The sequence below is a fragment of the Myxine glutinosa genome, unplaced genomic scaffold, assembly GCF_964187855.1.
Source record: "Myxine glutinosa unplaced genomic scaffold, kmMyxGlut1.1 SCAFFOLD_1013, whole genome shotgun sequence".
NCBI classification, from domain to species: Eukaryota; Metazoa; Chordata; class Myxini; order Myxiniformes; family Myxinidae; genus Myxine; species Myxine glutinosa.
This window is the reverse complement of record NW_027617108.1, coordinates 22,811-85,962: the sequence shown is the minus strand read 5'-3', so window position 1 is coordinate 85,962 and position 63,152 is coordinate 22,811. Positions and strand designations below refer to the sequence as shown.

The 63,152-nt window shown below is 46.5% G+C and overlaps 1 protein-coding gene across 3 annotated transcripts; it reads right to left on the bottom strand.

The window, feature by feature from the left end:
• Window positions 1–24,802: 24,802 nt before the first annotated feature.
• Window positions 24,803–61,100, bottom strand: LOC137425613 (putative phosphatase IndB). Of its 3 annotated transcripts, none has more exons than XM_068114211.2 (4): window positions 60,948–61,100; window positions 32,201–32,380; window positions 27,958–28,243; window positions 24,803–26,516 (listed from the first exon to the last, which is right to left on the bottom strand). In XM_068114211.2, the coding sequence occupies exons 1-4, from the start codon at window positions 61,004–61,006 to the stop codon at window positions 26,016–26,018; spliced, it is 1,026 nt and encodes a 341-aa protein (XP_067970312.1). In that variant the 5' UTR covers window positions 61,007–61,100; the 3' UTR covers window positions 24,803–26,015. The 3 variants fall into 3 exon arrangements, with proteins under 3 accessions (XP_067970312.1, XP_067970311.2, XP_078625174.1); XM_068114210.2 differs by lacking the exon at window positions 60,948–61,100 and adding an exon at window positions 39,629–39,988; XM_078769048.1 differs by lacking the exon at window positions 60,948–61,100 and adding an exon at window positions 39,828–39,984.
• Window positions 61,101–63,152: the final 2,052 nt, after the last annotated feature.

Genomic DNA, 63,152 nt, shown 5'->3' with positions numbered 1-63,152 from the left:
TTTTTTTTTAACCTTAGAAGAGATATCAACATTTACCTCAGCGAATGTCAATCGCGGTGTCAGTATTTGATGAACTTATAAAGACTTAGGTGAGTTATAAGTGTGACCAGCATGTGCACGGGATTCTTCCCAGAAGAATGAGTGGTCGCATTAGCTTGTACGACTTAAAATGAGCGAGTTTTGTTTTCACGTTTGGGCCAGTTTTACATGTTGTATCCCTAAGGAATGAAACGAACGTTTTTCCTGGTTTACAATTTTATTTGAAGTCACACATGCCTCAAAATACACTCACTTATATAGAATTGAACGCTGAATCCGAAAATGTAAGTGAAATTGCCTTGTTTTTTTTTTTTACATTATTTTCTATATATTCTAAATATATATCTGTGCAGTGTCTGTCTTGTGTTGTCACTGAACTACTCCCTCAAACTTTTGTGAAATCGTACTATTCCAACTTGACCCACGGCGGGAGTATGCGCTCTACTGAGTGGCGTTCTAGTTGATTAAGGAAAATAATTTGACATAATTTTCTCCAAAACCGCTCAAAGAAAAATTTGAAAGGACATACGTCATCAACTCCTCATGGGATATATTGGGTGATAATTATGACATCATCGGTGAAGTGGTATTCCAGCCATAATTGGTTGAATTGAAATCGCTATCAAAAAATGTTTTTCTCTCCAACCACTTGGCCGATGGATGCAAAACATTAAACATTGGTGGGACTCTCCATGGAAAATATTTTATTTCTAACTCTGACGTCATAGGTAACATGATATGGCAGCCATATTGGATTAAAGGAAAATAATTTGACCAAATTTTCTCCAAAACCGCTCAAATTTTTTTTTTTAACTTAGCATATGTCATCAACTCTCCATGAGATATATTGGGTGATAATTATGACATCATCGGTGAAGTGGTATTCCAGCCATAATTGGTTGAATTGAAATCCATATCCGAAAAATCTGAAACTTCATATATCTGATATATGACCCGATGTGATGGAAGAATTAAATTTATGACGCACATAAGCCTTGCCAAGAAACGATGTGACATAATAGGGTGCATGGATGATACGGGTACATGGGCCAGAATAGCACTATGTGCCATAATAGTTTCGTGTTCAGTTAAAATGTTATGTTTGTTCAGAATGAGTGCACAAGGCGAGACTATTCGCTCTATGAGCGCCGTTCTATTATTTTTTATGGTGGTGCGATACCGTCCACCTGCAAATCTTTGCCAAGCTGTAAACTGAAATGTAAAGTTGGAGCCCTACATCTGCACATCCGCAGGCACGTCCTTCATCGTGCAAGGTATACGACGTTCACACCTACAAAAAACCAACCTGTGAGCATGACATGAACCACCTTCAGAGGCCATTTTTCCCCGCAGAGCAGGGGTTGGTCTTTTTTCGGGCACCGTGGTCCCCTTTTGAAGCAATGTTTTATGGCCGGATGCCCTTCCTGCCGCCAACCCTGGTGGTCACCTCTTGCGCCACACAAGGAATCTTACCAGTGAACTGGTGCTCAATTTGCCGACCTTGGAAGGATGGTCAGGCTGAGTCAACCACCCTGGCATTAATTCAGCGATCGACCGGGATTCGAACCCAGGATCCTAAGTATCCCAAACCGGCACCCTAACCGCTAAGCCAACACCAGGCTCTGTTAGCATGACATGCAGCAGGTGGAAATGGAATTGCTGACAAGAGTATAGAAATCATGACCTAGAGGTAAGCACACTCACCTCTATGCTGTCTAGCCTGGGTTCAAATCCTGACCCAGGTATAAACTGTCATCCTTGTGTTTCACAGGTAGTTGGCTTAATGGTTGGGGTGCTGGCTTGGGATCCTAGGATCCTGAGTTTGAATCCTGGTCGATCGCTGAATTAACGCCAGGGGAGTTGACTCATCCTGTAATCCTTCAAGGGTTGGCAAATGGAGTGCCAGATCATTGGTAAATTGGGACACTGCATCAGCGTCAAAAACGCGCTTCCAGAAAAATGATGCAACCAGAAAAATGATGCCACCAGAAAAATGATGCCACCCGAAAAATGATGCAACCAGAAAAATGATGCAACCGGAAAAATGATGCCACCGGAAAAATGATGCCACCCGAAAAATGATGCCACCCGAAAAATGATGCAATCAGAAAAATGATGCAATCAGCAAAATGATGCAATCAGCAAAATGATGCAACCAGAAAAATGATTCAACCAGTAGCCACAGGCTGCATACGAAACAACAACAAAAGGTAGGGTAATTCATCAGTGTGTGCCATCCCAAGGATGGACGTTAAGTTGGACATCCCATCTGCCGCCATTATTCCCTGACTTTCTGAGTCAGAGTGGCAACCCTACCAGCAACTGTAGCCTTGTAACTGCTTCGGCAGAACCAACGCTCTGCATAGGACATGATGGTGATGATGGTGATGTTGGTGATGATGTCAGAATCAATTTCTATTGATAAATTATGATCACCCATTATTCTTTGTTGGAGATTGTTATGCAGGTGTTGTTTGCCAATTGTTTATAGCACTCAGACATCAAAACAATTGTTTATTGGTACTCAGACATCAAAACAATTGTTTATTGGCACTCGGACATCAAAACATTATTGTTTATTGGCACTCAGACATCAAAACAATTGTTTATTGGTACTCAGATATCAAAACAATTGTTTATTGGCACTCGGACATCAAAACAATTGTTTATTGGTACTCAGACATCAAAACAATTGTTTATTGGCACTCGGACATCAAAACAATTGTTTATTGGCACTCGGACATCAAAACATTATTGTTTATTGGCACTCAGACATCAAAACAATTGTTTATTGGCACTCGGACATCAAAACATTATTGTTTATTGGCACTCGGACATCAAAACAATTGTTTATTGGCACTCGGACATCAAAACATTATTGTTTATTGGCACTCAGACATCAAAACAATTGTTTATTGGCACTCGGACATCAAAACATTATTGTTTATTGGCACTCAGACATCAAAACAATTGTTTATTGGTACTCAGACATCAAAACAATTGTTTATTGGCACTCGGACATCAAAACATTATTGTTTATTGGCACTCAGACATCAAAACAATTGTTTATTGGTACTCAGACATCAAAACAATTGTTTAGTGGCACTCGGACATCAAAACATTATTGTTTATTGGCACTCAGACATCAAAACAATTGTTTATTGGTACTCAGACATCAAAACATTATTGTTTATTGGCACTCAGACATCAAAACAATTGTTTATTGGCACTCATACATCAAAACAATTGTTTATTGGCACTCAGATATCAAAACAATTGTTTATTGGCACTCAGACATCAAAACAATTGTTTATTGGCACTCAGACATAAAAAAAAAAAATTTGTTTATTGGCACTCACGAGCCTCGATTCAGTATACAAAAAAGAAAAAAGAAAAAAAAAAGACATCAAAACAATTGTTTATTGGCACTCAGACATCAAAACAATTGTTTATTGACACTCAGACATCAAAACAATTGTTTATTGGCACTCAGACATCAAAACAATTGTTTATTGGCACTCAGACATCAAAACAATTGTTTATTGGCACTCATACATCAAAACAATTGTTTATAGGTACTCAGACATCAAAACAATTGTTTATTGGTACTCAGACATCAAAACAATTGTTTATTGGCACTCGGACATCAAAACAATTGTTTATTGGCACTCAGACATCAAAACAATTGTTTATTGGCACTCAGACATCAAAACAATTGTTTATTGGCACTCAGACATCAAAACAATTGTTTATTGGCACTCAGACATCAAAACAATTGTTTATTGGCACTCAGACATCAAAACAATTGTTTATTGGCAATCAGACATCAAAACAATTGTTTATTGGCAATCAGACATCAAAACAATTGTTTATTGGCAATCAGATATCAAAACAATTGTTTATTGGCACTCAGACATCAAAACAATTGTTTATTGGCACTCAGACATCAAAACAATTGTTTATTGGTACTCAGACATCAAAACAATTGTTTATTGGTACTCAGACATCAAAACAATTGTTTATTGGTACTCAGACATCAAAACAATTGTTTATTGGTACTCAGACATCAAAACAATTGTTTATTGGCATTCAGACATCAAAACAATTGTTTGTTGTTACTCAGACATCAAAACAATTGTTTATTGGCACTCGGACATCAAAACAATTGTTTATTGGCACTCAGACATCAAAACAATTGTTTATTCGCATTCAGACATCAAAACAATTGTTTATTGGTACTCAGACATCAAAACAATTGTTTATTGGTACTCAGACATCAAAACAATTGTTTATTGGTACTCAGACATCAAAACAATTGTTTATTGGCACTCGGACATCAAAACAATTGTTTATTGGCACTCAGACATCAAAACAATTGTTTATTGGCACTCAGACATCAAAACAATTGTTTATTGGTACTCAGACATCAAAACAATTGTTTATTGGCACTCAGACATCAAAACAATTGTTTATTGGTACTCAGACATCAAACAATTGTTTATTGGTACTCAGACATCAAACAATTGTTTATTGGTACTCAGACATCAAAACAATTTTTTTGGGTACTCGGACATCAAAACAATTGCTTATTGGCACTCAGACATCAAAACAATTGTTTATTGGTACTCGGACATCAAAACAATTGTTTATTGGCACTCAGACATCAAAACAATTGTTTAGTGGCACTCAGACATCAAAACAATTGTTTATTGGTACTCAGACATCAAACAATTGTTTATTGGTACTCAGACATCAAAACAATTGTTTATTGGTACTCGGACATCAAAACAATTGTTTATTGGCACTCAGACATCAAAACAATTGTTTAGTCCATCTCGTCTTCAGTTGTCACACCCTTCCTCCCGTCCATGGTACACGGAATCTTGTGGTGAGGCTGTTGCCCTGAAACAACTTGCTTTCGTCTCCTGGAAATCAAATCCAACGGAAGGAAATCTCATTTCCTTTCACAAAGCCCGAAACAAGTGTGTGTCCACCCTCAGGAGAGCCAGGAAACAATATCTCACCGTTCTCAAGACCGAACTCTCTTATCTGTCTCCCTCTTCCAAATCCTGGTGGCGTCTGGTCAAATCTGTTTCTGGTGTTTGTTCCCCCTCCATCCCCTCCCTCACCTCAAACAGCTTAACGGCTGACTCCGCACGTGAAAAGGCTGAATGCCTCAACTCTGTGTTTGCCTCTAAATCTTGTGTCCCAAACCCATCCCTCTCTGTACCCACCGTACCCAGTCGTACCCAGCTGCTCCTGGACTCTGTGTCCTTTCCTCCTGACAAGGTGGAAAAGTTTCTGTCAACCCTCGACTCTGATTCTGTAACTGGTCCTGACGGCATCAGCCCACGGGTCCTAAAATCATGTTCTTCCACGCTTTCACTCCCTCTTTCTGTTCTCTTCACCCTCTCTTTTGCTCAAGGTCATCTGCCATCTGCTTGGAAATCAGCCAACATCACCGCTTTGCACAAAAAAGGTGCAAAAACAGATCCCAGCAACTACAGACCAATCAGCCTTCTCCCAATTATCAGCAAAGTCATGGAATCCATCATTGCTTCAGATATGAAATCTTTCCTCTTCCCCAATGGCTTGATCTCTGATCATCAATTTGGTTTTAGACCTGGTCACTCTACTCTGGACATGCTGCTTCTGCTTTCTCAACAATGGATGGAGGTCCTCAACGCCAAACAGGAAATTAGAGCTGTCTCCCTTGACATTTCACGTGCCTATGATACGGTCTGGCACCCCGCTCTGCTCACCAAACTCTCCTCCTTTGGTATCCATGGAAATCTCCACGCATGGCTGGCGGACTTCCTCTCTGGTCGTAGTCAACGTGTGGCCCTGAATGGGTTTCTCTCATCTCCTCTTCCTGTTCAGGCTGGAGTTCCCCAAGGTAGTGTTCTGGGCCCTGTGCTTTTTCTGGTCTTCATCAATGATCTCTCTGACTCTCTTGAAAATCCTCTCTATCTCTTTGCTGACGACTCTACTCTCTGTCGGTCCATTCCTCATCCCTCAGATCGGCAGTCTGCAGCCTCCTCACTCTCTGCAGACCTGGACAAAATCACAGACTGGGCAAACAAATGGAACATGTCTTTCAATCCTGATAAATCTCACACTCTCACGATGTCTCTCCGAAAAGACCGACTGGAAAACCCTCCCATCCACTTTCTGAATAATCCTCTCCAAGAAGTTCTGTCACTCAAGCTTTTGGGTCTCACTATTTGCCATGATCTTTCCTGGGAAAACCACATTTCAAATCTGGCCTCAAAAGCCAGTCGCCGACTGGGCATCCTCCGTCGTGCGAAGTCCTTCCTTGGCACACCTGAGCTCCTCACCACATACCAGGCTTTCATCCGCAGCTCTATGGAATACTGCTCTCCCCTCTGGTCTGGTGCTCCTGCCTCACACCTAGCCCGTCTTCACGCTGTTGAAACCAAAGCGTTCAGAATCATTGGAATCTCCCGCGATGAAGCTAACTCCAAGGGCCTTTCACTCACTCACCGCAGGCAGGTTGGTGGTCTTTCCGTCTTCTACCGACTCCTCTCTGGCCTTGCCCCCCCCAGCCCTCTCTGGGCTCTGTCCCCCAAATATTCCTACAGGTCGCACAAGATCTGCCTGCAACCCTCTTATGGTTAAACTGCCAAAATCAAGACTTTCTGCTCACCTTCACTCCTTCATTCCTCTTTTCTCCCGCCTGTGGAACAAACTCCCTCACTCTCTTCAATCCCACTCCACCCTCCAGGTCTTTAAAACAGCTGTTCACCACTATCTCTTATCCTCCCCCATCCAAAACCTTGATCTTTTCTACCCCCGCTAATTTCGGTCCCCTTGTGTTTTATACCTCCCCCCCCCCCGCGCCCCCCCCCCCCTTCCCACGCCTCCTGCCCCCAAGCCCTCTCCCTCCCACACTTCTCCCTGCTCTCAAATGTTGTGGTTGTGTGCTTCCCCTTTTCTCCCCATCTTGTCTTCCGCTCCCTCTTTTTGTATATTTTGTTTGTCTGGTTGATTTGTTTGTGAAATAAATGTTAGCTCTTTCACGAGCCTCGATTCAGTATACAAAAAAAAAAAGAAAAAAAAAGTGGCACTCAGACATCAAAACAATTGTTTATTGGCACTCAGACATCAAACAATTGTTTAGTGGCACTCAGACATCAAAACAATTGTTTATTGGTACTCAGACATCAAAACAATTGTTTATTGGCACTCAGACATCAAAACAATTGTTTAGTTGCACTCAGACATCAAAACAATTGTTTATTGGTACTCAGACATCAAACAATTGTTTATTGGTACTCAGCCATCAAAACAATTGTTTATTGGCACTCAAACATCAAAACAATTGTGTATTGGCACTCACGAGCCTCGATTCAGTATACAAAAAAGAAAAAAGAAAAAAAAAAGACATCAAAACAATTGTTTATTGACACTCAGACATCAAAACAATTGTTTATTGGCACTCAGACATCAAAACAATTGTTTATTGGCACTCAGACATCAAAACAATTGTTTATTGGCACTCATACATCAAAACAATTGTTTATAGGTATTCAGACATCAAAACAATTGTTTATTGGTACTCAGACATCAAAACAATTGTTTATTGGCACTCGGACATCAAAACAATTGTTTATTGGCACTCAGACATCAAAACAATTGTTTATTGGCATTCAGACATCAAAACAATTGTTTATTGGCACTCGGACATCAAAACAATTGTTTATTGGTACTCAGACATCAAAACAATTGTTTATTGGCCCTCAGACATCAAAACAATTGTTTAGTGGCACTCAGACATCAAAACAATTGTTTGTTGGTGCTCAGACATCAAACAATTGTTTATTGGTACTCAGACATCAAAACAATTGTTTATTGGCACTCAGACATCAAAGCAATTGTTTAGTGGCACTCAGACATCAAAACAATTGTTTATTGGTACTCAGACATCAAACAATTGTTTATTGGTACTCAGACATCAAAACAATTGTTTATTGGTACTCGGACATCAAAACAATTGTTTATTGGCACTCAGACATCAAAACAATTGTTTGGTGGCACTCAGACATCAAAACAATTGTTTAGTGGCACTCAGACATCAAAACAATTGTTTATTGGTACTCAGACATCAAAACAATTGTTTATTGGCACTCGGGCATCAAAACAATTGTTTATTGGTACTTGGACATCAAAACAATTGTTTATTGGTACTCAGACATCAAAACAATTGTTTATTGGCACTCAGACATCAAAACAATTGTTTAGTGGCACTCAGACATCAAAACAATTGTTTATTGGTACTCGGACATCAAAACAATTGTTTATTGATACTCGGACATCAAAACAATTGTTTATTGGCACTCAGACATCAAAACAATTGTTTAGTGGCACTCAGACATCAAAACAATTGTTTATTGGTACTCAGACATCAAACAATTGTTTATTGGTACTCAGACATCAAAACAATTGTTTATTGGTACTCGGACATCAAAAGAATTGTTTATTGGCACTCAGACATCAAAACAATTGTTTATTGGCACTCGGACATCAAAACAATTGTTTATTGGTACTCGGACATCAAAACAATTGTTTATTGGTACTCAGACATCAAAACAATTGTTTATTGGCACTCAGACATCAAAACAATTGTTTCGTGGCACTCAGACATCAAAACAATTGTTTCGTGGCACTCAGACATCAAAACAATTGTTTATTGGTACTCAGACATCAAACAATTGTTTATTGGTACTCAGACATCAAAACAATTGTTTATTGGTACTCGGACATCAAAACAATTGTTTATTGGTACTCAGACATCAAAACAATTATTGTTTATTGGCACTCAGACATCAAAACAATTGTTTAGTGGCACTCAGACATCAAAACAATTGTTTATTGGTACTCAGACATCAAACAATTGTTTATTGGTACTGTTACATATTTATGTGAATGTATGTGAATTACCATTCAGGTCTTTGCTTATCCGTGTGTAGTATATTAAGGGTTGTTGTGGTTGGAGGGTCAGGAGCCCTTCTGAAATAGTGGCCGGAAACGGAAGTGACCGGAAACGGAAGAGGAAAAGACACGAGGAAAAAGGACGGGTATTCTTCTCTTCTTCCTCGCCCCGCTCCGACGAAAGGGGAGATTGATTGAGCCGTGTGGAAAAGCGGCGTTCCCGAGCCTGTCTGGCGAGAGGAGTTACCGGGACGGATACCTGCCCGGTGGACGTCAAACTGTCGTGTGGCCGTGCACCGACCCAGCGTTTGGCGCCGTTCGCGACACCGTCAAAAAAGACGCGTACGGGTCGCCCGTTGGGGCCTAACCCGCCTTGCAAGCGGCGTGGGGTTTGGCTTGCTTTCCCGTACCCGCTTCGCGTGGCCACGAGGGGCTGCAGCCGGGGTGCCTGGTAGCGGTACGATACCTGCCCGGTGGAAACACGTCCACCCGGGGTTCGTTCAACCGCCCGAGTGCGGCGACGCCGACCATCATCTTGGTCAGGAGGGGCCCAGAGACATTGTGCGGGACCGAGACCAAAAGGGGGTCGTGAGTACTCACCAGGACACACATCTATAAGATGGCCATCTTAATCATAGGGAATTGATTGTGGATTGAGAATTGTTGATGGTTGTGTATTGTTGATTGCTCGGGGAAAATCTCCGTGGTTGTGTCATTGAAATTGTATGGTATCATTACCATTGAAATATATCCTTGAACATCAGTTGTCTCTTGGGTGAAATTCATATGGATTGCGTGGCGAAAGCGCATATATAATACAGCTTTCTGGTGAAGTTCCTCTCACGGTCCGGGGGTCACCGAGACCAGGTATTCACCGAGGGGACCACGTAACAGAATTGGGGGCTCGTCCAAATTACGATTTGCGGTTTCGCAATTGGGTCTACGTCCGGGATCTAAAATTGTATAACATAATAAAATAATAATATTTTATTAATTAAAATTAATTAATTAATTATTAATTGGTAAATTTTTTTGAGAAATTGGGGTAAAGTCTTGGGTGAAGGTTAACAGGTGTTAACGATAGACACCATGGCGTTTGTGGCACAGAACTTTGGGGTAACCCCGAGTGAGGCACAGTTCCGAGCGTTGCTAAAGTCGGACCTCTTGAAATTGGCCAAACATTTTAACTTGGAGGTCCGAACTAATTTGAGGAAGGCAGAGTTGCAGGCCACGGTGATACAATCTATGGTGGGATTAGGAACATGGGACGAGTTAGCCTGGGAGTGGCTACCCGAAGAACCAGAAGATGTTGAGCTCCGGAAACTGGAGTTGCAATTACGGAGCCAGGAACGGATTAAAGAAGAAGAAAGGAAAGCAGAAAAGGAAAGAGCAGAAGAAGAAAGGAAAGCAGAAGCGAGGAGAGAAGAGAAACAAGCAGAGGAAAGGAGAGTGGAACGAGAACTCCAGGAAAGGTTAAAAGAAGAAGAAAGGAAAGCAGAAGCAGAGGAAAGGAGAGTGGAACGAGAACTCCAGGAAAGGTTAGAAGGGAGAAAAGCAGAGGAGAGGAGAGCTGCAAGGGACCTCGAAGCAGAGGAGAGAAAAGCGGAAAGGGAATTAAAGGAACGTGACATGGAGCTTCAGCAAGAAATCAAATTCAAGGAGCTGGAGTTAATGAGAGAACGGGGAGAGGCACCACCCTCGCTGACGGGGTCGACACCTAACCAGAGAACCTGGGATGTGGGCAGACATGTGAGGCTGGTTCCACCGTTCAGTGAAAAGGAAGTCGCGAAATTTTTCCACACTTTGAGAAAGTGGCTCGACAATTAAACTGGCCAGAGGAGGCCTGGACCATACTCGTGCAAAGTGTGCTGGTGGGGAAAGCTCAGGAAATTTATTCGGCGCTACCAATGGACCAATGTGCAGATTATGAGGTACTGAAGACGCACATCCTCAAAGCCTATGAGTTGGTTCCGGAAGCTTACAGGCAAAAATTCAGGAATGCCAGGAAGAGGGAGAGTGAGACCCATGTGGAGTTTGCCAGAGTGAAAGAAAACATGTTTGATCGGTGGTGTGAGTCAAAAGGAGTCGGGAAAGACTTCGAAACATTGCGGGACTTGATCCTGGTGGAGGAATTCCAGCAGTGTGTCCACGAGGACATCAAAGTGTACCTGCAGGAAAAGAAAGTACCAAAGTTGTGGGACGCAGCCACCATGGCAGATGATTATGCCTTAACCCACCGAATAGGGGTCCACGAACCTAACTCCTCGCCTAGATCTCCGCAGGGGAGGTGGGGAACAGCAGGTGCGGAGAACGACCATACATGGCGGCGGCCTCGAGAGGATTATGGGGACAACGCGGATACCCCACCTGTTCGAAATCAGAGGGATGCGGGCCCAAGACAAACTTATAGTTCGGGGGGCCCGAGGCAGACCACAAGTTTTTCCTCCGGGCCTACTTGCGCTTTTTGCAAGAAACCTGGACACTTGATGTCCAGTTGTTACCGCATAAAAAGGGAAGACCCAGAGCGGAGTCCGACTATTACGACTCCAAATGCAATGGCCATTGTGAGAAATCGCCAGCAAAAGGGTTACCAACCATTTATTTCAGAGGGGTTTGTGTCACGGGATGGAGCCTCGACTAACCGGAGACCGGTTAGGATATTGAGGGACACAGGGGCACATCAATCTTTAATGCTTGAAGGCATTTTGCCATGGTCCGAGGAGACGGCAACGGGGGATAGTGTTCGTTTACAGGGGATCGGGGACGGTGTTAGTGCTCCACTTCATGTCATCCATTTGGAGTCCGATTTGGTGTCAGGACCGGTCACCGTCGGTTTACAAGCCACGCTTCCTGTAGAGGGTGTATCTGTGGTTATCGGGAATGATTTGGCCGGGGGTCAAGTTTATGGTAACCTGAGGGTTGGTAAAGAGCCCAGCAGGGAAAATAACACCACACCAGCTCGGGATGGCGACAAAAGTGCCAAGTTATTTGTAGGGGGACTGAACTTCAAAACAGAGGAAGAAGTTCTGACCTCTGTCTTCAACAGATATGGGCCGCTGGTGGAAGTGCGGTTGGTAAGAGACAGGGAAATGCAACAGTCAAGAGGGTTCGGCTTTGTCACGTTTGCAAGCACAAAAGACGCCAGAGAGGCAGAGAAGAATTGGAATGGCAAGGATTTGGAGGGTCGGACCATTACAGTAGGGAAGGCATTTCGTAGGCGTCGAGAGGTCTACAGGAGAGGACAACTGGGCGGTCGTTTTGGTGGTGGCCGCAATCAATATTATTATGGAGGCTCCCTGAGTTACGGCAGCTCCCGAAGGAAGGATTGTCAAAGTAGTGGCCGAGAAGGAGACCGCTATTCATGGGACTACAGGGACAAGCGGTCCCACCATAATTATTAGGGAAGTTCTGAGAAGTTGAAGCACTGAATGCGGCGGAGCCGCCGAGCCAAGATTCCTACACGGATTAACCGTGAACGCCGTTCCTAAAGGCGTCCATGTAGTGAACTTTCATGCACGGACTAACCGTGAACTCCACGTTCCTCAAGGCGCCCATGTAGAGAACTTTCCTGCACGGACTAACCGTGAACTCCACGTTCCTAAAGGCATCCATGTAGTGAATACTCGGCTTGGCCTCCCGGAAAAAGTGCTATCGAGTGGCTTAACTTTGGATCTTTGATCAACCCCTTAACCTTCATTCACAAGAAACTGACGGTCAAAGTCAGAGGGTCATGAGATGGAGTTTGATTTGGCAGGGACAATGTCGTTGCTGGTGCTTAGTCCAGAGGGAGTAATCTGGAGGGGTTGTGGTGAAATTTTGGTTGCTTTATTTTTAAGTGATAACTGTGCCCGGGGGGAACTGATAATGTGGGGGGGGTTGAGTTATCTGGTTTGTTTCTCCAAATTGGCCGGCAAAGAAAGTTTTCGCTGGGTTCAAACTTTCTTTCTTGAAGGGGGGGAGTGTTACATATTTATGTGAATGTATGTGAATTACCATTCAGGTCTTTGCTTATCCGTGTGTAGTATATTAAGGGTTGTTGTGGTTGGAGGGTCAGGAGCCCTTCTGAAATAGTGGCCGGAAACGGAAGTGACCGGAAACGGAAGAGGAAAAGACACGAGGAAAAAGGACGGGTATTCTTCTCTTCTTCCTCGCCCCGCTCCGACGAAAGGGGGGGATTGATTGAGCCGTGTGGAAAAGCGGCGTTCCCGAGCCTGTCTGGCGAGAGGAGTTACCGGGACGGATACCTGCCCGGTGGACGTCAAACTGTCGTGTGGCCGTGCACCGACCCAGCGTTTGGCGCCGTTCGCGACACCGTCAAAAAAGACGCGTACGGGTCGCCCGTTGGGGCCTAACCCGCCTTGCAAGCGGCGTGGGGTTTGGCTTGCTTTCCCGTACCCGCTTCGCGTGGCCACGAGGGGCTGCAGCCGGGGTGCCTGGTAGCGGTACGATACCTGCCCGGTGGAAACACGTCCACCCGGGGTTCGTTCAACCGCCCGAGTGCGGCGACGCCGACCATCATCTTGGTCAGGAGGGGCCCAGAGACATTGTGCGGGACCGAGACCAAAAGGGGGTCGTGAGTACTCACCGGGACACACATCTATAAGATGGCCATCTTAATCATAGGGAATTGATTGTGGATTGAGAATTGTTGATGGTTGTGTATTGTTGATTGCTCGGGGAAAATCTCCGTGGTTGTGTCATTGAAATTGTATGGTATCATTACCATTGAAATATATCCTTGAACATCAGTTGTCTCTTGGGTGAAATTCATATGGATTGCGTGGCGAAAGCGCATATATAATACAGCTTTCTGGCGAAGTTCCTCTCACGGTCCGGGGGTCACCGAGACCAGGTATTCACCGAGGGGACCACGTAACAGTACTCAGACATCAAAACAATTGTTTATTGGCACTCGGACATCAAAACAATTGTTTATTGGTACTCAGACATCAAACAATTGTTTATTGGTACTCGGACATCAAAACAATTGTTTATTGGTACTCAGACATCAAAACAATTGTTTATTGGTACTCAGACATCAAAACAATTGTTTATTAGTACTCGGACATCAAAACAATTGTTTATTGGCACTCAGACATCAAAACATTATTGTTTATTGGCACTCAGACATCAAAACAATTGTTTATTGGTACTCGGACATCAAAACAATTATTTATTGGCACTCAGACATCAAAACAATTGTGTATTGGCAAACAATTTGTCCTGTTTATTGTTTGCTATGCAGGTGTTGAATGAATGAGTCATGTGACAGACTTTTGATTTTAATTTTTTTTAAAGAAAGCATTCTCATTAGAAAGGACTGATCGAATGTTGTAAACTGTAAATCACCTGCTTGCTCACATGAGTATATATAGGGGCAATACCCCTGGCACTCACCTGGTAGAATAAACATTATACTGCACCGACTAAGGATATTTTAAACCAATTTCATAAAACAAACAAAGAAAAAAAATACCTAATTTGGGGGCAACTCCCCCTCCCCCAACCGCATATACCTCCTAAGACCCCAATTTTTCTAATGCCTTGAACAAACATTGGTATATCATGGGTGATTAAGGTCGTGAAGTTTCATCGAAATCGTGTGTGTAGTTTCTGAGAAGAAAGAAAATACATGTCTTGGGGGTCAACCCCCCCACCCCCCCATAGACCCCTAAAGGGGCAGATTTTTTTTAATGCCGTGAACAAACATTGGTACATCACAGGTGATGAAGGTTGTGGTGAAGTTTCATCAAAATAGTGTGTGTAGTTTCAGAGGAAAAAGCAAATTCCTATTTTGGTGGGTCAAAGCTGGACCCACTTTGACCCCGGTAAACCCCCTTAGACCCCGATTTATTTTAATGCCGTGAACAAAATTTAGTCACAGCACAACAAATATCATTTGTGCCAAATTTGGTCGCAATCCCATCAGCGGTTTCAGAGAAGAAATTTCAAGTGTTTACGGACGGACGGATTGAGGGACAAACAAGGCGCCATCGCATGAGCTCCACTGAACTTCGTTCCAGGTGAGCTAACTAGGGATTCTTCTTCTTTAGTACGTAGCACATGAGTGCAGGTGGCATCATTTGCTGGGAGTGCACCTGTGCCGCTGATGTTGTGCCCCCTGTAGGTTATAGTCAGGTTCACTATGTTAACAAATATGATTTCGTTCAAAATTTTGGGAGATTAGCAAACCTGTACATTTTTGGAATCAGAACATGGAGAATCCGAAAATCAATGTTGGCATTTGCACGTCTGTCCACCTGCATGGCCGCCATTTTGGATTTTCAAAATGGCCGCCATAAAATACATATTTTGCGCGATCTCGGCTTCTAGTCAACCTGGAAACTTAATTAAATATGCTAATCCTATGTTTTCTGGGTCAAGGAATCCAATAAAGGCCTCAAAATAGTGCTCAGGATTATAGAAAAGCAACAAACAAAGGTAATTGAAAACCATTGTCTTTTAGGAGTCGCAGAAGGCGAGAGAACGAGGCCATTCGTAGGGTTCGAAGATGGTTTATTCAAACAGCAAGATCCAGCACACTAAACTCGAACGGAAGTCGGCACGCTTATATAAAGCCAAAAGCCCTCTTCGGAGGGCGTGGCTCCGGCAACCGCGCGTGCGTCACGTCCGCACAACCACAAGTCCAACAGGCCCGTGCACGTGTATTATGCCCAATTAAGGTAATCACATAAGGTAACCGCCACATGCGGTTACCTGCACATAAGGTAACCACCACAGTCTTTATATTTGTGATATAACTGTATTACATAATACATGACATTGCAAGTCCTTTGAAGTTATAGGTATGGGTTTATAAAGCAAGAAAGCAGCCTTGTTAGTATCAGATTGAACTATAAGTCCTACACACAGGATCTACTAGGTCTATACCGTTCAGGAATATGCTTTTACAGATCTTCATCACTGTCCTGAGTGTCATTTTCGCAAAGGTGTCTACGCAAATGGGTCATTCCACGAAACCGGTACGATTTGCGGTCCCTCTGACCTTTTTAAGTGTATTTTATCCATCGGGTCACCAAAATCAAATTTTAAAAGCTTTTTATCATCAATTGAAATGTTCCCTTTAATATTTTGTAAACAAATTACATACATTTTATCTTTATATCATAAATGATCTTGCTTTTTTCAGTAGACACCACCTATTTTGTCCATTTTTTCATGCCCCCCCTTGGCCTTCGATGAAAGTGGACTTGAGATATGACTACTAAAAATGTTTTAAAAATCATAAATTTTGCCATTGACATACAATTGTATCTGTGCTTTATTGCTGGTCATGTTTAGTTTTTTAATAAATAGATGATTAATCATTAAAATAGCATTATATAGTTCTGTCCCCCAGTCGCACTCAACCCCGTTACACAAGTCATTCCCCCCTCCATAAAAATAATGGACTGGCCCTTTAAGTGACATCACCAACAGGAAGTGGCATTCTACAAGTGTTCTGAACAAGATGCTGCAGAGAGAGGTAATTTCCCACCTTTTTGTCCAATGTTTTGTAGTAATTTAAACTTTCATAGTGTGGTCGTAAAGCTTAACAGCTCAACTCTGTTACATGTAATAAAGATAGAAAACAATTATTTGGGAAAATTATCTTTATTTCAACAATATATTGGATTTCTTACTATCATGCATGCCATGTGGTCTCCCCTTAATCAACACAGGTAGAGTAGTGGCCATCTTGAGTAAAAAAATCACAACCCCGTTACACTCAACCCCGTTATTAGTTTCATCATAATGGGTTGTGAGATTGTGACGGGGTTGTGTTTTTAACACTTTGGTTGTGAAGTTATCATATTATTTAAATTAATTATTATATTTCATCAACATTCTTATACTACATGCATATGCATACATGCTATTCTTATACTACTTATACATGTTCCATCAATTAATAAAAGTTTATGTACATGTAACAAGCACAAAGTGTGTTTTGCACTAAAACAGGTATTTAGTTAAGTTATCCTGAGGCCTTGCAAATCTTGTTTGACCAGAGGTCAAACAAGATTTGGTTCTTATGCCTGAGACTGCAGGTTGGTTTTGCACTGCACATGTACACACGCACACACACACACACACACACACACACACACACACACACACACACACACACACCACAAAACTGCACAAGTTGTTTTATTTTGATGACCTATTCAGTCTCACGTTTACATTTTACTGTACAGTATATTGTTGTTATCATCAGTGTTAATAAAATTCAGTTAAATTAAAATGTATGTCTATTGTTCTTCTTAAATGGTTGCATAATGAAATACAATGTTTATAGAAAATATTACATTGAATTTGAGATTAAAAACAACTATTTATGTTAAGCTGTATTTGTCTCTTCAACCCCGTTTACCACCTTCAACCCTGTTATCCTAGTCTCAGCCCTGTCACGCCTATATTTTTTGTGATTTATTTCTTTAGATTTTATGAAAATGTATGTAATGTTTGTTGAACTCTGTCAGAAATGTTTAGAGCAATCATAACAATACCTTTTTTAGTTAAAAGTCAGATGCTAAAGTAGATTTATGATAAAAAACAGAATCAAAGAATCAAAAATGTGGCACATTTGAAGCTTTAGTATAACAAAAGTGGAAGAATTGATGTACTTTTTATATTTCCAATTATTTAATTAGTGTGAGGGACATTTGATGAATAGGAAAATGTTTGTTTAATTACAAATACAGTTCATAATCATATTCAAACAGCTTCCAGAGTGTCCATAACGGGGTTGAGAAAATATAGTGCCGTATCATAAAATAATGACCAATAATAATAGGGATTTAATGCCTGAGATGGGAAAATATTTTTTCCTGCAAGTTAAATATGTCCTTAATGTTGTGGGGTATTCAGAAAAGTGAAACATTTGGGTCATTTAAAAAATAAAAAAAATCCAAATCGTACCGTTTTCGTGGAATGACACAAATACCAACATTAATTTTTGGGTTCCTCATGCTCTGAATATTCCAAAAATGTATAGTTTTGCTAATCTCCAAAAACTTTGAACGAAAAAAATAGTGAACCTGACTATTTGGTAGGAATTAGGAATTTGTCCCAGTCACTCGACTCCGGACATGCTGCTCCATCTTTCTCAAAAGGAAATGGAGGTCCTGAACCTCAAAAAAGGAGTCAAGGTTGTGTTTTTTTTTTTTTGATATAACACACAGTTAACATTGTCTGACTCCGCTCTGCTCACAAAGCTGTCTGAATGTGATATCCAAGACCACCTCCATTTCTGGTGCCCAACTTCCTTTGTGTACCTTCAGCATGTAGCTCTAAATAGAACCCTTTCATCTTCTCTGCCACTAGAGGCAGGAGTTCCACAAGGCCGCACTTTGGGCCTAGTTTAGTTCTCTGTCTACATTAACAACCTATACAATTCACTAGAAAACCCTATTACTTTGCAGACAGGGTACCTCATCTCAATGACAGATTGGCAGCAGCTGTGTCCCTCTCAGGAAATCACGAAATGATATGATGCTGCTCCGACATCTGGAACATGGCATTCAATCCAAGCAAGGCTCAAATTCCCTCTGTTTCTCCCTGGAAAGATCAACTCTGTAACCGTCCAATCTACTTTCTGTGATCTGCACCATGAAGAAGTTCACTCTCTCAATCTGCTTCACCTTACCATTAGCCATGACCTTTGCTGAGCAGACTTTTCCCAAACTGGCCTCCCAGGTGAGCTGCAGACCTGGTATCCATCATGCTTGGCCTTTCCTTGGCATATATGAACATTTTATGGCCTACAAAGCCTTGGCCTGCAGCTTGATGGAGTACTGTTCCTACTTGTGCCTTTGTTCCCCCTCTTCACAACAGTCTCCTGAATTCTGTCGAGTCCAAAGCTCGGAACATCAATAGTATCTCCCAAAAAGAAGAAGCACGTGCCACGTTGCTCTCTTATGCAGCAGCAGACAGGTTGATGGTCTCTGTTTTCCACCATATTGCTTTTGGTCTTGCTCCACATTGCTCGTCTTCTCATCCTTGCTCTTCCAGGATGATCACGTTCTTCGAGTAACCCCATACTGGTTAACCTTTCGAAATCCAAGTTTACTGCTCACCTCCACTTCTTCCTTCGAAAGCCTGGTGTGGGCTTAGCGGTTAGGGTGCAGGTTTGGGATCCTCGGATCCTGAAGTTCGAATCCTGAATTAATGCCAGAGGGGTTGAGCGTGCAGGATTGGGATCCTCGGATCCTGAAGTTGGAATTATGAATTAATGCCAGAGGGGTTGAGGGTGCAGGCTCGGGATCCTAGGATCCTAAAGTTCGAATCCTGAATTAATGCCAGAGGGGTTGAGGGTGCAGGCTTGGGATCCTCGAATCCTGAATTAATGCCAGAGGGGTTGAGGGTGCAGGCTTGGGATCCTCGGATCCTGAAGTTCGAATCCTGAATTAATGCCAGAGGGGTTGAGGGTGCAGGCTTGGGATCCTAGGATCCTGAAGTTCGAATCCTGAATTAATGCCAGAGGGATTGAGGGTGCAAGCTTGGGATCCTAGGATCCTGAAGTTCGAATCCTGAATTAATGCCAGAGGGGTTGAGGGTGCAGGCTTGGGATCTTCGGATCCTGAAGTTCGAATCCTGAATTAATACCAGAGGGGTTGAGGATGCAGGCTTGGGATCCTCGGATCCTCAATTAATGCCAGAGGGGTTGAGGGTGCAGGCTTGGGATCCTCGGATCCTGAATTAATGCCAGAGGGGTTGAGGGTGCAGGCTTGGGATCCTCGGATCCTAAAGTTCGAATCCTGAATTAATGCCAGAGGGGTTGAGGGTGCAGGCTTGGGATCCTCGGATCCTGAATTAATGCCAGAGGGGTTGAGGGTGCAGGCTTGGGATCCTCGGATCCTAAAGTTCGAATCCTGAATTAATGCAAGAGGGGTTGAGGGTGCAGGCTTGGGATCCTCGGATCCTGAATTAATGCCAGAGGGGTTGAGGGTGCAGGCTTGGGATCCTCGGATCCTAAAGTTCGAATCCTGAATTAATGCCAGAGGGGTTGAGGGTGCAGGCTTGGGATCCTCGGATCCTGAAGTTCGAATCCTGAATTAATGCTAGAGGGGTTGAAGGTGCAGGCTTGGGATCCTTGGATCCTAAAGTTAGAATCCTGAATTAATGCCAGAGGGGTTGAGGGTGCAGGCTCGGGATCCTAGGATCCTAAAGTTCGAATCCTGAATTAATGGCAGAGGGGTTGAGGGTGCAGGCTTGGGAGCCTCAGATCCTGAAGTTCGAATCCTGAATTAATGCCAGAGGGGTTGAGGGTGCAGGCTCGGGATCCTAGGATCCTAAAGTTCGAATCCTGAATTAATGCCAGAGGGGTTGAGGGTGCAGGCTTGGGATCCTCGGATCCTGAAGTTCGAATCCTGAATTAATGCCAGAGGGGTTGAGGGTGCAGGCTTGGGATCCTCGGATCCTGAAGTTCGAATCCTGAATTAATGCCAGAGGGGTTGAGGGTGCAGGCTTGGGATCCTCGGATCCTGAAGTTCGAATCCTGAATTAATGCCAGAGGGGTTGAGGGTGCAGGCTTGGGATCCTCGAATCCTGAATTAATGCCAAAGGAGTTGGGGGTGCAGGCTTGGGATCCTAGTATCCTGAAGTTCGAATCCTGAATTAATGCCAGAGGGGTTGAGGGTGCAGGTTTGGGATCCTAGGATCCTGAAGTTCGAATCCTGAATTAATGCCAGAGGGGTTGAGGGTGCAGGCTTGGGATCCTAGGATCCTGAAGTTCGAATCCTGAATTAATGCCAGAGGGGTTGACAGTCTGTCATCCTTCCGAGGTCGGCAAACTGAGTACCAGGTTGCTGGGATGAATGATCCTGGTGTGTACTCCGATTTAGAATCGGTACACCGTATGGCTGTCCGTTGTAAGAGCCGACTACGGGTTGGCGTCAGGAAGGGCATCCGGCCATAAAACATTGCCTCAAAAAGGTAACCATGAGGTCATGGGGCCCGCAAGGCTAATTTTTGTTCTCGCGGGGAAAAATGGCCTTAAAACGGATAATTCATTATCGGAGCATTACCTCCTCCTCATGGATGCCAACCTATCGGGATTCTCATGCTCTTTTAAATGCTGAACGTCAAGCAAGGAAGCATCACTTACTATTTTACACCACCGAGTCTGATTAATAGTTAGTACTATTAAAAAGGTTCCCTGAACATTACACCATAATACAAATCTTCTCCATCCCATCCAGACCCTAAATATCCCAAGAAACCGGAAAATGCTGCTGGGTTTGAGTTTGTTGGCCTGTTTCACATTCACCTCTGATCCCAGAATTCATGATTGTGGAATGCAAGGTTTTAAAAAAAGAAAACCTTGCTCTTCCATGAGCCTCGCTCCTGTAAAGGGAGAAAAAATCCCATGTACTAAGTCGATTTCTCCGTTGTCTTGCATGTGATTTGTTCAACCTCATCCACGAGCCTCAGATTATTAGTAAAACAAATTAAACAGCACAATCATCTCTGACGTTGAGATTTATTGAACAAATTACATTTTTATCCTCAAACCGCTCATAGACTGTTGATAGAAAAAACATTTAAGACCGTTGGATATGATTCTCACCTGATGAGTTTCCCCAATTATCTTTTCTATTTGTTACTTTATTACCTCCACCACTTGTGTTTTCACCCCCATCTGTCCGTCTGTGAGCAGAACAAAATTTGGTGGACATGTTGGGTGTGTGACAAGGACAAATCGATTAGATTTTGGTGAAGATCCGGATACAAGAATCCTTAAAGTGATTCTTCACTATTGAGAGATGGAGCCAAAAATGATCTAATATAAAGCACAATATCTCAAGAAGTTATGGACGGATTCGGCCGAAACTTGGTGGATGAGTTGGGTGTCAGACAAGCACAAATTGATTAGATTTTGATGAAGACCCAGATACATTAATTCTAAAAGTGATTTTTCACTATTGAGAGATGGGGCCAAAAATTATATGATACTAACCGAAAGCACCCAGCGTTGCCCGGGTTCTTTTTTAATGAATTTACGACTATAATTCAGCTTTTACTCGCAGCCGTAGAAGATTGGCTACTATAATTCAACTCAGCTTTTAATTGCGAAATGGGCCCAGCCTGGCCGAGGCCGCCTCAACCGGCCTCACCACCTCGCCTATAACCTTCCCGGGGCCCATCCCGACATTTTTGGTTCTTTTTGAATGAATTTACTACCATAATTCAGCTTTTACTCACGGCCGTAGAAGATTGACTACTATAATTCAGCTCAGCTTTTAATTGCGAAATGGGCCCAGCCCGGCCGAAGTGGCCTCGACCGGCCTCGCCACCTAGCCTGTAACCTTCCCGGGGCCTGGCCCGACATTTTTGGTTCTTTTTGAATGAATTTACTACTATAATTCAGCTTTTACACACGGCCGTAGACGATTGACTACTATAATTCAGCTCAGCTTTTAATTGCGAAATGGGCCCGGCCCGGCCGAGGTGGGCCTCGACCGGTCTCGCCAAGTCCTTGACCTTCCCGAGGCCCGTCCCGACTTTTTTTGTTTTAGAGGTTTCCTCCTATCTTTCACCGTTCAGGAGATTAGCGTGTGCAGACAAACAAACAAAAAATTTCTTTTATAATATAGAGATAAAGCACAATATCTCAAAACGTTATGGACGGATTCGGACGAAACATGGTGGATGAGTTGGTGTCAGACAAGCACAAATTGATTAGATTTTGATGAAGACCCAGATACATTAATTCTAAAAGTGATTTTTCACTATTGAGAGATGGGGCCAAAAATTATATGATACTAACCGAAAGCACCCGGCGTTGCCCGGGTTCTTTTTGAATGAATTTACTACTATAATTCAGCTTTTACTCGCAGCCGTAGAAGATTCGCTACTATAATTCAACTCAGCTTTTAATTGCGAAATCGGCCCAGCCCGGCCGAGGCGGCCTCGACCGGCCTCGCCACCTAGCCGATAACCTTCCCGGGGCCCATCCCGACATTTTTGGTTCTTTTTGAATGATTTTACTACCATAATTCAGCTTTTACTCGCGGCCGTAGAAGATTGATTACTATAATTCAGCTCAGCGTTTAATTGCGAAATGGGCCCAGCCCGGCCGAAGTGGCCTCGACCGGCCTCGCCACCGAGCCTATAACCTTCCCGGGGCCTGGCCCGACATTTTTGGTTCTTTTTGAATGAATTTACTACTATAATTCAGCTTTTACACACGGCCGTAGACGATTGACTACTATAATTCAGCTCAGCTTTTAATTGCGAAATGGGCCCGGCCCGGCCGAGGTGGGCCTCGACCGGTCTCACCAAGTCCTTGACCTTCCCGAGGCCCGTCCCGACTTTTTTTGTTTTAGAGGTTTCCTCCTATCTTTCACCGTTCAGGAGATTAGCGCGTGCAGACAAACAAACAAAAAATTTCTTTTATAATATAGAGATAAAGCACAATATCTCAAAACGTTATGGACGGATTCGGACAAAACATGGTGGATGAGTTGGTGTCAGACAAGCACAAATTGATTAGATTTTGATGAAGACCCAGATACATTAATTCTAAAAGTGATTTTTCACTATTGAGAGATGGGGCCAAAAATTATATGATACTAACCGAAAGCACCCGGCGTTGCCCGGGTTCTTTTTGAATGAATTTACTACTATAATTCAGCTTTTACTCGCAGCCGTAGAAGATTCGCTACTATAATTCAACTCAGCTTTTAATTGCGAAATTGGCCCAGCCCGGCCGAGGCGGCCTCGACCGGCCTCGCCACCTAGCCGATAACCTTCCCGGGGCCCATCCCGACATTTTTGGTTCTTTTTGAATGAATTTACTACTATAATTCAGCTTTTACTCACGGCCGTAGAAGATTGACTACTATAATTCAGCTCAGCTTTTAATTGCGAAATGGGCCCAGCCCGGCCGAAGTGGCCTCGACTGGCCTCGCCACCTAGCGTATAACCTTCCTGGGCCTGGCCCGACATTTTTGGTTCTTTTTGAATGAATTTACTACTATAATTCAGCTTTTACCCACGGCCATAGAAGATTGACTACTATAATTCAGCTCAGCTTTTAATTGCGAAATGGGCCCGGCCTGGCCGAGGTGGGCCTCGACCGGTCTCGCCAAGTCCTCGACCTTCCCGAGGCCCGTCCCGCCTTTTTTGTTTTAGAGGTTTCCTCCTATCTTTCACCGTTCAGGAGATTAGCGCGTGCAGACAAACAAACAAAAAATTTCTTTTATAATATAGAGATAAAGCACAATATCTCAAAACGTTATGGACGGATTCGGACGAAACATGGTGGATGAGTTGGGTGTCAGACAAGGACAAATTGATTAGATTTAGGTGAAGATCGAGATACATTAATTCCAAAAGTGATTCTTCACTATTGAGAGCTGGAGTCAAAAATTATATGATAAACAGCACAATATCGCAAAAGGTTATGGACGGATTCGGACGAAACATGGTGGATGAGTTGGGTGTCAGACAAGGACAAATTGATTAGATTTTGGTGAAGATCCAGAAACAATCATTCCAAAAGTGATTTTCACTATTGAGAGATGGAGCCGAAAATGATATGATAAACAGCACAATATCTCAAAAAGTTATGGACGGATTCGGACGAAACATGGTGGATGAGTTGGGTCGGTCAGAAGAACAAGCCGATTAGATTTCAGTTAAGGTTGTAGTTTTTGGTTTTCTAGAGTAACATGTTCCTGCAAAAATGAACTTCCTTGGTAGTAAATCCCACAATGCTGAATATGATGTTGAGTGTAAATGTTACTATTTTCACTCCTTTACAGTTTACACGTATCCAGCGACAAACAAATTGTGAGTCTCATTGCATGATCATCTCAGTTCATTTTAATGACCTTTCAACATTTATTATTGAAGGTTGTAAATTGTTTTGATAATGTTGGGTAATCTGCAGTGCATTAGCAATGCCATTCGAGACACTTATTTCATTGTGACATCATCGGGGCATCCAGAAACGGGGGAATCAAACACCGTGTTCTCATAGTTCAGCCAGGCCACACCATCGGGCGCTTTTTGGGAAAATATATGCGGCAGGTGGAAATAGATTCGGGAAATTAACGAACGAAAGATTTATAGCAATGTGCAGCACAACTGCGAGTTGCAAAATCCAGGAGATTTATTGAAAGCGAGAATTTTGTTTCCCAGAATGCTCACTGAATATAAACTTCATTTGCTCAGTTTTACGAGTTAAAAAAGGCAACTTTTAATGTTAAAAACACAAATGCGCAAAGGTTGCATCGGTGGCACACAAAGATGAGGTGGTGACCGAGATGTTCAAAATGCATAAATACACAAAATTGCAAAAACCGTGGGATGAACGATCGAAGCTGCAATTACATCGATCAAAGTGAATTTGCAAGAACAATCTTCCCGAGCAAAATGTTCTCTGTCTTTAAAAGTTATAATTTCAGAATAAAGTGAAATTGTTTCAGAAGACTCGAGAGGAGGAATTTTGGCCTTCCTTCACCGTCTTGCAAGCCTGGTGTTGGCTTAGCGGTTAGGGTGCCGGCTTGGGATCCTAGGATCCTGGGTTCGAATCCCGGTCGATCGCTGAATTAATGCCAGGGGGTTGACGGGGGTTGACTCAGCCTGGTCATCCTTCCGAGGTCGGCTAATTGAGCACCAGTTCACTGATAATTCCCTGAGTGTCGCAAGAGGCGACTAACAGGGTTGGCGGCAGGAAGAGCATAAAACATTGCTTCAAAAAGGGGATCGTGGTGCCCGAAAAAGGGCAACCCCTGCTCTGCGGGGGAAAAATGGCCTCTAAAGGTGGTTCCTTCTCTGTCTTGCGTACAGCATCCGCACTCCTTTATTGGTGGATACCACACTACTCTATGTAACCAAACTGTGAAATCCAAAAAGGTTAATTGTAAAATAAATTCATGGATATTGTATATCTGCAGGGCTGTGGGCACACCCACTAGCTTAACGCCATTTTCCTAAGGACTGTATGCTGCACAATGAATGTATGTCCTCTTACTCCTCTAGATCCGCTACACTTGAACGGTAGTTGCCCATCAAATTACTTGGGTGTTTATAGAATTATAATTCCTTGAACGTTCCTCACATGGGGTGCCCATCCGGTGCTTTCGATTCCTGACCGCTACAGGTGAGCAAGCAAGCCTCTGGATTCCTGCAACGGTGAGCTGCGAGGAATCCATCGGTTCCACCCCAGCGAAAGCTGCCATCACCAGCTCAGCAGCCGCAGAAACGTCTTTAACGATCGCATCTCCACTCTTAAGCTCCTCTCGGTCGCCCGCCCCAGACAAGACTCCGATGGCGAGGGCGAGCCCGGCATTCCTTGCCGCAAACAAGTCGACCCGAGTGTCTCCCACCATGGCGGCTTGGTGCGGTGGGACAGCGAGCCTCCGGCAGAGGTTGAGCAGGCCGCGTGGTGATGGCTTGTCCTCGGAGTCGGCGTCGTCACTGCACATCACGGCGTCGAGCAGACCACCCAGGCCTAGGCTCACGACGGCCATCTCTGTATTGTGCCGCGTGTCTGCCGTGAAGATGGCGACCTGCAGTACAACAAGCGGCATTGGTCTGTTGTACAACCTTAAGGTCACAAAGAACATGTGTACAAGACCCCGAACCCTTCAACATATGACATCACTTGTTTTCGGTCTAGACTCTAGAGGGTGCCTAGACTCTCGGTCTAGACTCTAGAGGGTGCCTAGACTCTTGGTATAGACTACAGAGGGTGCCGAGACTCTCAATTTAGACTCTAGAGGGTGCCTAGACTCTCGGTCTAGATTCTAGAGGGTGCCTAGACTCTCGATCTAGACTCTAAAGCGTGCCTAGACTCTCGATCTAGACTACAGAGGGTGCCGAGACTCTCAATTTAGACTCTAGAGGGTGCCTAGACTCTCGGTCTAGATTCTAGAGGGTGCCTAGACTCTCGATCTAGACTCTAAAGCGTGCCTAGACTCTCGATCTAGACTCTAGAGGGTGCCTAGACTCTCGATCTAGACTCTAGAGGGTGCCTAGACTCTTGGTCTAGACTCTAAAGCGTGCCTAGACAATCGATCTAGACTCTAGAGGGTGCCTAGACTCTCGGTCTAGACTCTAGAGGGTGCCTAGACTCTCGGTCTAGACTCTTGACATCTTAAAAAGAGACCACGAGGTCAAAGGTCAAAAATAACCATGATCACGATTGGAGAGGGCGAAGCAAATTTCCAATCGTGAGAAAGTGAAACAGATTTGAGGCTCACAAAAGCAACATTTTTGGAGGAATATTGGAGGAGGAAGTTGTTGGAACCAGGAAAACACAAGTGGAGTGAAAAAAAACCAAGTTCAGGTGAAAGTTACCATTTCAGGAAAGGATGCAACTAGCCCGGAAAAAGCATGACAGATATTGGTTTGAGGGTTATCATTGCAGGAACTATTGCTCTACCATAGAAAAATGGCCAAGACCATGGGTTTGCTGTGTAAAAGTAAATAAGTAACGTTTATGAATAAGAGCAAAGGGTTCTGGTCGACCAGGTAGTCATTGAAATATCAAAAACCCCAGATCCACTTTTTTTGAAGTGACTTCTCTGAAGTGACTTCTTCTCTGAAGAAGATCCGACTTCTTTCTTGGAAGTTCTAGCAGTGTCCATGTGTTTTATATCTCTCCCACCCCCTCTCCCCCCCCCCTTCCCGTGCCTCCTCCCCCCCAAGCCCTTTCCCTCCCACAGATCTCCCGATGTCCTTGCTCTCAAATGTTGTGCTTGTGTGCTTCCCCCCCCCCCCCCCCCATCTTGTCTCCCGCTCCCTTTATTGTATGTTTTGTGTGTCAGTTTTTTTTTGTGATTAATGTTCGCTCTTACACGAGCCTCGATCTTGTATACAAAAAAAACCAAAAAAAAACACTTGGAAGAGTGTATACCTCCGCCAGGTGGTCTAAGGAGTGTTATCCATCCTTATGCTGAATAAACATAAACACCTGTACATGGTCCAATCCCATAATACCTTCCTTACCTTGATACCATGAGCCTTGAGCCGACAGAAAATCTGAGGAAGGTTTCCTTGCGCAATGATGGAACTTTTGTTGCTCAAATGGTCTTGCCACGTGGCGTGCACGACTCGCTCGGCTTGCGCTGGTGTTAGGCCTATCTCGCTCTGTAGACCTTGTACGACGGTGTTCCGCAGCTGCAGCATCGTTTGCTCTGCCAGGGGTCCCTGGCAAACGCGTTGAGCGGTCGTGTCATAGCCGACAAACCGGCTCATCGCCCCACGGACATCCAGGCCTATTTCTACTGAAAGCCTTGGTGGGGAGTGGGGTAAATGCACTTCCATCAGATGGTGGTTGCATCGTGAGCTCCCTAATCACCTCAATAGTTGTAAGATGAATATATGGAAACAGTTTTCCTTGGCTACGGGACACAGTCCTGGACGGGTCGCCACCTCGACACAGGATACTCCAATGGCTCAATCCTCCCAGGAAGCTAGTACTCGTTTTTTCAACCTCAGAAGGTTGACAGACAGAGTTAGCCCACCTGATTTTACATTTTTATTGTTAACCCACCTGATTTTACTTTTTTATTGTTAACCCACCTGATTTTACTTTTTTATTGTTAACCCACCTGATTTTACATTTTTATTGTTAACCCACCTGATTTTACTTTTTTATTGTTAACCCACCTGATTTTACTTTTTTATTGTTAACCCACCTGATTTTACTTTTTTATTGTTAACCCACCTGATTTTACTTTTTTATTGTTAACCCACCTGATTTTACTTTATTGTTAACCCACCTGATTTTACTTTTTTATTGTTAACCCACCTGATTTTACTTTTTTATTGTTAACCCACCTGATTTTACTTTTTTATTGTTAACCCACCTGATTTTACTCTTTTATTGTTAACCCACCTGATTTTACTTTTTTATTGTTAACCCACCTGATTTTACTTTTTTATTGTTAACCCACCTGATTTTTCCTTTTTATTGTTAACCCACCTGATTTTACTTTTTTATTGTTAACACACCTGATTTTACTTTTTTATTGTTAAACCCACCTGATTTTACTTTTTTATTGTTAACCCACCTGATTTTGCTTTTTTATCGTTAACCCACCTGATTTTACTCTTTTATTGTTAACCAAACCTGATTTTACTCTTTTATTGTTAACCCACCTGATTTTACTTTTTTATTGTTAACCCACCTGATTTTACTTTTTTATTGTTAACCCACCTGATTTTTCCTTTTTATTGTTAACCCACCTGATTTTACATTTTTATTGTTAACACACCTGATTTTACTTTTTTATTGTTAAACCCACCTGATTTTACTTTTTTATTGTTAACCCACCTGATTTTGCTTTTTTATCGTTAACCCACCTGATTTTACTCTTTTATTGTTAACCAAACCTGATTTTACTCTTTTATTGTTAAACCCACCTGATTTTACTTTTTTATTGTTAAACCCACCTGATTTTACTTTTTTATTGTTAACCCACCTGATTTTACATTTTTATTGTTAAACCCACCTGATTTTACTTTTTTATTGTTAACCCACCTGATTTTACTCTTATTGTTAACCCACCTGATTTTACTTTTTTATTGTTAACCCACCTGATTTTACTTTTTTATTGTTAACCCACCTGATTTTTCCTTTTTATTGTTAACCCACCTGATTTTACATTTTTATTGTTAACCCACCTGATTTTACTTTTTTATTGTTAAACCCACCTGATTTTACTTTTTTATTGTTAACCCACCTGATTTTACTTTTTTATTGTTAACCCACCTGATTTTACTTTTTTATTGTGAACCCACCTGATTTTACTCTTTTATTGTTAACCCACCTGATTTTACTTTTTTATTGTTAACCCACCTGATTTTACTTTTTTATTGTTAACCCACCTGATTTTTCCTTTTTATTGTCAACCCACCTGATTTTACATTTTTATTGTTAACACACCTGATTTTACTTTTTTATTGTTAACCCACCTGATTTTACTTTTTTATTGTTAACCCACCTGATTTTACTTTTTTTATTGTTAACCCACCTGATTTTACTTTTTTATTGTTAACCCACCTGATTTTACTTTTTTATTGTTAACCCACCTGATTTTACTTTTTTATTGTTAACCCACCTGATTTTACTTTTTTATTGTTAACCCACCTGATTTTACATTTTTATTGTTAACCCACCTGATTTTACTTTTTTATTGTTAACCCACCTGATTTTACTTTTTTATTGCTAACCCACCTGATTTTACTTTATTGTTAATCCACCTGATTTTACTTTTTTATTGTTAACCCACCTGATTTTACTTTTTTATTGTTAACCCACCTGATTTTACTTTTTTATTGTTAATCCACCTGATTTTACTTTTTTATTGTTAACACACCTGATTTTACTTTTTTATTGTTAATCCACCTGATTTTACTTTTTTATTGTTAACCCACCTGATTTTACTTTTTTATTGTTAACCCACCTGATTTTACTTTATTGTTAACCCACCTGATTTTACTTTTTTATTGTTAACCCACCTGATTTTACTTTATTGTTAACCCACCTGATTTTACTTTTTTATTGTTAACCCACCTGATTTTACTTTTTTTAAATGTTAACCCACCTGATTTTTCCTTTTTATTGTTAACCCACCTGATTTTACTTTTTTATTGTTAACCCACCTGATTTTACTTTTTTATTGTTAATCCACCTGATTTTACTTTTTTATTGTTAACACACCTGATTTTACTTTTTTGTTGTTAACCCACCTGATTTTACTTTTTTATTGTTAACCCACCTGATTTTACTTTTTTATTGTTAACCCACCTGATTTTACTTTATTGTTAACCCACCTGATTTTACTTTTTTATTGTTAACCCACCTGATTTTACTTTATTGTTAACACACCTGATTTTACTTTTTTCTTGTTAACCCACTTGATTTTACTCTTTTATTGTTAACCCACTTGATTTTACTCTTTTATTGTTAACCCACTTGATTTTACTCTTTTATTGTTAACCCACTTGATTTTACTTTTTTATTGTTAACCCACTTGATTTTACTCTTTTATTGTTAACCCACCTGATTTTACTTTTTTGTTGTTAACCCACTTGATTTTACTCTTTTATTGTTAACCCACCTGATTTTACTTTTTTATTGTTAACCCACCTGATTTTACTTTTTTATTGTTAACCCACCTGATTTTACTTTTTTATTGTTAACCCACCTGATTTTACTTTTTTGTTGTTAACCCACTTGATTTTACTCTTTTATTGTTAACCCACCTGATTTTACTTTATTGTTAACACACCTGATTTTACTTTTTTGTTGTTAACCCACTTGATTTTACTCTTTTATTGTTAACCCACCTGATTTTACTTTATTGTTAACACACCTGATTTTACTTTTTTATTGTTAACCCACTTGATTTTACTTTTTTATTGTTAACCCACTTGATTTTACTCTTTTATTGTTAACCCACCTGATTTTACTTTTTTATTGTTAACCCACTTGATTTTACTCTTTTATTGTTAACCCACCTGATTTTACTTTTTTATTGTTAACCCACCTGATTTTACTTTTTTATTGTTAACCCACTTGATTTTACTTTTTTGTTGTTATTTAACGGACTTTGTGTTATTTTAACGAAACGACAGGGGCTCAAACTTGGCTTGTTCTTGCCACCGACCCAACTCTTTCACCAAGTGTTGTTATAATCCGTTATAGTCATTCTATATATCGTTTTTGGCCCTAACTCTCAATAATGATTAATAATTAGATAAATAATTTTAAAAATAATTTAACAAAATTAAATGAAATTAAAAATTATAATAATTAATTATTTTAATCAAGCAATTTTAAAAATGGTCATATCCGGATTTGGATCTTCACCAAAATCTAATCAATTTGTCCAACATGTTTTGTTTCGGTGGTGGAGGTAAAAATACTCAAACAAGATGATCCACAAAATACAGAGATATATCTGCAGAGCAATATCTTGGAAGTTTGGGAAGATATAGCAGAGAAAGGGAGGGAAGAAGAGTGCATGGAGCAGAAGGAGTGGGAAGGGGTGAATAATTTCATCAATTTGCATACATAGTAAATAGACGAGTACTTGTGATTTTTTTTTTCAATGAATTTAAAGTACAAAGAATGGCATCAAAATGAATGACATTTTCAAAACAGGTTTTGAGTAGATTTTCATCACGAGCTTCTGTCCACAGAAAAGGTGCTGTGTCCAAAGGTCGTGACTCATCGTCGTACCTGTTGACCGTTTCTTCCCAGAATGTAACCCACGTGTCATCCAAGGATATAAGGGTCCCATCTTTGTCAAACACGACCAGGGCAGCCTCCTTTTCACAAACGATCGTCTTTGGATCTTGCACTCTGGCCATTTTGTTGACAACTGGAGCAGAGACTTGAGTGCACTGTAACCTGAGGCTCCTATATAGAGCACACACGTATAAATAGCATTGTGACACTGAGATTTCATCAGATTAAAATGAGCGTAGAAAACGTTTCAAAACGAACAAAATGTGACATTTGCTCATGCCTCGTGTTCCAAGGAAAGAAGGCTTACATAAAGGCGAATTAGCACGGTAGCATCCTTACACTGACCGGCAACCAGACAAGTCCTTACACTAACCGGTAACCAGACATGTCCTTACAATGAACAACAACCAGACAAGTCCTTACAATGACCGGTAACCAGACATCTTTACACTGACCGACAACCAGACAAGTCCTTACACTGACCGGTAACCAGACACATCTTTACACTGACCGGTAACCAGACACATCCTTACACTGACCGGCAACCAGCCAAGTCCTTACACTGGCTAGAAACCAGACAAGTCCTTACACTGACCGGTAACCAGACACATCCTTACACTGACCGCCAACCCAACACGTCCTTACACTGACTGACAAACTGACACGTCCTTACACTGACTGACAACCTGACATGTCCTTAAACTGACCACCAAGCAGACACATCCTGACACTGACCGGCAACCCTACACGTCCTTACACATGGTGATTGTGCATATGACAGCTTTGAACTTTGAAGATGTCTTTGACTTCGCATATCAGGAAGCACCAACATGGTGGCCATAGTATCAAAATTGTGGGTGGAGTCAGGCGGACTGTCCAACCAATGGGATGGAACTCAGATGCACACACGCAGCTCCTTTCTACAGGGTGAGCCAGAAATATGGTCATTTTTGAAATTCGTGTGAAGGAAATAAAAAAAAAGTATTTAAAAATAAATTCATTCATGACATTGAAGTACATAACATGCATTTTTTTTTTTTACTGATTTAGTTTTATTTTTTGCAAGCAGAACATTTGAGTGACCATGTGGAACTGGTCGGGTGAGGAACGCGCTTTCGCTATCAAAGCTTTCTACAAGAATAATGATAGTGCAACTGCTGTACAATGTCAATTCAAACTCCATTTCAATGTTCAACATCATGGAAATGTGCCGTCTGTTCGCGCTATCAAGTTATGGGTTCAGTAGTTTGAGAGGACCGGTTCAACTTTAAAAGAGAAACCGCCGGGAGCACCCAAATCAGTAAGAACAGCACAAAACATTGAGCGTGTAAGGGAGTCAGTTTTGAGAAGTCCGCATTGCTCCAGCCAAAAGCATGCATCAGCCTTAAGAATTTCTCACACGTCACTACGCCGCATATTGCATAAGGATTTAAACTTCTATCCCTATAAAATTCAAACTGTCCAGGAATTAAGCCAAGATGATGAGATTTCCCACAATAAATTTTGTGAGGGAATGCTTTCATTTATGGATGGAAATGAAAACCAAAACATTGCGAACAATTTGTTCATGTGTGACGAAGCACATTTTCATCTGTGTGGCGATGTCAACAAGCAAAATACTCGTTTTGGGGCAGCCCAAAACCCAAGAGAAATGCACATGAAACCGTTACACAGTTCTGAAGTCACAGTGTGGTGTGCACTTTCGTCGTTCGGCATCATAGGGCCTTACTTCTTTGAGAACGATAACGGAAAGGCCGTCACTGTTACTGCAGCTCGATATACCGATATGGTTTCGAACTTCCTCTTCAGAGAATTAAACAGATTTGCAGAAGTGAGCCCAATGACATGATTTCAGCAAGATGGTGCAACCTCCCACACCGCCAGAGTGTCCATGACTACTGTAAGGGCGCTCTTTCCAAAGCATGTCATTTCCAGAAACGGCGATATTCCATGGCCAGCGAGGTCACCTGATTTGACTGCATGTGATTATTTCTTGTGGTCATATCTAAAGGACAAAGTGTATGTTAATCGTCCACAAACTCTTCATGAACTTAAGGAAAACATCAGACGCTAAATCAATGATATTGACATGGCCATGTTGCAGAACGTCATGAATAATTGGCGTCCAAGATCGGAGGAATGTCAGACGAAATGATGCGCATCTCCTAGATGTTCTTTTCCACAAATAAATGGCATGTTCTGTACTTCACGTTCTTGTAAGAATTTGTTTTCAAATACAACTTTTTATTACCTTAACAAGAGTGTTAAAAATAACCATATTTCTGGCTCACCCTGTATTACTAGTAGGACCTTTTTGAAGCTAGAATATTGAACATGGAACGGATGAGGGTTGGGGGGATGGAGGGGATACTCCAGAGACAGACTTAGCAAGGTGCATGGATCAGGACACACCAGAACAAAAGGAACCAGTAGAAAGAGAGGAGGAAACACACCAACAGCAGTGATGAGGAACAAAATGGATGGACATTTGGAGAAATAATGGATATGGGGAACAATGAGGGGTAAGGAAGGGCACGGTGGGTGGACAAGATGGATACAGAAGCAAATTATCAGGAAGAAAAAAACTGGAAACTCTGAAAGAAAGTGGAATGTGGCAAGTGGTGTAAGAGCGAAGTCAGAGCTTGCACGCCGACAAGTTGGGGCCTTGGCGACTAGGCCAGACTCTCCACAGGGAAGCAGTTTACACAATACAGAATAAACCACAACAATGTACGGTCAAACACAGATAACTGGCCACAAAAACACAGGGAGGAAAAGATAACGGAAAGACACGACAGGTGAGGTCTGGAAAAGTTATCCTTGATGAATTGGACAGAAAAAGTGCACAAACAAACAAACATACGGAACCGGAACAATCTAGGTTTCGAATTTCATTACCGCATCAGTTTATTTATTTAATTTATTTGCTGGATGGGGGTTGGGGGGTAGAACAATGGGGTCAGGCACAGGGACATCACCAGCATAGTTTTGGAGAGGGAGGGAAAGGGGACATAAAGGGGTTTGTAACTTGTTGGGTGAGGAATGAACAAACATCAACAGCACATTATACTGCGTTAAGTAACTAAGTGACTAATTAAGTAACTCCCGAAACTCAACAAGACATGACAAAACAACCTGTCTGAATGATGGTGACATTGCTGAACCTGTATGTGATTGGCTGCACAAACATCCACGTTTTGAAACGTAATCAGGAAGGATTATCATCGTGACGTCATGGCATTTGAAGTGTTTATCACACGTCTTTGAACCAAGATTTCCGAACATATGTTTGCTCAGATAAAGCCCATGGGATCAATTATTGCAACAGATCTCTGCACCACCTTAGGGAACCTCTCCTGTACTGTAACTACTTTACACTATTATATGCAATCACTCTTTTCAGCCCTGTTTGTTACTTTGCGAAAATCGAAGATTAAATAAAGTACAGTATATTGGTTGGTCTTGTGCGTTATTACTTGGCAAAAAAAAAAAAAAAATTGCAACTATGTTTATCACTCAGGTTTGTTTGTGTGTGTTTGTGTGTGTTTCTCTGTCCGCTCACTTATACTTGCCTACAGGTCACAGTTTTTAACCAATCTTCACGAAACTTCACCAAATGGTAGAGTTCGTGGTCCGACAAAATGCTATATATTTTTGAGGTCAAAAGGTCAACATAAGCCAAAGGTCAACCACTTTTTTCTAATTTCTAAAATCCTCAATTTTCATCCCATTGACTTGGAATTTGAATAGGATTTACAGATCGGCGAACTGAATTCAACCACCAACAATTTTTGAGATCAGCATAGGCCAAAAGGTCAACAGAGGCCAAAGGTCAAGAACAATTTCAAATTTCTAAAATCCTCAATTTTCATCCGATTGACTTGAAAATTCAATGGGATTTTCAGATCAGCTAACTGAATTCAACCACCAACTATTTTTGAGGTCAACACAGGCCAAAAGGTCAACATAGGCCATATTTCTAAAATTCTCAATTTTCATCAGATTAACTTATACTTTGAAGACGATTTTCATATCAGGTCACTGAATTCAACCACTAATTATTTTTGAGGTCAAAAGGATGCCGTACTGAGTGCCATTCTACTTTGTTCTGTTTTGCCAAGTGTCGCTCTGAGTGATTTTTCATCTGTCTGTCTGTCTGTTTGTCTGTTTGTTTGGCAATCGTCGACAGGTCACAATTTTAAACCAATCTTTACGAGACTTCACCAAATTGTAGCATTGGTCATAAAGAATAAGCCTATTGGTTTTGAGGTCCAAAGGTCAACATAGGCCAAAGGTCAACACCTTGGTGAAGTTTCTCAAATCCTCATTTTTCATCTGATTTACTTGAAATTTGAACAGGATTTGCATATTCGGTCATTTCATTCAACCACCAATTAATTATTTTTGAGGTCTAAAGGTAAAAAGGTCAACATCGGCCAGATTTCTAAAATCATCCATTTTCATCTGATGGACCTGAAATTTGATGAATATTTAGATACTTGATCATTGAATTCAACCACCAATCATTTTTTAAGTCAACATATGCTAAAAGGTCAACAGACGCCAAAGGTCAACAGGATTTCGCAAGTATTTTAGGGGATTTCGCAAGTATTTTAGGGGATTTCACAAGTATTTTAGGGAATTTCACAAGTATTTTAGGGGATTTGGCAAGTATTTTAGGGATTTCGCAAGTATTTTAGGGATTTCGCAAGTATTTTAGGGATTTTGCAAGTATTTTAGGGATTTCGCAAGTATTTTAGGGGATTTCGCAAGTATTTTAGGGGATTTCGCAAGTATTTTAGGGGATTTCGCAAGTATTTTAGGGATTCTGCAAGTATTTTAGGGGATTTTGCAAGTATTTTAGGGATTTCGCAAGTATTTTAACAATTTTGCAAGTATTTTAGGGATTTTGCAAGTATTTTAGGGATTTTGCAAGTATTTTAGGGGATTTCGCAAGTATTTTAGGGATTTCGCAAGTATTTTAGGGGATTTTGCAAGTATTTTAGGGATTTCGCAAGTATTTTAACAATTTTGCAAGTATTTTAGGGATTTTGCAAGTATTTTAGGGATTTCGCAAATATTTTAGGGATTTTGCAAGTATTTTAGGGATTTCGCAAATATTTTAGGGATTTTGCAAGTATTTTAGGGATTTCGCAAGTATTTTAGGGGATTTCACAAGTATTTTAGGGGATTTCGCAAGTATTTTAGGGGATTTCGCAAGTATTTTAGGGATTCTGCAAGTATTTTAGGGATTCTGCAAGTATTTTAGGGGATTTTGCAAGTATTTTAGGGATTTCGCAAGTATTTTAACAATTTTGCAAGTATTTTAGGGATTTTGCAAGTATTTTAGGGGATTTCACAAGTATTTTAGGGCTTTCGCAAGTATTTTAACGATTTTGCAAGTATTTTAGGGATTTTGCAAGTATTTTAGGGATTTTGCAAGTATTTTAGGGGATTTCGCAAGTATTTTAGGGGATTTGCAAGTATTTTAGGGATTTCGCAAGTATTTTAGGGATTTCGCAAGTATTTTAGGGGATTTCGCAAGTATTTTAGGGGATTTTGCAAGTATTTTAGGGGATTTCGCAAGTATTTTAGGGATTCTGCAAGTATTTTAGGGGATTTTGCAAGTATTTTAGGGATTTCGCAAGTATTTTAACGATTTTGCAAGTATTTTAGGGATTTCGCAAGTATTTTAGGGGATTTCGCAAGTATTTTAGGGGATTTGCAAGTATTTTAGGGATTTTGCAAGTATTTTAGGGGATTTCACAAGTATTTTAGGGATTTCGCAAGTATCGTGCTATGCACAACATATTTCTTGTTTGTTTGTCTGTGAACAGGATATCTCAAAAGGTTATGGACCAATTCGGACGAAACTTGATGGACAGGTTGAGTGTGTGACAAGGACGAATAGATTCAATTTTGTAGAAGATCGGAATCCGGGTACGAGAATTTTAAAATATTTTAAGGGGTTTTGCCAAATCTTGGTGATGCATTGCGGTTTCAGCAATTGGTGCGGAGATTCGTCTTTGTACACAGTTGGGTTGAAGGGCTGGTAGCCTGGTTGAATGGTCTCGGCCATAGAGGTACGCACACTCACATCTATGCCGTCTAACCCGGGTTGGAATCCCGACCCAGCTATAAAGTACCGTTCTGGTATTTCACATACATTATGGTGATTCATCATTGTGTGCCATCCTTCGGATGTAGGATAACCTGGGTGTCCTGTCCCGTCTGTCGGTATTATGTTGGTGGACGTTAAATATCCCACGGTTGTCCTTCGCAAATAGTATGCCAGGTATCTCCTGCACTCTGAACGAATGACTAATTGCTGCCCTGTTTAACCTCGAGAAGCAATGCCCTGACGGTTGCGTCACCATGCTGTCGGACCGTTGCGCACACAGTAAGATAAGTGTAACCATCTTTTTATGCAAACATCAAGCCCAAGGTTGTTGCAGCTGAATCATGCTGGGAGATAATTACACACGCACCGCGGTGCATACAAGGTGCCTCATTATGACACGCATGAACAAACGTGCAGGATGCATGTGATGTGATGGAGCAAGCAAGCAATGGCTAAAATCGATTACATTGACACATTTACAATTCCTTTCCTTCATCTGCAGCCAAATGCAGCCATCGATTTGTTCCGGTGGGTACAAATGGTCACGGTTTGCTATATGGTACACACATATGGTATACACATATAAAGGTACACACAATTAAAGGTACACACAATTAAGGGTACACACATGTAAAGGTACACACATATGGCATACACATATAAAGGTACACACAATTAAAGGTACACACATGTAAAGGTACACACATATGGTACACACATGTAAAGGTACACACATATAGAGGGACACACATATAAAGGTGCACACATATGAAGGGTGCACACATATGAAGGGTACACACATACAAGTCAAAAGACGACGATGGTTCATGAGCAAGCGGTATTCAATGACAAAGGACGGACTATAACCGAAACAGGACAGGCCAGGCCCGGAAATGTCAAAACGAAGTTTACTGACCTTGAAATGAGATAGAAAATAATGTATAATCAGTTATGAGGTTAGTTAGCTACACAATATAGTTAGCTACTCAATTAGCTACACAATAATACCGAAAATTCGGTGAAAAATGAAATGAAAAAATTAATTAATTAATTAATAAAATGGAAAAAAAATTTATAAATCGAGCTCCGTGGGGCTAGACACATGACATTGGCCTAACCAAGTATCGAAACCCCTGTCAGATTCCACCAAACCCCTCGGAGAAGATGTAGCTTCTTCTTCTTTTTTTTTTACGGTTTAATGGCGCTTTCAGAGCCGCGAGGCTCTATATACGCCACGCACCCTAACATGCAAACAAAGCCAAACCAGGAGGTTTACACTAGAAAAACTAGAGACTCACACTGCTAACCCCGTATCTTTGATGAACTTTAGAACTGATCTACAAAACCCAGGATGTTTCAGATCCAGCCAGCAAAAGGCTTCCGGCAGACCTGACCACGTGATCCCCATTCCGCGGACAGAAAGCTGAAGCCGAGATCTAGCGTTATTATAACGCGGACAAAAGGAAAAAACATGGTCCAGATCTCCGGGAACCTTACACCGATCGCACCACCCCGAGGGATGGCACCCGGTCCTGTGAAGATAAAAATTGAGAAAACAATGTCCAATTCTAAGTCGAGATATAGATAGACTGCACCCCGCGAGGGAGCCGGGGAGACGACCCCAAGGACACGATCGATGGATGCACCTTGTGACACCACCTCCCCTTAGGGGAGGAGTCCCACTGACTTTGCGTTTGCCATATAACATTAATTTTCTGTTTAATTAAATTAGAGAGGACTGCCTGGCCTAGCGGAACCGGGGTTAAGATGTAGCTTGAACTTGATTACCCCCTAGGCCCTAAAATACATCTTTTTCTGGCGTGGCTCCGCCCACAATGGGCGCAATACGCCCACTCGAGGCAGGACACAACCAGATCATGATATCAACCTCCCACCCAACTCCCCAAGTTTCATCAAGATCGGATGATATCATCGGGTAGTTATCTCATCTGCTCCATCATTTGAACACCTGGCTTTAAAACTCTCTGGTCACACGCAGTCAGTCATGGCTGTCGTCTACCGCCCTCCCAAACCCCACCCATCATTCCTGTCTGACTTCTCCTACTTTCTGACCCAGCTATGTTCCCTCTCCCCCTCAATCCTCCTCCTTGGTGATTTCAATATCCACATGGACTCCACTGACTCCACAATAACCACTGACTTCACTGATTTACTCACCTGCTTTAACCTCACTCAACATGTCGACTTTCCTACCCATATCCGTGGTCACATTTTGGACCTTGTCTGCTCCACTGGATTAAATTTGCACCATCTCTATGGCTCCGACCTCACCCTCTCTGACCACTTAGCCATCACTCTGACCATCAACATCCCCGCCCCAACACCAAGGCATTATCGCACAATCAACTTCCGTAAGCTAAACGCTCTTTCACCTACCTCATTCTCATCCACCCTCTCTGAAAAAATGTCCACTTCTCCCTTCATTGACCTCCACACCCCTTCCGACCTCACTGACTACTACAACCACACTCTCTCCTCCTGCCTTGACCAGCTTGCGCCTGTAAAAACCAAAACAGTTTCTTTCACCCATTCTGCTCCCTGGTTTACCCCTGAACTCCACCTGATGAAAACTCGTGCTCGCCAACTTGAAAGACTCCGCAATAAAACGGGTCTCACAGTTCACTCCCAAGCCTACAAGGACCACATACAACACTACAAAGATGCCCTCTCCCGCGCCCGCTCTGCCTACTACTCTCAAATTATCCACTCTGGCTCCGGAAACCCAAAAGCACTCTTCTCGACAATAAACAAACTCCTCCGCCCCCTGAACACCACCACCCAGTCATTCACAGTAGACAACTGCATCTCCTTCCTCTCTTTCTTCCAACGCAAAATTGACAACATCTACAACAGCTTGACCACCGCCGCACCCGCTCCCCCTCCAACCACCTGCCCCCCCTTGTCCTGCCATCCCCTGTCTCGGTTCTCCCCAATCTCTCCTACTGACCTCTCTGAACTCCTCATAGGAATGAAAACTGCCACCTGCACTCTTGACCCCATCCCCTCCAGCTTTGTCAAAGCCTCCCTCCCTGCTCTCTCTCCACTTATCATTGCAACAATAAACTCCTCCCTGTCTACAGGCATCGTCCCACCTTCCCTCAAAATTGCTGCTGTTACCCCCATTCTAAAAAAACCTGGTCTAAACCCTGACACCCTAAACAACTTCAGACCCATCTCCAACCTACCCTTTCTGTCAAAAGTTTTGGAACGCGCTGTAGCCACTCAACTCAAACATCATCTCTCTGCCAATAACCTGTATGAAACATTCCAATCCGGATTCCGCTCCAACCACAGTACTGAAACTGCTCTCCTCAAAATCACCAACGACCTTCTCCTCTCCTCTGACGCTGGCAACCTCAACATTCTCGTCCTCCTCGACCTCAGCGCTGCCTTTGACACCATCGATCACACCATCCTCCTCACCCGACTTGAATCCACCTTTAACGTTACCGGCACTGCCCTCTCTTGGATTAAATCATACCTCTCTGACAGATGCCAGTTCATCTCCATCAATAACTGCAAATCCCCCACTGCTCCCCTCCCCCAAGGTGTCCCCCAAGGTTCAGTTCTTGGCCCCCTCCTCTTCATCCTTTACCTGTCCCCGCTCGGTCACTTAATCCGCCGTCATGGTCTCCAATTCCACTGCTTCGCCGATGACATCCAGCTTTTCATCTCCACCAAGTCCGTCTCCACCGACACCCACTCTATCCTGACAAACTGCATCACTGAAATAAAATCCTGGCTTCAAATCAACTTCCTCAAGCTTAACTGTGATAAATCTGAAATAATCATCATTGGCCCAAAAACGCTCACAAAATCCACCCATAACTTTGCCCTCAACATCGACGGTATCCCAGTATCCACCTCCCCTCACATCCGGAATCTTGGCGTCATCTTTGACCAAACCCTTTCCTTCGACAAATACACTAAACAGATCACAAAGTCAGCCTTCTTTCACCTGAAAAACATTGCCCGTCTCCGCTCATCCCTCTCCTCCACGGCTGCAGAAACCCTCATCCACGCCTTCATCACCTCCCGTCTGGACTACTGCAATAGCCTCCTCTATGGTTCACCCTCAAAAATCACCAATAAACTCCAATACATTCAGAACTCCGCTGCCCGTCTACTCACTCATTCCCGGACCCGTGACCACATCACCCCCGTCCTTTACAAGCTTCACTGGCTCCCCATCCCCCAGAGAATCCAGTACAAAATCCTCCTCTTGACATACAAAGCCCTCCATAACCTGGCCCCATCCTACCTGGCTGACCTCCTCTCCAGACACACTCCCACCCGCAACCTCCGCTCTGCTGGTACCAACCTCCTGACCCCCTCCATCCGGACCAAATTCAGATCCTGGGGGGACAGGGCCTTCTCCATCGCTGCTCCCACCCTCTGGAACTCACTACCTCACACCATCAGAGACTCCTCCTCACTCACCACATTCAAAACATCACTAAAGACCCACCTGTTCAACGCTGCATTCAACATTCAACCCACAGCATTTAACCCCTGACTATCTCTTCTCCTTCTCCCTCCTTTTGCTTTAAATATTTCCCTATTGATTCTTGTCTTGTCTTTTTGATTCTTGTCTTATATATATGCCGTATATCGCTGCTGTTTGTTTTCTTGATTCTTGTCTTTTTGCAATTGTTGTTTTCATGTTTTGTTATGCTTTATGTTTTCCACTCTGTCAAAGCGCCTTTGGGCTTCTGGAAAAGCGCTATACAAAATAAATGAATTATTATTATTATTAGTTATGCTGCGGACAGACAGACAGACACACACACACACACACACACACACACACACACACACACACACACACACACACACACACACGCACAGACGCACACACACACACACACACACACACACACACACACACACAGACACACACACACACACACACAGACACACACACACACACACACACACACACAGACACACACACACACACACACACACACACAGACGCACACACACACACACACACACACACACACACACACAGACACACACACACACACACACACAGACGCACACACATGACGAATATAGTGGTCACTTGATACCTCGTGAACCAATTACGGCAATGTGTATGACACTGTGTGTGCCGTCATTACGTCGACGTCACGTCGTCACTCTTCTGTAGAGTAGAGTAGATCCATTGACATTCCATTGGACCAACAGGCCACAGCTACCGTACTTGTTCAATCAGGATGAAACAAACACTGATTAAACGTTTTTATACAAAGCCAAACTAAGTTATTCCCATTTACAAAGACAACAGCTTAGCTTAGGCCTTTGGTGAAGGTGTTCGAAAAATTATAGAAAGCGAACTACCTGGTCAGTTTGTTACCTGCACCACCAAAGGTGGACGGAGGTTGTGTTTTCACCATTGTTACTCTGCGCGCAAAACCAAAAGCGGGATAAACCAATTGCTTCGCTCTGTCTGTCTGTCAATCTACAAAAGTGAGCCTGTCTGTCTGTCAATCTACAAAAGTGAGCCTGTCTGTCAATCTACCAAAGTGAGCCTGTCTGTCTGTCAATCTACCAAAGTGAGCCTATCTGTCTGTCAATCTACCAAAGTGAGCCTGTCTGTCTGTCAATCTACCAAAGTGAGCCTGTCTGTCAATCTACAAAAGTGAGCCTGTCTGTCTGTCAATCTACAAAAGTGAGCCTGTCTGTCTGTCAATCTACAAAAGTGAGCCTGTCTGTCTGTCAATCTACCAAAGTGAGCCTGTCTGTCAATCTACAAAAGTGAGCCTGTCTGTCAATCTACCAAAGTGAGCCTGTCTGTCTGTCAATCTACAAAAGTGAGCCTGTCTGTCTGTCAATCTGCAAAAGTGAGCCTGTCTGTCTGTCAATCTACCAAAGTGAGTCTATCTGTCTGTCAATCTACCAAAGTGAGCCTGTCTGTCTGTCAATCTACCAAAGTGAGCCTGTCTGTCAATCTACAAAAGTGAGCCTGTCTGTCTGTCAATCTACAAAAGTGAGCCTGTCTGTCTGTCAATCTACAAAAGTGAGCCTGTCTGTCTGTCAATCTACCAAAGTGAGCCTGTCTGTCAATCTACAAAAGTGAGCCTGTCTGTCAATCTACCAAAGTGCGCCTGTCTGTCTGTCAATCTACAAAAGTGAGCCTGTCTGTCTGTCAATCTACAAAAGTGAGCCTGTCTATCAATCTACAATAGTGAGCCTGTCTGTCTGTCAATCTACAAAAGTGAGCCTGTCTGTCTGTCAATCTACAAAAGTGAGCCTGTCTGTCAATCTACCAAAGTGAGCCTGTCTGTCTGGCAATCTACCAAAGTGAGCCTGTCTGTCTGTCAATCTACCAAAGTGAGCCTGTCTGTCTGTCAATCTACCAAAGTGAGCCTGTCTATCAATCTACAAAAGTGAGCCTGTCTGTCAATCTACCAGAGTGAGCCTGTCTGTCAGTCAATCTACCAAAGTGAGCCTGTCTGTCTGTCAATCTACAAAAGTGAGCCTGTCTGTCAATCTACAAAAGTGAGCCTGTCTGTCTGTCAATATACAAAAGCTGATGATCGAGGAACAACGTGATTTTAATTGAATTGTCGCGGTTACCGGAAGCATGACACAATTACAGTGCAACGGCCGATGACGCAACCGGCGAGCGGTCACTTGTCCGGACTCGCCCGGGCGTGTCCAGACTTGCCTTTCCCGGGCGAACACTTGTCTTGCATACCACGCCCCGTTGAGAGGCGTGGCTTACCTATTTGCATACCACGCCCCGCCTGAGAGGCGTGGCTTTTGTGTGTTGAGTTTTCCCTGATAAATTGCCGCCCGTTCGATGGGCTGATTCAGTGCTTTTGAGTTCTTTCGTGTTGAGCTAAAATAAATAGCTCAGTGAAACTTCATTCCTGTGTCGTCCATTTTGTCCGGCTTTATCGTGCGAGCACAGCTCCCACAATTGGTGACCCCTTTCTAAGAACACGGCGATGGAGTCAGCTGTAGCTTTGAAGCTCCCGGGCTTTTGGGAGTCGCACGCGGCCGTCTGGTTTGCTCAAGCGGATTCTCAAATCGCCCTGCGGAAGATTACGGGAGGACACGACGCGCTACCAACATGTGGTCTCCGCGCTCAACGCCTCCACCGCGGCCCGGGTCCTGAGCTTCCTACAGAACCCGCCGAACGCCGACAAATACGGCGCGCTCAAAGGCCTACTCCTCGGTGCATTTGGACTCACGGAGACCAAACACGCGCGACAACTACTCGACCTCCCGGAGCTGGGCGAGGCCCGTCCATCCAAACGCATGGACCACATGCTTGCTCTTCTCGGTGACCACAGCCCAGACTTCCTCTTCCGCGAGCTGTTCCTCCGGCGGCTACCCAGGCAGGTACGGTTAGCTTTGGCTAACTCGCCCATCACGGACCCTCGCGCCCTGGCCAAGGAGGCCGATAAATTTTTCTCGGCCAGACGACACGTCGGAGCGGCCGCCTGGAACCCTGGGCCGACCGAGGCAATGCCCGCGCCACGACCGGCGCCACCACCGGCCGAGTCAGCGCCACTGGCGGCAGCGGCCGCCGCGACGCCCTGTCGACCGAACCCGACGCGACCGCCGGAGCCTCCACCAGAGCGGACCATGTGCTATTACCACGCCAGGTTCGGGCAGAAGGCCAGAACGTGCCGCCCACCGTGCACTTTCGGCAGGTCGGGAAACGACCAGGCCGGCGCTCGCTGCCTGCCATGACTGTCGGCCATTCAGGCAGCCTTCTGTTTCTCACGGACCCAGAGTCCGGGCGGCGTTTTTTGTGTGACACCGGCACTCAGGTGAGCGTGATACCCGCCTCGGTGCAGGACAAACAGGCCGCGCTGTGCGGCCCCGCCTTGGTCGACGCAAACGGCTCCTCCATCTGCAACTTCGGTTCGCGCAGCGTCGCATTCTGCTTCGGGGGCCATTGCTTCAGGTGGGACTTCATCACGGCGAACGTGCCCATGGCCTTGCTGGGTGCAGATTTTCTTTGCGCGCATGGGCTTTTGGTCGACATCAAACGGCATCGGCTCATCAACGCGGAGACCTTCAGCTCGCTCGCTTGCTCATTGAGCGGCGCCGCTCCGACCAAGCTAGCATGCGCGCTCACGGCCGCGGACGATTTCACCCGCCTACTCGCCGAGTTTCCCGCCCTCACGCAGCCGACGTTTTCGGCTGTCGCCGTCAAGCACGGCGTCGAACACCACATCCTGACCACAGGTCCACCGGTCTACGCCAGGGCTTGCCACCTCGACCCGGCCAAACTCGCTGTGGCGAAGGCGGAATTAGACGCGCTGGAGCGATTGGGCATTGTGCGGCGCTCGAATAGTGCATGGGCCTCGCCCCTGCGCATCGTGCCCAAACTGGGTGGCGGATGGCGACCATGCGGCGATTACCGCCGCCTCAACGACGCCACCACCCCCGACCGGTACCCGATACCACACATACAGGACTTTTCCGCCCGTTTGGCGGGGTGGGTGATCTTTTCCAAGGTCGACCTCATTCGGGGCTACCACCAGGTACCCGTCCGGCCGGCCGACGTGCCGAAGACGGCGGTAATTACACCTTTTGGCCTCTTCGAGTTCCTTCGCATGCCATTCGGCCTTAAGAACGCGACCCATGCCTTCCAACGGCTCATGCACAGCGTGCTGCGCGACCTCACCTTCCTTTTCATCTACTTGGACGACATTCTCGTCGCCAGCACTTCCCGGGCGGAGCACCTCATCCACCTGCGCACGCTTTTTGAGCGCCTCGGCCAGCACGGCCTTATCATCAACCCGGTGAAATGCCAGTTTGGCGTAACGGCCGTCGACTTCCTCGGGCACCGCATCACGAAGCGCGGGGCCGTCCCGCTGCCTACCAAGGTGGACGCAATCACAATTTTCCCGCACCCCCGCTCCATCAAGGCCCAACAGGAATTTTTGGGGATGGTAAATTTCTACCACCGGCTCATGCCTCGCACCGCCCAACTCATGCGCCCCCTGTACGAAGCCCTCCGGGGCCAAGCCGGCCAAGCGTGACGTCGCCTGGACCACAGAGATGGGCGCGGCGTTCACGGGCGCTAAGCTGGCCCTCGCCAACGCGACCATACTGGCACACCCAGTGCTCGACGCACCCATCGCCCCCACCACGGACGCTTCCGACTACGCGGTGGGCGCCGTGCATGAACAGTGGGTGAACGGGGCTTGGCAACCGCTGGCCTTCTTCAGCCGACAGCTTCGCCCTAACGAGCGCAAGTATAGCGCTTTCGACCGCAAGCTCCTCGGCCTTTACCTGACTGTTCGCCACTTCCGCCATCTTTTGGAGGGCCGCCCGTTCACGGCGTTTGTGGACCACAAACCCCTGGTCTTCGCCATGGCCAAGGTTACGGAGCCGTGGTCGGCCCACCAGCAGCGCCACCTCTCCGCCGTGTCTGAATTTACGACGGACATCCGGCACGTCGCGGGAAAGGACAACGCTGTGGCCGATTGCCTCTTCCGGTCCGGCACGAACGCCGTCCACCTGGGTGTGGATTTCGCCCGCATGGCGGCTGACCAGACCGCCGACCCCACGGTGCAAGCCATCCGGACAGGGGACACAGGCCTGCGGTTCGCCGATGTCCCCTTCGAGGACACAGGCACGGTTCTCCTGTGCGACGTTTCCCTGGGCCAACCTCGCCCCATCGTGGCCACCGGATGGCAGCGGCACATTTTTGACGCCCTCCACGGCCTTTCCCACCCGGGCCGGAAAGCATCACAGAAGCTCGTGGCAGCGAAATTCGTCTGGCACGGGCTCCGTAAAGACGTCCGCGACTGGGCCAATGCCTGTGTCGCCTGCCAGCACGTGAAGATCCACCGGCATACCCAGGCCCCGTTGGCACCATTCGACGTGCCCGCGCGGCACTTCGACCACATCAATGTGGACCTGGTGGGACCCCTTCCCTCCTCGCGGGGCTTCACCCACCTCCTCACGATGGTGGACAGGACCACCAGGTGGCCGGAGACCGTCCCGCTGGCATCAACAACATCCGCCAACGTGGCGCAGGCCTTCATTGGCACTTGGATTGCCCGTTTCGGCGCCCCCTCGGACATCTCCTCCAACAGAGGCCCGCAATTCACCTCCGAGCTTTGGGGCGCGGTCGCCCAGGCCTTGGGGGTCAAGCTTCACCGCACCACGGTCTACCACCCCCAAACCAACGGCTTGTGTGAGCGGTTTTCACCGCTCGATGAAGGCCGCTCTCAGGGCCAGCCTCCAGGACGACGGTTGGGCCGACAGGCTCCCGTGGGTCCTATTGGACCTCCAAACGGCCCCTAAAGAGGACCTCCAGGCTTCCACCGCCGCAATGGTCTTCGGCCAGCCACTGCGCGTGCCGGGCAAATTCATCCCTGACGCCACCGGCCCCTGGTCCGCGGCTCGCCAACACTCGGTCCTCCAGGAGGCCGCCAGGATATTTGCCCCCGTGCCCACGTCCCATCACGGCTGCCCCCATCCCCACGTCCCCCCAGCACTTCGCACTGCGGAGTACGTTTTTATGCGGCACGACGCACACCGCGGACCGCCCCGGCCGCCGTACGATGGACCTTTCTGGGTCCTGAAGAGGGACGACAAGTCGTTCATCATCGACATCGGCGGCAAGCCGGACCGCATCTCCATGGACCGCCTCAAGCCGGCCCATTTGGACCTCGACCAACCTCCACGGTTGGCCCTTCCTCCACGATGGGGCCGTCCCCCATCAACCAAGCCCCCCCACCCCCGACCATCCACCGCCACGCCACCTACCACCCCCACACGAATCGCCAGAGGTCGTTTCGGCAGGGTCATCAAGACCCCCCTCAAACTGACTCTCCCGGTGCATGTTAATTCTGGTGGGGCGCATGTATCGGTTACCGGAAGCATGACACAATTACCGTGCACCGGCAGATGACGCAACCGGTGAGCGGTCACTTGTCCAGACTCGCCCGGGCGTGTCCAGACTTGCCTTTCCCGGGCGAACACTTGTCATGCATACCACGCCCCGTTGAGAGGCGTGGCTTACCTATTTGCATACCACGCCCCGCCTGAGAGGCATGGCTTTTGTGTGTTGAGTTTTCCCTGATAAATTGCCGCCCGTTCGATGGGCTGATTCAGTGCTTTTGAGTTCTTTCGTGTTGAGCTAAAATAAATAGCTCAGTGAAACTTCGTTCCTGTTGTACCGGCTACCGCTGGGTTTACACAATCGCCTTGCACCTACCAAGGACGCGGAGCGATCACCATGCCGGGCTCGTCCAGGACGCCCGGGCAGGCCCGCTCTCGACTTGCCAGGCCGCGTCCGGGACGCCCGGGCATGCCCGGGCATGCCCGCCCTCGACTTCCCAGGCCGCGTCCAGGACGCCCGGCCACGCCCCCTCTTGCCTTTCCCGGGCAAACGCTCCGGGATAATGTGTATATATATTGCTGCCCGATAAACGGGCTTTTCAGAGTACCCGAGTTGTTTTGTTTCAATAAAGAAACTCGGACGAATTCCAGCTTTTTGTCGCGTCCATTCTTCCGATTACGTGGGAGCACAGCTCCTACATTGGTGACCTACCGACATGGACACGCAGTTGCCCTCAAACTGCCTACCTTCTGGGAGGCTCACGCGGCGGTTTGGTTCGCCCAGGCAGACTCCCTGTTCGCCCTGCGAGGCATCATGGCCGACGACACCCGCTTCCACCATGTGGTAGCAGCGCTCGGCTCAGCCACGGCGGCCCGTGCCCTGAGCCTCCTCGAGAGCCCGCCAGCCGCTGACAAATACGGCGCGATTAAAAAGCTCCTCCTCGACGCTTTCGCCCTCTCATCGGTGGAACGCGCACGGCGCCTGCTCGACCTGCCCGAGCTCGGCGACACGCCCCCGTCCGAGCGAATGGACTACATGCTTTCGCTGCTCGGCGAGCACTCTCCGGCATTCCTGTTCCGGGAGCTGTTCCTCCGTCAGCTGCCTAGCCCGGTACGCCTCGCCCTGGCGAGCACGATGATCACGGATCCCCGTGCCCTCGCCAGGGAAGCCGACAACATCTCCGCGTCAGGCCAACACATTGCAGCAGCGACCTGGGACCCACCGCCGTCCAACGCAATGCTCATGGCGCCCGAGCACCCGGCACGGTCGACGACCGAACTGCCGACGCAATTGGCGGCCGCTACGCCGAGCCGACCACCTCCAGCACGACGACCGGGGCCTCCACCTGACCAAGCGTGGTGTTACTATCATGCCAGGTTCGGACAGAAGGCCCGGACATGCCGACCCCCGTGCACCTTCGGCAGGCCGGGAAACGGCCGGGCCGGTGTTCATTACCAGCCATGAGCGCCGGCCACACGGGCAACTTACTTTTCATCACGGACAAAGCGTCCGGACGGCTCTTCCTGTGCGACACCGGCGCCCAACTGAGCATCATACCCGCCTCCGATCAGGACAGGCAGTCCGCGGTTTGCGGCCCCTCCTTGGTTGCGGCCAACGGATCGGCCATCCGCACCTTCGCCAACGTCACCCTCTGTTTCGGCGGCCAACGCTTTAATTAGACTTTTGTAACCGCAAGCATGCCCATGGCTCTGCTAGGCGCCGACTTCCTCTGCGCACACGGACTGCTGGTGGACGTCCAACGGTGTCGCCTCATCAACGCCGAGACCTTCAGCTCCCTGGTATGCACATTGAGCAGCTCCGCTCCGACCGAGCTGGCATGCGCCCTCCCGGCGGCGAACGAGTTTGCTCGCCTGCTCACGGAGTTCCCGGCTCTCACGCGGCCGACGCTTTCGGCCGTCACAGTACGACATGGGATCGAGCACCACATACCAACCACGGGCCCGCCGGTCAACGCCAGAGCCCGCCGCCTCGACCCAGCCAAGCTCGCCGTGGCCAAAGCCGAGTTCGACGCTTTGGAGCACCTCGGCATCGTGCAGCACACCGATAGCGCGTGGGCTTCACCACTACACATCGTCCCAAAACCAGGGGGCGGCTGGCGCCCATGTGGCGACTACCGCCGCCTTAACGACACTACCACACCCGACAGGTATCCGATCCCGCACATCCAAGACTTCTCCGCCCGTCTGGCAGGACGGGTCATTTTTTCAAAAATCGATCTCATACGGGGATATCACCAGGTACCTGTCAGGGCAGCCGACGTCCCTAAAACGGCCGTCATCACGCCGTTCGGCTTGTTCGAATTCCTGCGGATGCCGTTTGGCCTCAAGAACGCGGCTCAGGTGTTCCAGCGCTTGATGGACGGCGTGCTGCGTGACCTGCCGTTCCTCTTCGTTTACCTGGACGACATCCTCGTCGCCAGCACGTCCCGGGCCGAGCACCTCCTCCACCTCCGAACACTGTTCGGGCGCCTCAGCGAGCACGGCCTCATCGTCAACCAGGCCAAATGCCACTTCGGCACGACGGCCGTTGATTTTTTGGGCCACCACATCACCAAGAACGGGGCCGTGCCGCTGCCAACCAAGGTCGAGGCCATCACCACGTTTCCGCGTCCCCGCTCCATAAAGGCCCTGCAGGAATTCCTGGGAATGGTGAATTTCTATCACCGCTTCGTGCCCCGCACTGCTCAACTCATGCGGCCCCTCTACGAAGCCCTCCGGGGCAAGCCGGCCAAGCACGACATCGTCTGGTCTGCAGCAATGGACGCGGCCTTCAAAAGCTCAAAGCGGGCCCTCGCCGATGCAACACTGCTCACTCACCCGGTGCTCAACGCTCCCATCGCCCTCACCACGGATGCCTCTGACTACGCGGTGGGCGCCGTACATGAGCAATGGGTGAACGGGGTTTGGCAGCCACTCGCTTTTTTCAGCCGGCAGCTCCGGCCGAACGAGCTCAAATATAGCACGTTTGACCGTGAGCTCCTCGGTCTACACCTGGCCATTCGCCATTTCCGCCACCTCCTGGAGGCCCGACCCTTCACGGCGTTCGTCGACCACAAGCCGTTGGTTTACGCAATGGCCAAGGTCACGGAGCCGTGGTCGGCCCGCCAACAGCGCCACCTCTCCGCCGTGTCGGAGTTTACCACGGACATCCGGCACGTCGCCGGCAAAGACAACGCCGTGGCCGACTGTCTTTCTCGGGCCAGCGCGAACGCGGTCCACCTCGGCGTGGACTTCGTGCTTATGGCGGCGGACCAAACCACCGACACCACGGTGCAAGCCCTCCGGGCGGCGGACATGGGCCTCCGCCTGGCCGACATCCCCTTCGCGGACACTGTCCTGCTCTGCGACGTCTCCCAAGGCCAGCCTCGCCCCATCGTGCCCGTTACCTGGCAACGCCACATCTTCGCCTCCCTCCACGGCCTTTCCCACCCGGGCCGGAAAGCTTCCCAGAAGCTGGTGTCGGCGCGATTCGTCTGGCCCGGCCTTCGACGGGATGTCCGCGATTGGACCAGCACCTGCACAGCCTGCCAACAGGCCAAGGTCCACCGACACACCCAGGCCCCGCTGGCACCTTTCACCATGCCCGAACGACGTTTTGACCACGTCAACGTGGACCTGGTGGGCCCCCTCCCCCCATCACGGGGGTTCACACACCTGCTCACCATGGTGGACAGGATCACCAGGTGGCCGGAGGCCGTTCCCCTCGTCTCCACTACCACCACCGACGTGGCGCAGGCTTTCATCGCCACCTGGGTCGCCCGCTTCGGCGCACCGGCGGACATCTCGTCGGACCGCGGACCGCAGTTCACCTCCGAGCTGTGGGGCGCGGTCTCCCGCAACCTGGGGGTCAAGCTCCACCGTACTACGGCCTACCACCCCCAAGCCAACAGGTTGTGCGAGCGATTCCACCGCTCCATGAAGGCCGCGCTCATGGCCGGCCTTCAGGACGGCGGTTGGGCCGAGCGGCTGCCATGGGTCCTTTTGGGCCTCCGCACGGCCCCCAAGGAGGACCTCTGGGCATCCACCACCGAGCTTGTCTACGGCCAGGCGCTACGCGTCCCGGGCGAATTCGTGCCCGACGCTACCAGTCCCTGGTCCGCAGCTCACCAGCGCTCGGACCTCCAGGAGGCCGCCCGACGGTTTGCCCCCGTGCCAACGTCCCACCACGGTGACCCCCAGTCCTACGTCCCCCCAGCGCTTCGCACAGCGGAGTACGTTTTTGTGTGTCATGACGCACATCGGGGGCCACTCCGGCCGCCGTACGACGGGCCCTTCCGGGTCCTGCGACGGGACGACAAGTTGTTCGTCATCGACATCGGCGGCAGGTCGGACCGGATTGCGGTGGACCGCCTCAAGCCGGCGCACGTGGACATCGACCAACCGCCACGGTTGGCCCTGCCGCCGCGGCGAGGCCGCCCCCTGTCCACGGTGCCCCCCAATCGACCGCCCACCACCACACCGCACCCCCCCCCCACGACCCCCCAGGGGTCACTTCGGTCGGGTCATCAGGACCCCCCTTAAATTGACCCTGCCGGTGCAAGTCGATTCTGGGGGGACGTGTGTAGCGGCTACCGCTGGGTTTACACAATCGCCTTGCACCTACCAAGGACGCGGAGCGATCACCATGCCGGGCTCGTCAAGGACGTCCGGGCAGGCCCGCTCTCAACTTGCCAGGCCTCGTCCGGGACGCCCGGGCATGCCCGGGCATGCCTGGCCATGCCCGCTCTCGACTTGCCAGGCCGCGTCCGGGACGCCCGCCCTCGACTTGCCAGGAGGATCTGTCCGGGACGCCCGCCCTCGACTTGCCCGCCCTCGACGGGCATGCCCGCCCTCGACTTGCCAGGCCGCGTCCAGGACGCCCGGCCACGCCCCCTCTCGCCTTTCCCGGGCAAACGCTCCGGGATAATGAGTATATATATTGCTGCCCGATAAACGGGCTTTTCAGAGTACCCGAGTTGTTTTGTTTCAATAAAGAAACTCGGACGAATTCCAGCTTTTTGTCGCGTCCATTCTTCCGATTACGTGGGAGAACAGCTCCTACACTGTGTCTATTTTGTCTGGCTTTATCGTGCGAGCACAGCTCCCACAGAATGTTTTATTTTGAACACGAATTGGAAAACAAACACAAAGTTTAACAGGTACTTTGGCTCTGAATTTGTCCCGCTCGCACATGCGCAGAGAGTAGCGAGATACTTCATAGTGTGTTTGGCAGTGAAACAAAATTTAAAATCATTCCTGACAGGAAACCTAGTATTTTAAAGACATAAAGGACACAAACACCAAGCACGAATAACTAATGTGTAACGTTGTGGAGCTATGCTCACACGATAAAGCCGGACAAAATGGACGACACCAGGAACGAAGTTTCACTGAGCTATTTATTCTAGCTCAACTCGAAAGAACTCAAAAGCACTGAATAGCCCGTTAATACGGGCGGCAATTTATATCAAAAGTTCACCACACAAAAGCCACGCCTCTCAGGCGGGGCGTGGTATGCAAATAAGTCAGCCACGCTTCTCAACGGGGCGTGGTATGCAAATCGAGAGTCCGCCCGGGCAAGGCAAGTCCGGACACGTCCGGGCGAGTCCGGGCAAGTAACCGCCCGCCGGTTACGTCATCGGCCGGTGCAAGGTGATTGTGTCATGCTTCCGGTAACCGCTACATGCGCCCCCCCAGAATTAACTTGCACCGGGAGAGCCAGTTTGAGGGGGGTCTTGATGACCCGGCCGAAACGACCCCTGGCGATTCGTGTGGGGGTGGTAGGCGGCGTGGCAGTGGATGGTCGGGCGGGGGGCTTGGTTGACGGGGGACGGCCCCGTCGTGGAGGAAGGGCCAACCTTGGAGGATGGTTGAGGTCCAAATGGGCCAGCTTGAGGCGGTCCACGGAGATGCAGTCCGGTTTGCCGCCGATGTCAATGATGAACGACTTGTCGTCCCTCTTCAGGACCCGGAAAGGTCCATCGTACGGCAGCCGGAGCGGTCCCCGGTGTGCGTCGTTCCGGATAAAAACGGACTCCGCAGTGCGAAGTGCTGGGGGGACGTGGGGTTGGCGGCAGCCGTGGTGGGACGTGGGCACGGGGGCAAATCTCCTGGCGGCCTCCTGGAGGACCGAGCGTTGGCGAGCCGCGGACCAGGGGCCAGTGGCGTCAGGGATGAACTCGCCCGGCACGCGCAGTGGCTGGCCGTAGACCAGCTCGGCGGTGGAAGCCTGGAGGTCCTCTTTTGGGGCCGTTCGGAGGCCCAATAGGACCCACGGGAGCCTGTCGGCCCAACCGTCGTCCTGGAGGCTGGCCCTGAGAGCGGCCTTCATCGAGTGGTGGAACCGCCTGCACAAGCCGTTGGCTTGGGGGTGGTAGGCCGTGGCGCGTTGTAGCTTGACCCCCAAGGCCTGGGCGACCGCGCCTCAAAGCTCGGAGGTGAATTGCGGGCCTCTGTCGGAGGAGACGTCCGAGGGGGTGCCGAAATGGGCAATCCAGGTGCCAATGAAGGCATGCACCACGTCGGCGGATGTTGTTGATGCCAAAGGGATGGCCTCCGGCCACCTGGTGGTCCTGTCCACCATCGTGAGGAAGTGGGTGAAGCCCTGCGAGGAGGGAAGGGGTCCCACCAGGTCCACATTGACGTGGTCGAAGCGCCGCGCGGGCACGTCGAATGGTGCCAACGGGGCCTGGGTGTGCCGGTGTTCGCGCGCTGGCAGGCGACACAGGCGTTGGCCCAGTCGCGGACGTCCTTACGGAGCCCGTGCCAGACGAACTTTGCTGCCACGAGCTTCTGCGACGCTTTCCGGCCCGGGTGGGAAAGGCAGTGGAGGGCGTCAAAAATGTGCCGCTGCCATCCAGTGGGCACGATGGGGCGAGGTTGGCCCAGGGAAACGTCGCACAGGAGAGAATGTTGTCCAAGTAGACGAAAAGGAAGGTGAGGTCACGCAGCACGCTGTGCATCAGCCGCTGGAAGGCCTGGGCCGCGTTCTTAAGGCCGAACGGCATGCGAAGGAACTTGAAGAGGCCAAAAGGTGTAATTACCGCCGTCTTCGGCACGTCGGCCGGCCGGACAGGTACCTGGTGGGAGCCCCAAATGAGGTCGACCTTGGAAAAGATCACCCGCCCCGCCAAACGGGCGGAAAAGTCCTGTATGTGTGGTATCGGGTACCGGTCGGGGGTGGTGTCGTCATTGAGGCGGAGGTAATCGCCGCATGGTCGCCATCCGCCACCCGGTTTGGGCACGATGTGCAGGGGCGAGGCCCATGCGCTATTCGAGCGCCGCACAATGCCCAATCGCTCCAGCGCGTCAAATTCCGCCTTCGCCACGGCGAGTTTGGTCGGGTCGAGGTGACGAGTCCTGGCGTAGACTGGTGGACCTGTGGTCGGGATGAGGTGTTCGACGCCGTGTTTGACGACTATGGCCGAAAACGTCGGCTGCGTGAGGGCGGGAAACTCGGTGAGCAGGCAGGTGAAATCATCCGTGGCCGGTAGCGTGCAGGCTAGCTTGGTTGGTGCGGAGCCGCTCAATGAGCAAGCGAGCGAGCTCAAGGTCTCCGTGTTGATTAGCCGACGCCGTTTGACGTCCACCAAAAGCCCATGCGTGCACAGAAAATCTGCACCCAGCAAGGCCATGGGCACGTTCGCTGTGATGAAGTCCCACCTGAAGCGCTGGCCCCCGAAGCAGAGTGCGACGCTGCGCGAACCGAAGGTGCGGATGGAGGAGCCGTTTGCGGAGACCAAGGCGGGGCCGCAAAGCGCGGCCTGTTTGTCCTGCACCGAGGCGGGTATCACGCTCAGCTGAGCGCCGGTGTCACACAAAAAACGCCGCCCGGACGCTGTGTCCATGATAAATAGAAGGCTGCCTGAATGGCCGACGCTCATGGCAGGCAGCGAGCGCCAGCCTGGTCGTTTCCCGACCTGCCGAAAGTGCATGGTGGGCGGCACGTTCTGGCCTTCTGCACGAACCTGGCGTGGTAGTAGCACATGGTCCGCTCTGGTGGAGGCTCCGGCGGTCGCGTCGGGTTCGGTCGACAGGGCGTCGCGGCGGCCGCTGCCGCCAGTGGCGCTGACTCGGCCGGTGGTGGCGCCGGTCGTGGCGCGGGCATTGCCTCGGTCGGCCCAGGGTTCCAGGCGGCCGCTCCGACGTGCCGCCTGGCTGAGAAAAATTTATCGGCCTCCTTGGCCAGGGCGCGAGGGTCCGTGATGGGCGAGTTAGCCAAAGCTAACCATACCTGCCCGGGTAGCTGCCGGAAGAATAGCTCACGGAAGAGGAAATCCGGGCTGTGGTTGCCTAGTAGAGCCAGCATGTGGTCCATGCGCTCGGATGGACGGGCCTCACCCAGCTCCGGGAGGTCGAGCAGTTGTCGCGCGCGTTCGGTCTCCGTGAGTCCAAACACACCGAGGAGTAGGCCTTTGAGCGCGCTGTATTTGTCGGCGTTCGGCGGGTTCTGTTGGAAGCTCAGGACCCGGGCAGCAGTGGAGGCGTTGAGCGCGGAGACCACATGGTGGTAGCGCGACGTGTCCTCCATGATGTTCCGCAGGGCGAAGAGAGAATCTGCCTGGGCGAACCAGACGGCTGCGTGTGATTCCCAGAAGCCAGGGAGCTTCAAAGCTACACATGACTCCAACGCCGTGTTCTCGAAAAGGGGTCACCAATTGTTGGGCTTTGCTGGCACGATAAAGCCGGACAAAATGGACGACACCAGGAACGAAGTTTCACTGAGCTATTTATTCTCGCTCAACTCGAAAGAACTCAAAAGCACTGAATAGCCCGTTAACACGGGCGGCAATTTATATCAAAAGTTCACCACACAAAAGCCACGCCTCTCAGGCGGGGCGTGGTATGCAAATAAGTCAGCCACGCCTCTCAACGGGCGTGGTATGCAAATCGAGAGTCCGCCCGGGCAAGGCAAGTCCGGACACGTCCGGGCGAGTCCGGGCAAGTAAACGCCCGCCGGTTACGTCATCGGCAAGGTGATTGTGTCATGCTTCCGGTAACCGCTACAACGTGTTATATAAGGTGGTGTAAAAGACACTGCGTCAATGGCGGTAAAGTTCGGATTCTTTTTGTACAGTACTTTAAATCTTTTTATTTCATTCAAATTGAATTATATACATTACTTGATCTCTGTGGAACACAAATGTTTTTTTGGCACTGTAAAAACTCTTTAGTTTATCAGTACATACTTAAACAAAATATAGGCTGCCGGCATATTACATCATCTCGACCAATCAAATTCGCTGCTCACAGACGCCTGGGGTAATATGTCCTATGAACTCTCATGCTTGTTTGTCTGTTTCTGTAGGATATCTCAAAAAGTTACCGATGGGTTCAGACAACTTGGAGGACAGGATCGATGTGTAACAAGAATGAAATTATTTGATTCTCGTTCAAGTCCGAATCCAGATCTGGCCTATCAGTGGGATACAAAAGGTAAACTGTTCAGCCTGGTGGAGGTGTGCTCTCTACCGAGTGCCGCTCTAGTTACCCTCGCCAGAGGAGAGGGTATTGCATTTGAGTCCATTTGTTTGTCTGTCTGTCTGTTTGTCCGCACAGAATAAATATGATTTTCTCTGCAACCGTTGGTCCGATTGACAGGAAACTTTCACCAAAGGTGCAACTCCACCTGTATAATTTTTAATGATAATTATGATGTCATAGGTCACGTGGTTCGGCCGCCATCTTGGAAAAACCGAAAACATTTGCACCTCTATATCTCTGAAAGCGCTGCATAGAAAAAATTGAGACAAGCCTCATTGTAAAGAACTCTCCATGTGGAATAACATCTGTTAATGATGATGTCATAGATGCCTCCATTATGACGTCATAATTTGACAAGTAGAAAACTTCATCGATCAAGATGTTGTAGAATGCTGTTGCTGTTGTAGCAACAGCTTCATGCTGTTGTAGAACCCCCAAGAAGACCGGACCACTTGTTTCTACCTCTAGCCCTGGCAGGAATTTGTAGTTTGCTCAGAGTTTTTTTTTTTTTTTTTTTGTATACTGAATCGAGGCTCGTGAAAGAGCTCTTCACGAAAGATACCATAGAATCTTTAATGTCCACTCATGATAAATGTTGGCAGATGGGTCTTCCTTCCGGCTTAACCACCATCCGAGGAATAGCACACATATTCATATTCATGCCTCATGCTGTGTGTGTGTGAAGGACCAGGACGACACATTATTGGTGTGTCAGGATTCGAACCCAGGCTAGACAGCTCAGAGGCAAATGCCCATAGCTCGAAGTTATTTTGACAGCACATTGACCACATGTGCTTGTTATTCAATATGATATATTGAATAAATTGTTTTTTTTTTGCCTATTTCTTCTCAAAACCAACCGCATCCTACTATATTAAATGAAGCAATTCTTTGCATATTATGTATGTGCATACATCTGAAAATGAGGGCTTGGCTGATCTCCACAAAATTTTGCATACACATTGGTAGTACCCAGCATCAGGCCATGACACACAGCCACGCCCCTCACCTCCCTTCCCCCCAATGCCCCACCCATGTGAGGGGAGACGTAGATAACTTACGATTTTTCACTGTACACGTGCCACAGTGAAATTTGTTTACCGACCTCTGCTGCAGACAGGGGGGGTTATTAGCTATGAGACAATATATTTATTTACCCCACTTCACTCACTCTACTGCCCCCTCTAATCTTCTCCCAAAGGGGACAGGTGTTTCTTGTGACCCAAATCTCTAAATAAACAAAACCATCGAAAGGATTCTGAATGCTGAATCTCACAGCGACTCCACCCCGAGGGCATGAGACAGGATAAATAATTTGTCCAAGTACTGCTAAACTGAAGGGTTTTGAAAGTGTTAAAAAGCGATTTGTGTTCTATGGAGTTCAAGTATATAATTCAATTAAAATAAAATAAAGATTTAAAAGGTTGCAGAAAAAAAAAGGTCAACCACCATTGATGTGCCGTCTTTTACACCACCTCATTGCATCACGTTAGTTCATCGTATAAAGTTTGTAGTTTGTGTCCTTTATGATGATGCTAAAAACAGTAAGTTTCCTGTTTTAAATGATTTTCAATTTTGTTTGACGGTCAGACAGACAGACAGACAGACAGTCGAAGATTGCATCACTCCTCTGTGCACATGCACGATCGGGATGAGATTCTGTACAATTGGCCAATTTCAGAGCCAAAGTACTCTAACTGCAGGTTCGTGTTCGAAATATAACATTCAATTAAAATAAGGTTGTTCCTCCATTATAGACTGACGTCTGTAGACAGATAGATATACAAAGTGAACCAATCGCTGAACCATGATTTTTGCTTGGCACAGTGTGGGGAAGCAACCTTTACTCTCAACGACATCAGAACATCACGAAACAAGGTAGACAAGACCAATAAAGTAACTTTGAACCAGCAATAAATAAATATTGACTGGAAGCACAAAAATAATAAATAAATAAATATTGCCTGGAAGCACAAAAATAATAAATAAATAAATAAATATTGCCTGGAAGCACAAAAATAATAACTAAATAAATAAATATTGCCTGGAAGCACAAAAATAATAAATAAATAAATAAATATTGACTGGAAGTACAAAAATGATAAATAAATAAATATTGCCTGGAAGCACAAAAATAATAAATAAATAAATAAATGTTGCCTGGAAGCACAAAAATAATAAATAAATAAATAAATATTGCCTGGAAGCACAAAAATAATAAATAAATAAATAAATATTGACTGGAAGTACAAAAATGATAAATAAATAAATAAAGATGCGTCGTCTCACCTTCCCAACATGGCTCTCACCAGACTCGGCCAGGATTTTATCCCACGGAAAGGCACCATTTATATTCGGAAGGGTCGTGTTACGCAATGACACACACACTGCTGATGGAAAAGTACAGGCGACGAGCTCCTATAGTCGATCCATTTACTTATTGACAACCTGCCCATGGCTTAGAAAAAGAAAACTAAAACTCGTTCCAAAGTGCATCAACGGCAGGTACATTTTAGGTGCACAACGTACCTACATGAGGTGTACTGTAGTCTCACTAAAGTCTCATTTGGCAGGTAGCGCAATGACCCAGGTACCCACGGAAATGTATACACGTGCAGTGGACATTGTTGTTAAACTTGGTGGGCAATGGCTGGAACTGGCACAGGACAGTTGTTGTTGCTGTTTCATACGCAGCCGAAATGGTCTACTAAGCATCAACTGGTCTCGGATTTGAGGTCGCTGCGTCTGTATCCATCTCACCATTCCCATTTTATTTCGTTCACACTTCGCTCGTCCTCCTTTTTGATCGCACAGGTTTCACTGCCATACAACATCGCGCTTCGAACGCGAGCTTCACAAGGTTTTCCATTTGGTGGATCACCCTTGATGTCAATAGGGGTAACAACCCCCAAAACTTCCTCCAACCACTTCTAATCTTACTATCATTCACCAAATGTCCGTCCGTCCCCAGGTACCGCAAAAGTGGCTGAACCGATCGCAACGACATTTTGGGTGGGTAATCCTGGGAGCTCCTGGAGTAAAATAGGCTATATTGTTTTTCCAATTTCAGCTTTGGCCTCCAGCATTTTCAGGTTTGGACTCCCGCATAACGTTATTTTCCTGGGTGCCGCACTAACGGCTGCACCGATCGGACCCGGTGACCTCGGACAAAGACCTTTTATAAGGACATGGGTTGAATCCCTGCTTGAGAGAATACCAACTCCCTCCCCGCCATCACGGCCGTCTCCCCAACTCACAATCCCACGAGATATGCGGAAAGGACGACCCAAAACCAATTATCTTCTTTTTGATTCGTATATAAACATCATTAAAAGTAAATAATGACCTCGGCCAAAGTTCAAATGACATGAATTTAATCTCTACATGAGAGAACTCCACATAGCTATTTGGGCAGTGTATAAGCCAACAGATCGCTGTTTCCGTCGATCCTGCCAAGGTCATGACACCTATCAGCTCAAAATCCTTTTAACTGTTGACTTGGTAGTTTTTACAATGAAGGAAACATTAACAATGTTGTTGAAGGTTTATTTTGTGATTAATTTGTGATTGGAGTTACGTTGTTCGGAATGAAAAAAGAGATATCGAGTTCAAGTGAATGACGACATGCCGTGATGGATTCTACTTTCTGAACGTGTGCTTCACGGATCGCCATATACAGATTCGCCACGGTCCCACGATCGATTTTCTATTCGTGAACATACCCGTTTGTTTGTGAACGGGAACGTTTTTCATGGAAGGCCTTCACGAACTTGCTGTCCATGTCTGATGTGCGACTGAAGGTGCTACAGGAATGTGAAATTTATTGGTTTCATGCTTTAGCATTCGCCATATCTGCATTGCCTGTTTGCTTCTGGCCTCCCACCCGCAAGTAGCACGGGTATCGCACTAGTTATTGTAATCACTGCTGCCTCTGCACCAGCACCTGCAGCAATCATATCACCAAGGTAACAACATTTATCTACATAATTCATGCCAGGGATATGTCCTCATAAACTAATCTTTCCACTCTGGTGCAACCAAACCATTTTTGAGCCATCATACATCCGTATGCAACATGTAACTCCCATTGACCAACGCACCACTTCCCGAAAAATATATATATTAACCAAAGAATCACACTGACCCTATGACAAGATGCTGAGGTCATGTGCATAAATTACAATTAAATCTGTGTGTATATATATATATATATATATACAGACTTGGCATTTAATATGGAATATTTTTTTTTTCTTGACTTGGGTTTACTTTCTTAACTCAGTATATCAATCTGGTGAGTTTCTTTTACACTTTGGTGATTTATTTGTTAAAAGAACCATGTCACTGATTGTCTGTCACAGCAAGAAGTCAACAACAGGATTATATCACAGGTGGCGTGGCAAAATGTACGGACAGGTGCATTTGATGATTGGCTTCACAGTCGGGTATACAAGGGTTGTTGCGTTCTGTATTAGTGGAAAACAACTGCTGCAC

Bases quoted from the DNA above. Each gene is read 5' to 3' on its own strand.
- LOC137425613 (XM_068114210.2), bottom strand. From the start codon at position 39,738: ATGGGGATCACGTGGTCAGGTCTGCCGGAAGCCTTTTGCTGGCTGGAT. The intron at 28,244-32,200 runs GTACGACGATGA...CTCCCCACCAAG, and splicing joins TGGGAAGAAACGGTCAACAG to GCTTTCAGTAGAAATAGGCC. The intron at 26,517-27,957 runs GTAAGGAAGGTA...GTTGTACTGCAG, and splicing joins TCAAGGCTCATGGTATCAAG to GTCGCCATCTTCACGGCAGA.